A 62,402-nucleotide genomic window follows, 5' to 3' on the forward strand; every position below is an offset into this window, starting at 1 on the left:
AAACTGAGTCGAGTAGAGTCGAGGCGAGCTGGTACTGGTAATGGAAAAACGGCTTTAGGTCTCCCAACACGCAGAGTGATGGGGAAACTGGGACGGGGTAACTTAGCCATATCGATAGGTCTTGGTCTTCACATATCTTCTGCCAGAACTTTTGAACAGGTGTACATTGCCACATAGCATGCATGTAACTATTAGATGTTACTTGAGCAGTTCTGGTAGATGTTTGACTGCATATGACCCATTCTGAACATCCTTTGTCATACCACTTAAGCAATTTATTGCTTCAATTGAATATATTTACCATCACCACTGACTGGTCATTCCCATTTATTGAAGGTGAAAAATAATTTGTGTATGCCCCATGATTTGGATATGGGTTGTTTTGGGGCGGCTGTAGCTCAGGGTGCAGAGCGGTCATCCACTTATCAGAAGGTTATTGGTTTGAGCCTAGGGTACCCTAGTCTGCATGCAGAAGTATTATTGGGCAAGATACTGAACCCCGTATTGCCCCTGGCGGCTGTTCCACCAGTGTATGAATGTGTGTGAATGTTAGTTTCTGTTTGAGCACTTAGGCTCAGTGTATGAATGTGTTTGACTGGTGAATGCAGATGTAGTGTAAAAGCGCTTTGAGTGGTCGAAAACACTAGAAAGGCGCTATACAAGTACGGAGCATTTACATTTATGTTTGTCATACTGTTTGATGACATTCATGTATCAAAATGTACTTCACTGATGTCACCGTCAGTTCAGTGTTCTCCACTACGGCATCCTTGGTACTTTCCTACTTCTCTTTTCTTATTCACGCTGATGACCCAGGGCCCAATCCGGCCGGACAGGTACCAGACAAAGTTCCTGTTTGTAACTCATTGTTTTAGCAGTTACCACTCGTACTCCTTTTTCCTCACAGAAACAGATGCTAAAAACAACCACACTCCACAGCTCTATAAAACACTTACACACTTCTCTTTCCTTTGTACTCTCCTGTAGACTCTGTATGACTTGTACCTCAGAATAAATACGGCAGAGACAACTCTGTTCGGGACCAACTTTATTTCACATTTCCAGAACGGTTCATCTCCATTAGCTACAGGTGATACCCATGTAGGGGTGAATGATAGTTTCTGTAGCGCTTAGGCTCATGGTAGGTGTGAATGCAGATGTAGCGTAAAAGTGCTTTGAGTGGTTGAAAAGACTAGAAAGGCACTATACAAATAAAGAGCATTTACATTTACCATCTTCCAGTTCATAAAAAAGGTTTCTCCATGGCCCATGCTACCCCCTTCCACCAAGTTCATGAAAATGTCCAATCTAGTGGTTTTCACCAAGAAAAGCTATCTTCGAGTGTTTACATTTAAAATATTCAAAAAAGTGACTTAAGACATGTTAAAATATGGCTAAAATTTGTTGAGCATCCCAGGATTACAATAATAGGCCTACTAATTCCTTTTACTACAGTATGTGTATGTATAGAGTTGTGTAATTATTTATTATTACCCATACTATTTCATTTTCATTAGCAGGGTTATTTTTTTTATACAACCAGGATTCTTGTATAACTTGGGCAGTGGCCAGCTGAGGTGGTACTAAACAAAGCCGAGAGAGCCGGCTCGGAAAGGACTTGGTCATAATATCCGGTTCCCTTCAAAGAGCCGAGATTCCCTTCGCTAACAGTTATTGCTACGTCATCAAACATTGACGGAAAAAGCGCGGTCACGTGCTTTAGAAAGCTCCAGATCAACATGGCTGCCTGCATGAAGATGCTCGGTGCAGCAAGACAGCTACCCAGAAATTCGGCCCTTGTTGTAAAACCAAACTGGCCCGGGTTGTTCCGCCGCCCCCCCCTGACCGACACATCAGCCGTGAGCCGGCTCCAGCCCCCACGGTTCTACACCGGCACAGGGACCCCACATAAAACATGCGCCCACCGCTCCTCTAACATTCCAGTCAGCACAGCAATGACAGCTGGCTGCAGGCTGACCGCCAGACCGCACCGGTGGATGCGGGCCGGGGCCGTTCTCCGCGGCCAACCCGGTCTCCTCACACCGACCTCGCGACCCGACACCATTCAGGACAGAATGTTCGGGAACCGGGCCAGTGGCGCAGGCTTCTCGGGGGAGGACGGCGGAGACAACGCAGGATCCGGGGGGGAAGAGTCTGGGGGAGATGGGGGAGTGCCGTACAACGGACCTCAGATGACGGCTCTCACCCCAATGATAGTTCCAGAGGTATTTCCCAACGTGCCCCTGATCGCTGTGAGCAGGAACCCAGTGTTCCCCCGCTTCATCAAGATCATAGAGGTGAGGATGATGCAACCTTACATTTCCTGCCCTGTTTCGACGGGTAACATCAGTCTCCACATTATCTACGGCACTGACTGTATAGCTGATTGGTTAAGTGTACTAACTCCATTTGATGCTTTATTTAATCAGTACATTAAACAATCCTCAAACTCCTGTGGGGTAATTTCCTTTAGAAACCCTGCACAGGGAATGGTTACAGAACATACAGGGGTAAACTGATGTTTCAACCAAAGACCAACACTCTCAGGGTACTATTATGTGTTTCTATGTGCTGAGTGTGTGTGGTGTGTTTCTGTCTTTCTGTCAGGTGAAGAACAAAGCATTGATGGAGCTGTTGAGGAGGAAGGTTCGTCTGGCTCAGCCGTATGCCGGAGTCTTCCTGAAGAGAGATGATAAGTAAGTCTGAAGACTTACTCCTGCTAGAATCACTGTTGGTCATGTTGATCCAGACCTGAGAAGGACAGCTGTACTCCTTGACTGTGTGCTTACATGCACTGATCTTACTGTCCCTGGCTTTTACTTGATTCATAAAACATGATGTAAAGCTGCTCGGTGTGCCAATAGAGACCTTTATTTTGAAACAGCTTCCAGAAATGCAATGTATTTGTTGCTGAGAGCAGTGGGGCTTTATTTGAGGTCTTCATAAAATATTGTTCTACACAACAGAGTGTTTTTTCTGCAGATCAGTTTAAAATGTCTCAGTTGGTGGTAAAACACCATCATCTGTGTCTGATGTGATCTACTTTATAGGGCAGTGTGTCAAATGTGCTGGACATGCTGTCTGCTGTCCATGTCTGTGTGTTGGTAGTAATGAGTGTTTATGTCTCATGCAGTAATGAGTCAGATGTGGTGGAGTCTCTAGATGCCATCTACTCTACAGGGACCTTTGTTCAGATTCACGAGATGCAGGACCTGGGAGACAAGCTGAGGATGATCGTCATGGGACACCGCAGGTTAGAAACAGCTGCTGGTGGGCCGAACATCGGGGAAAAGGCATAGTGAAAGTCTGTAGACTCTGCTCTCTGTGGCACACTGCTGCCTGTTTCCTTTTGTAGACCTCTGGTGTATGTATTCTGTGGTGTGTCAGGATCCGGATCACAAGACAGCTGGAGGTGGAGCCCGAGGAAGCAGCGACGTCCCCTCTGTGGTCAGAGTCTGAGGCAGAGTCCCAACCTAAACCTCCACCGAGACGCAAAGCCAAACGCAGCCGCAAGGACCAACCGGGTTCTCTGTCAGAGCAGCTGGAGGACAAGGTCTGTAACGGGGCCCTCACCTGCCACACCTGTAGCCATCTACACATGCTGTCAGTCAGTAGATCTGAAGCATTACTCAGACACATCTAAGCAGGACATGCTGCCAATCAACACCTTCACCATTTTTTGAACCAGTTCCTCTTCAGTTGGTACTGAGTCAGCACACACTGAGTTGGCTTCAGTAAACACTGGGACACAGTGAATGATCTGAAACACAAATTGAAGAACCCAAGGCTGGAATAGCAACTAGGCAAAGTGGACAACTGCACTGGTGCCTAAGGTCCCCAGTAGCCCCGAAAGTACCAGGTTCATCGATGTTGGCTAGTTTTGGTAATTTGATTAATTGCAAATTTGTTAGAGAATTGACACTAGCAGGTTTTTTCTTGGCTGAAAAGGAGGAGGAGGTGGGACCACCCTGCTCACCCTTCACCTGGCTCAAGCAAACACCTTTTACTAGCAACATATCTTAAGAGTTCTAATAATGATATGATTGAAGAAAAGATAACCATCACATGAATTATCATGATAACATCAAATACATAAAAGAAACAACTTAAAAGCTGTGTGTTAAACAGCAGGTTTCAAATCAAACATCAACGCTAGTTTTCATTTTTAGTTCAGGGTCCTCTTGGAGTGTGGTTGATGTGATATTTGTTGTTACTGAAGCATGAGACTGAGAACATGACCACAGATATTAATGTACTGAATGCAAAATATTATTAATGCAGATCTCTTGTTTTTGAAGCGTTTAAAATAATTGTATTTAAGTAATCCCTCTCACACCTTTACAAACAGTATCACTTTTTATTTATTATTTTGTTTATTTCACTTGCTTTAAATCATTTGCTCTAATCTGTACACTATGGGGCAGTCATGTTCTAAGATGTCAGTATTAAACGTTTGTGTAAAGTGGGGAAAAAAGTTTTTAAGGATGTTGCCAGCAGAAACAATGTTGCACCCCCTGCTGCAGTCCAGCCAATCAGATGACTCTTTTCTTCCTCTCTGGATTTTTGCTACATCTTTCCCGTAGCACTCTGCAGACTGCAGTGATTTATGTACTTAATGGAAACTTGGAGGCCATGAGGTACATAGAAAATGCAACGAGGGCGGTAGGTGGGCTGGAAGCATTACAACGAGCCCTACAATTGTTTGCCCTGTGGTCCCCAAATGGGTTAATCCATCTATGGCCTCTCATGTATTCTGTTATGACATCTATCATCGTCATTAGTTCATCTGTGGTGGCAGTATAAGCATTTGTAGTTGTAGTTTATATTCATTTTCATGTTGATGAAAGTGATTTTAACTGTGTTGTTGGTCAGATTTCAGAAGCACACCTGAGTCCAGAGCTCCAGCCGCTGCCCTCCTCCAATATCCTGATGGTCGAAGTGGACAATGTTCAACATGAGCAGTTCACTGTCACAGAAGAGGTCAAGGTACAAAACATACATTAAAATAGATAGCACAGTATGGTGTGGTAGCAAGTCTCAGTGGTGTGTGTTCGTGTGTCCGTCCTGCAGGCGCTGACAGCAGAGATAGTGAAGACCATCAGGGACATCATTGCACTCAACCCCCTCTACAGGTCAGTCCGGACCACATTCTATTAGCCTATATTTGTTTTGGTACTTATTTACATCATAAACATTCAGTTGACACTTAGCCCATATGCCTATGTACAGCTAGTCAAGCACTTTTGATATGTTTGTTAAAAAATACAACCTGCATCACTTTATTAGTGTTCTGTAGTGTTTTGCATCTCCTTAAGACATCCTAAATTCCACTTTAATTTCAGGGTTAAGATCTTTACATCATGTTAATTAAATATTTTCTTTACCTGAATAACCACCACATGGTTGGTTGAGGATGGACCTGTGCACATTCATGCAGAGTCTCCAGGCTTCTATAGTTATGATACGATGATGGATGGAACATGGTGCATAGTGTGGTGTAAGCAGTGGGTTTATTTAACAGTGAAATACAGCATTGGACATCAGTGTGAAATCCGTTCAAGAGTACAGTGGGTACGGAAAGTATTCAGACCCCTTTAAATTTTTCACTCTTTGTTTCATTGCAGCCATTTTCCAAAAATCAAAAAAGTTCATTTTATTTCTCAGTAATGTGCACTCAGCACCCCATCTTGACAGAAAAAAACAGAAATGTAGAAACTTTTGCAAATGTATTAAAAAAGAAAAACTGAAATATCACATGGTCATAAGTATTCAGACCCTTTGCTCAGTATTTAGTAGAAGCACCCTTTTGATCTAATACAGCCATGAGTCGTTTTGGGAAAGATGCAACAAGTTTTTCACATCTAGATTTGGGTATCCTCTGCCATTCCTCCTTGCAGATCCTCTCCAGTTCTATCAGGTTGGATGGTAAACGTTGGTGGACAGCCATATTTAGGTCTCTCCAGAGATGCTCAATTGGGTTTAAGTCAGGGCTCTGGCTGGGCCATTCAAGAACAGCCACGGAGTTGTTGTGAAGCCACTCCTTCGTTATTTTAGCGGTGTGCTTAGGGTCATTGTCTTGTTGGAGGGTAAACCTTCGGCCCAGTCTGAGGTCCAGAGCACTCTGGAAAAGGTTTTCGTCCAGGATATCCCTGTACTTGGCCGCATTCATCTTTCCCTCGATTGCAACCAGTCGTCCTGTCCCTGCAGCTGAAAAACACCCCCACAGCATGATGCTGCCACCACCATGCTTCACTGTTGAGACTGTATTGGACAGGTGATGAGCAGTGCCTGGTGTTCTCCACACATACCGCTTAGAATTAAGGCCAAAAAGTTCTATCTTGGTCTCATCAGACCAGAGGATCTTATTTATCACCATCTTGGAGTCCTTCAGGTGTTTTTTTTAGCAAACTCCATGCGGGCTTTCATGTGTCTTGCACTGAGGAGAGGCTTCCGTCGGGCCACTCTGCCATAAAGCCCCGACTGGTGGATTGCTGCAGTGATGGTTGACTTACTACAACTTTCTCCCATCTCCCGACTGCATCTCTGAAACTCAGCCACAGTGACCTTTGGGTTCTTCTTTACCTCTCTCACCAAGGCTCTTCTCCCCCGATAGCTCAGTTTGGCCGGACGGCCAGCTCTAGGAAGGGTTCTGGTCGTCCCAAACGTCTTCCATTTGAGGATTATGGAGGCCACTGTGCTCTTAGGAACCTTAAGTGCAGAAGAAATTTTTTTGTAACCTTGGCCAGATCTGTGCCTTGCCACAATTCTGTCTCTGAGCTCTTCAGGCAGTTCCTTTGACCTCATGATTCTCATTTGCTCTGACATGCACTGTGAGCTGTAAGGTCTTATATAGACAGGTGTGTGGCTTTCCTAATCAAGTCCAATCAGTATAATCAAACACAGCTGGACTCAAATGAAGGTGTAGAACCATCTCAAGGATGATCAGAAGAAATAGACAGCACCTGAGTTAAATATGAGTGTCACGGCAAAGGGTCTGAATACTTATGACCATGTGATATTTCAGTTTTTCTTTTTTAATAAATTTGCAAATTTCTACATTTCTGTTTTTTTCTGTCAAGATGGGGTGCTGAGTGTACATTACTGAGAAATAAAATGAACTTTTTAGATTTTTGGAAAATGGCTGCAATGAAACAAAGAGTGAAAAATTTAAAGGGGTCTGAATACTTTCCGTACCCACTGTAGACTGAGCATCTGAAATGAATTACTTAAAATGTCTTCCTCCCTACCGACAGCCAGTGCCTCTCTAGGCAACATCATAAAGGTGGGGACACACATACAACTGTTAGCCAATTGACCCCTCCTGCTAACTTTCTACTGAATGTAACGTGACATAAGCCTACTGCTTTATCTTTTAATGATTTGTAATAGTGAACAGAGACCTACCGAGCGTTACAGGAACAGTGTTGATCCTTAATATCGTCAGGTGATGCGGTGGTTCACTTTTATTCTGTGATCACTAGTCTTTTCGACCACTCAAAGCGCTTTTACACTACATCGCATTCACCATTCACTCACTGAGCCTAAGTGCTCAAACAGAAACTAACATTCGCACACATTCATACACTGGTGGAACAGCCGCCAGAAGCAATTCAGGACACTTCGACATGCAGCCTGGAGGAGCCGAGGAACCGCCAACCTTCCGATTAACGGGCAACCCGCTCTACCTCCTGAGCCACAGCCACCCCCCTGCTTCAGTGATGACTGATTATACCAAGTTGGTGGAGACAGCTGGCTGATAAAATATAGTGTGTGTGATTCTAATTTTCTAATCTTAAGTCTTCAGATTCACTCGCTGCCAGTCATTCTCATAAATACTTTTTAAAATATATTTGGTATTTGCGACTTACATTGACAACACTTGTCTGCTGAAAGTTACCATGTGATTCCATAAGGCAGCATCTGAAAAAGACTGGAAGTGCATTCTAGTTTTATTCTGTGAATAAGGACAACTGTTTCACATTAAAGTCAGAGTTTGATTTAGTCTCAGACCAGCAGGCTCAGGAATAAATGCAAATGTAGTGATGGTGAAATAGATCTGTTCTTAAATGGGCTTCTTTGTGTTTGTCAGAGAGTCGGTCCTCCAGATGATGCAGGCTGGTCAGAGAGTGGTTGATAATCCCATCTACCTCAGCGACATGGGAGCTGCTCTGACAGGAGCAGAGTCACATGAACTACAGGACGTCCTGGAGGAGACCAGTGTGAGCAGTCTGCGTGCTTAATACCTGTTTTGTTGTCTCGTCCACTGAGTGGGAGATGCTCTTGGAAGATTCCTACATAAAAGCTCAGGGAAGTGGCTGTTTGCCGCTCTTTAACTGAGGTGGGGAACTTCTCAGACATTCATATGCCAAACCAAACAGTTGGTCCTCAGCATTCTCTTAAACTGAAAGATGCTGTATATACAGTTAAAGCACATCAACATTGTGTAGCATATAAATAAATTGAATATTTGGGAAACGGTGTCCTTTCTGACTGCGTTGACGCGCCAAGCATGATCAATGGAAGAGAGTCCTCCTCCTCTGAGTCCTGTGCTGTCAGCTTGGAGCAGTTCTGCTGCCCTTTAATCCAAACGCCGGCTTCAGATGACTGTATTTCTGTCATAGGTAATACATGATTCAGCAATAAAGCTGGGGAAAAAAACCATGAAAAACAAAAATGTAGCAGTTTGAAAGAGCTACTAGCTTCTGAATCTGCATGTGGCGCCATTGCCATGTAGAATTTCCCACCTCTGATAGAGAACAGCTTCCCTAAGTATTTCAAAATGTTGATATCCTTATATTTAGCTTCCATTAAAGCTGTACAATGTAAAAAAAGTTTATAGTGTACTGACCTTTGAAAGGTGTTTGCTTTGTCTGCAGATCCCAAAGCGTCTCTACAAGGCTCTGTCTCTGCTAAAGAAGGAGTATGAGCTGAGTAAACTGCAGCAGCGACTGGGCCGAGAGGTCAGAGGGGGTCACCAAACATACAGTAACATACATACCTGTTTCCCTGCTCCTCTCACCCGTCCCCCTGCTCCTCTCACCCGTCCCCCTGCTCCTCCTCTCACTCGTCCCCCTGCTCCTCCTCTCACCCGTCCCCCTGCTCCTCCTCTCACCCGTCCCCTTGCTCCGCTCACATGTCTCCCTGCTCCGCTCACATGTCTCCCTGCTCCGCTCACAGGTGGAAGAGAAGATCAAACAGACTCACAGGAAGTACCTGCTACAGGAGCAGCTCAAGATCATAAAGAAGGTACTACAGAATATGTCCTCTGATCTCTCTCTGTACTGCGTCTGTCAGCAAAACACTCGTCTCTCAAACTCTATGGGGCTTTGCAGCAGCAGTGAAAAATCGGTTAAGACTTTAGAATTTAGCACTTTTCCTGTATGTCACACCAGTTAAACTAATCCAGCGTGGACCATCACATATTCCATCAAACGACCCTGCTATAGGTGGTATTTATTGCAGGGCTGGATTACATAAAATGGCACCCATGTTTACCATCCATCCCCATAATGTGTCAGGATCTTTTATATTACTGTCATATTACTGTCACTAATATGATTGCAAAATACTGCATATCACAGACTCACCTACAAGTGATGACATTATTGTAGGTAACATACAGTGAGGTGATCGTATCTTTACATCAGCTGTGCTGTGATTCCCACGGCTGAAACTTTTGTTGGTTTTGTGGGTTTTTAGGAGCTGGGTCTGGAAAAAGAGGACAAAGAAGCTATCGAGGAGAAGTTTAGAGAGAGACTCAAAGATAGGACTGTCCCTCAGCACATAATGGACGTCATCAACGAAGAACTCAACAAACTGGGACTGCTGGACAACCACTCTTCAGAGTTCAAGTTGGTCTTGTATTTCTTGTCCCGCTAGACAGGGAGGGCCTTTATGACGTCACTTTGTTGGATTGACAGACACTTGAGTCCAGAACAACTTATCTCGACTACTGAACAGAGTGGCATGAAATTTAGTTTAGGTATTCGTGAACTCTGGAAAATTATTTCAAATGTCATGATGACCCCTAGAACTTTTTTCTTTCTAGTGCCATATTCAGCCTCACTTATACTATAGGGACAAAAATACTGGGACACCCCTGTCCCAATACTGTTACCTAACTATACTTTTGGGGGCGGCTGTTTTTTCATTGTTAGGGGAAATCTTAATGCTACCGCATACGTATGGTTCTCCCAGTTTGGTGTGGAAGAACTTGACTGGCCCGCACAGAGCCCTGACCTCAACCCTGTCCAACACCTTTGGGATGAACTAGAATGGAGATTCTGAGCCAGGCCCTCTCATCCAACATCAGTGTCTGACCTCACAAATGCTCTTCTTGATGAATGGGCAAAAATCCCCACAGACAAACTCCAAAGCCTTCCCTGAAGAGTGGAAGCTGTTACAACTGCAAAGGGGGTGCCAACTGCATATTAATGCCTATGGATTTAGAATGGGATGTCAATTCAATTCAATTTTATGTATATAGCGCCAAATCACAACAACAGTTATCTCACAGCGCTTTTCATAAAAGAGCAGGTCTAGACCGTACTCTGTGATGATATTTACAGAAGCCCAACAGTTCCCACCAAGAGCAAGCACTAGGAGACAGAGGCAAGGAAAAACTTCCTTTTAAGAGGCAGAAACCTTGAGCAGAACCATGGCTCAGGGTGGGCGGCCATCTGCCTCCACCGGTTGGGGGTGAAGGGGGGGGGGGGGAGAGATGTAAGGAGAGAGGCAGCCTACACAATATACACACAGAGGTACACACAGTGAAGGTGATGTTGCTATAGACTAAATGAAAAATGGTACAGATATTTATAATAGTGTTAATGGTAACAATCGTAATGTTAATGATTATAATAACAATAAGACTAGCAACAATAGTTGTTGCAGCAGAGGGTGTCGAGCAGGAACACGGGGGCAGCAGGTGACCCGCAGCCACAGATCCAGACTCCACAGCTCCAGAGCCAGAAAACCTGCAGGAAGTGATAGGAGGAGAGAGGAGAGAGACGAGAAAGCACAAGACTACCAGAAAGGGGAGAAGTTGTGTTAGTAACATGCAATAATGGGATGAGGTTGCATACAGAGGGAGAGAAAGTAGAGGAGAGAGGAGCTCAGTGCATCATGGGAAATCCCCCGGCAGTCTAGGCCTATAGCAGCATAACTAAGGGATGGTTCAGGACTCACCTGAGCCAGCCCTAACTATAAGCTTTATCAAAGAGGAAAGTCTTAAGCCTACTCTTAAATGTGGAGATGGTGTCTGCCTCCTGAACCCAAACTGGAACCTGGTTCCACAGGAGAGGAGCTTGATAGCTGAACGCTCTGGCTCCTAGTCTACTTTTGGAGACTCTAGGAACCACAAGTAACCCTGCATTCTGGGAGCGCAGTGCTCTGGTGGGGTAGTAAGGTACTATGAGCTCTTTAAGATAAGATGGTGCCTGACCATTAAGAGCTTTGTAGGTAAGAAGAATGATTTTAAATTCTATTCTGGATTTTACTGGAAGCCAATGCAAAGAAGCTAAAACAGGAGAAATGTGATCTCTTTTCCTGGTTCCTGTCAGAACACGTGCTGCAGCATTCTGGATCAGCTGAAGAGTCTTAATGGACTTTTTCGAGCAGCCTGATAATAAGGAATTGCAGTAATCCAGCCTAGAAGTAACAAATGCATGGACTAGTTTTTCTGCATCATTTTTAGACAGGATGTTCCTGATTTTCGCAATATTCCGTAGGTGAAAAAAGGCGGTCCTTGAAATTTGTCCTGATCAAAGATAACTCCAAGATTCCTCACAGTGGTGCTGGAGGCCAGGGCGATGCCATCCAGGGAAACTATATCTTTAGATAATGCGTCACGGAGGTGCTTAGGCCCCAGAACAATAACTTCAGTTTTATCTGAGTTTAACATGAGAAAATTACAGGTCATCCAGGTTTTAACATCCTGAAGGCACATTTGAAGTTTAGCTAACTGATGAGTTTCATCTGGCTTGATCGATAGATATAACTGAGTATCATCTGCATAACAATGAAAGCTTATGGAATGTTTCCTGATAATATTGCCTAAAGGAAGCATATATAAAGTGAAGAGGATTGGTCCGAGGACAGATCCTTGAGGAACTCCATGACTAACTTTGGCGTGCATGGAGGACTCATCGTTAACATGTACAAACTGAAATCGATCTGATAAATAGGACTTAAACCAGCTTAGAGCGGTTCCTTTAATGCCAATGAAGTATTCCAGTCTCTGCAATAGGATGTGATGGTCAATGGTATCAAATGCAGCACTAAGATCTAATAAAACCAGTACAGAGACAAGTCCTTTGTCTGATGCAATAAGGAGGTCGTTAGTAATTTTCACCAGTGCTGTCTCTGTGCTATGATGAGCTCTAAATCCTGACTGAAAATCCTCAAATAAACTATTGCTCTGTAGAAAGTCACACAGCTGTTTAGCAACTGCTTTCTCCAGAACCTTAGAGAGAAATGGAAGGTTAGATATAGGTCTGTAGTTGGCTAAAACATCCGGATCAAGTTTGGGCTTTTTCAGAAGAGGTTTAATTACAGCTACTTTAAAGTACTGTGGTACATAGCCTGTTGATAAAGATAGATTGATCATATCTAGTATAGAGGTGCTGACTAAGGGTAAAACATCTTTAAGCAGCCTAGTCGGGATGGGGTCTAAGAGGCAGGTTGATGGTTTAGATGAAGAAATTATTGAAGTTAGTTGGTAAAGATTGAGGGAAGCAAAACAGTCTAAACATGTATCTGGTTCTACAGCTGTTTCTAAGGTTCCTGAGTTAAGAGATAAGTCTGTGCCAGTTGAGGGCAGGTCTTGGTGAATTTTGTCTCTAATAGCTAGAATTTTATCATTAAAGAAGCTCATGAAATCGTAACTACTGAGAGCTATGGGAATACTTGGCTCAATAGAGCTGTGACTCTCTGTCAGCCTGGCTACAGTGCTGAAAAGAAACTTTGGGTTGTTCCTATTTTCCTCTATTAATGACGAGTAGTACGCTGCTCTAGCATTACGGAGGGCCTTCCTATAAGTTTTAAGACTATCTTGCCAAATTAAACGAGAATTTTCCACTTTGGTGGAACGCCAATTCCTCTCAAGTTTCCGCGATATTTGCTTTAATTTGCGAGTTTCAGTATTATACCATGGAGCTAACCGTCTTTGTTTTAGTATTTTCTTTTTTAGAGGGGCTACAGAGTCGAGTGTCATTCGCAGCGAGCCTGCAGCACTATCAACAAGATGATCGATTTGGGAGGGACTGAAACTAGCATAGGAGTCCTCCATTACTTTGTGACTAGATAATGTATTTAGAGCTGATGGAATCGCATCCTTAAATTTAGCTACAGCACTATCAGACAGACATCTTGTATAGAAAGTTTTGCCCAATGGCGAGTAGTTCAGCAATACAAACTCAAAAGTTATCAAACAGTGGTCGGATAAAGAGGGATTCTGTGGGAACACCACTAAATGTTCAATACCATACACCAAAACAAGGTCGAGGGTGTGGTTAAAACAGTGAGTCGGTTCATGAACACTCTGAGAGAAGCCAATGGAATCTAACAGAGAGATAAACGCAGTACTAAAGCTGTCATTCTCAACATCCACATGAATACTAAAATCCCCTACAATAATAACTTTGTCTGTTTTAAGGACTAAAGTTGACAAAAACTCTGTAAATTCAGATAAGAATTCAGAGTACGGGCCAGGTGCTCGGTACACTATAACGAGAGAATTGGTTGCAGTGATTTCCAACTTGGGTGCGAAAGACTAAGAACAAGGCTTTCAAATGAGTTATAGTTTGGTTTAGGTTTAGAGCTGATTAGTAGGCTAGAGTCGAAGATAGCTGCAACTCCACCTCCTCGGCCTGTACCTCGAGGAATGTGAGTATTAATATGACTGGGAGGGGTGGATTCATTTAGGCTAACATATTCTCATCACCCAGCCAGGTTTCAGTAAGACAAAATAAATCAATATCATAATCTCATATTAGTTCATTTACTAGTACACCTTTAGAAGAGAGAGATCTGATGTTTAAGAGTCCACATTTAACTCTCCTATTCATTTGCACTATTGCTCTTGTGGTTTTAATTTTTATGAGGTTTTTATGCACAGCTCCTCTTCTGTTTACCTTTTTAAATAATTTCGATGGTCGGGGACAGACACCGTCACTATAGGATTTTCACTAAGTAACTCCTGAAATGGAGGAGCAGAGAAGTGTGTTAGACTGCGACTCTGCGTAGGGTTTTGGGTGGGTAACTGCTGAAAAAGAAGGGCAGAGAAGTGTGTTAAACTGCGACTCTGACTCTGTCATAAAAGTAATGTTTAGGTGTCCAAGTACATTTGACCATATAGTGTATTTCCACCTGTGCAAAAATTTAGAGTAACAAAATGTATTGAGGAGATTCATGAGATTTCCTCTAGTATAAACAATAGTAAAGTGTAACAGTAGGGCTGTACATATATATTATTTTTCAAGTCGATTAATCTAACGATTATTTTTTCGATAAATCTAACGACTAATTTTGTTTATTCTAAAAAAAGAAAAGTTGCCTATTACTCTATTTAAAATACCAATTTATCCAAAATAAATATCAAAAACATGTCATCCTGATGAAGCACATTAGAATAATGACAATAGCAGCAAATCTTAAGGCAAGGCAAGTTTATTTGTATAGCACATTTCAACAACGAGGTAATTCAAAGTGCTTTACATAAAACATAAAAGCAACAGGGAAATATAAAAAAGTTTAAAAGCAACAATAGGAAAATAAAAAAAATACACATTAAAAAAATAAAAGTTACAGTGCAGTTTTTACAATCAGGGTTAAAAGAGTTGAATGAAAAGTAAAAACAGGCTGAGGGGTTGAGCAAATAATTGAGTTACAATTATTTTGAAAAGAGAATAAACAGAAGAGAAGTACACTTAATCTACTCACTCTAGCTAGTCTGTACTCAGGTCCATAGCAATCTTTGGGTCCACTGAAACTCCAAAACCCTCGGACACTACAGAGAAACCAGGACATGTCTGTCCGCAGGCCACTTTCATCCAGGTATACTCTGGACCCACCTGCACGTTTACAGGTGGACAGAGGTTCCTGCAAATCACTCAGGCGTGAGATTTAACACCACTTCCTTCACTCTGTTCAATCTCACTCTCATTATCTGTTACCTACTCATTTCTCACCGTGTAAATATTTAATTAAAAGCAATGGTAAAAAGCAAAAAACAAAGAAAAGAAAACAATAGTAAATGTTACAGTGCAGTGTAGTTATCAATCTACTAGTTAAAGGCAATGGTAAAAAAAATTTCAGTTTAATTTAAAAAAGAACTGACAGTTTCAGCAGACCTGCAGTTATCTGGGAGTTTGTTCCAAATATACGGAGCATAATAACTGAACGCTGCTTCTCCTTGTTTAGTTTTGACTCTGGGGACAGAAAGCAAACCTGCCCCAGACGACCTGAGAGGTCTGGATGGTTCGTAACAAAGCAGAAGATCAGAAATGTATTTTGGCCCTAAACCATTTAGTGCTTTATAAACTAACAGCAGGATTGTGAAATGATTTTTTTGACATAAAGGAAGCCAATGTAAAGACCTCAGAACTGGAGTGATGTGATCCACCTTTGTGGTCTTAGTGAGGACTCGAGCAGCAGCGTTCTGAATCAGCTGCAGCTGTCTGATGGATTTCTTAGGGAGCCCTGTAAGGACACTGTTACAGTAGTTGAATCGACTGAAGATAAATGCATGGATACGTTTTTCCAGGTCTTGCTGAGACATAAGTCCTTTAATCCGTGATATATTCTTCAGGTGATAGTAGGCTGACTTTGTAATTGTCTTAATGTGGCTCCTCAGATTCAGGTCTGAGTCCATGACTACACCAAGATTTCTGTCTTGATTTGTGGTTCTTAACATTACAGATTGAAGCGGAGCACTGACTTTCAGTCGTTCCTCCCTGGCTCCAAAAACAATAACTTCAGTTTTATTTCAATTGAAGAAAATTCTGGCACATTCAATCGTTGACCTGCTCAATACAGTTACTCAGCACCCGTATGGGATCATAGTCCCTTGGTGAAATGGTTATGTAAATCTGTGTGTCATCTGCATAATTATGGTAACATATTTTGTTGTTTTTCATAATCTCAGTGGAAGCATGTAAATGTAAAACAAAAGAGGCTCCAGAATGGAGCCTTGGGGAACTCCACATGTCATTGTGGATTTCAGATGTTGTATTATGTCCTCCAGGTTTTTATGGTTAATATAATCAAATTGTCTCATGCTATATGAATTGTGAATTGGACACAGGGACAAGACATATCCTGTTACTGACATGGAGGCAGTGATTGCTGTCTGTTTGAATTTTGTCTGTGAAGAAGGAGGCAAATTCATTGCAGGCCCTGGTGGATAGAAGGTCAGAGGCTACAGACACAGGAGGGTTGGTTAGCCTGTCGACAGTAGCAAACAGGGCACGTGCATTATTAGTGTTTTTGGTGATGATGTCAGAGAAGAAGAACTGCCTTGCATTTCTCAGTTCATCCATCCATACATCGTCAAACGCTTATCCTGCGTACAGGGTCGCGGGGGGGCTGGAGCCAATCCCAGCTGACATCGGGTGCAAGGCGGGGTACACCCTGGACGGACAGGTCGCCAGTCCATCGCAGGTGTATTTCTCAGTTCTAAATTTTAAATGCGAAGTCTCTCTTTATAGATGTCATAATGAACCTGAACCTAAAATGAATCAAATTTCCAGGTCACTGATGTGTTGTGATAATAACAACAACAGACATTAATTAAGCTACTTTACTTAAAACTTTAAATGTTTCTGACATGGATTCATTTCAATATTGAGTATCAGTAGCCAATTTTTACATGACTCAAGGTGTAACGTTACGTTACCATGACAGCAGCGGGGCAGAAATTACTTTTAACATGAAGGCAATGAAGAAATACTACGTGTCCTTGTGCTGATAATGTGCCGTGCTTGTGTGGCGACAGAAAGTAAACACGATTTGCGGTGCTGCCGTCTAGACAAAGTGCTGCGGGATACTTTCGTTTCACATGTTAGTTCTGCTTTACGTATTCGTGGAAAGCAGTTGCGCTGCAGTGAAGCGGTTTCCAGTTCACAGAGCTCACGGAGCAGCACGTTGTTGAGTGTCTGTCTGAAATACTCCAAACTTTAGACGGTCGAAGGCGCGGTCTTGTAGCTGGAGCTTGTCCAGGATAATCCCACACCGGATGCAGCGACGTGTCCACGTATTTACATAATCGATTAAGTCAACGAATCGCCCCAGCCCTATGTAACAGTCGCCTGCAGGTAATTAATGTCAAAACTACAGCAGCTTTTAAAGGTTCAGTTTGTAAGATTTAGTGGCATCTAGTGGTGAGGGTTGTGAATTGCAACCATCTGTCCAGTCTACCATTGGCCCCGTAACCTTTCAAAGAGCTTAGGACAGCTATGGTGACTGACACAGCACAATTGGTGTCTTTTTTGAGACAGCAGAGAGTGGCCAGTCAAGAAATGAATGTTATTTAGGTAGATTTATTTAGAAATTCTATTTACTTTATTCAGTAAAACCATATGTTATTGTGGCTTGGCCACTGACCGATAACATGGAAAATGTAAGCCAAGAGTGTGAAACACTGTCACTGTTTCTGCTCCACAGTCCATTATAAACCACACATTAGATACAAACATTGACAAGTGAAACATGTTTATTCTCTCTGTGATTATGGACCCGCTGCCAGATTACGGTGCTTTGATAGCAGCACAAAATATACATAAATAAATGCTTTGATAGCGGTGCTGAATTTGATCTTAGTCATGACAGCAACAGTTACTCACGTAATCACTAACTCTTTAGTGGTTTGCCCACAAAATAAAAAGTGTGAGAAGCTTGTTTAATTAATGTAAAGCAGTATTTGGAGTTGAACTGAGCTTGTACTTCTGAAATTATGAACCACACTGAAAGAGCCTGTAGCCTGCTTGACTCACCTCTGAAAGAGCCATCATAATACGTGATTCCCCTAAATGTCCTCTGCCTGGAGATACTGGGGAAATGAAAAGGCGTCCGTAGGTTGATGGATGTGGATCAAACACTGAAACAAAAACAGTGCAGCACATGCTGTAATGTGAGAAACATTTGCTGCTTAATCCATTTGTTGAAGAGGGAAAAAAAAAAAGTTGTCCCCAAGGTGGGATTGAACCCTCAACCCTCTGGCTGTCAGTCCTGTTCCGCCTTACTGGCTGACCTAACTATACAATATGTTTATGTGAGTCAATATTATGCCTTATACTCTCACCCACCATCTAAGGTTGAAAATATTGCTCCAATGCAAAACTTATTTGCAGACCCCTGCAGTATATTATTACTACTACTTCATGTTCTTCTAACGTACGTATTCAACATAGTGATGAGTGTCTGCACTGCCTGAATTCTACCAGAAGTAGAACAAGAAGAACAAAACACATGTCCGTTTTCAACTACTGTAGAAACATAACGATGCAACGTGGCTACATCCACCTGCTGTTATGGAGATATAAATGGCTCATTCTAAGGTAATGAAAACATAACGGTTCATTATGTAAGGTCTTTACACACCACTGAAAACATAGTTATGGATCTTGCATTGCATTTCTTTCGATAGATCCTGAGAAATATTACACACTGAACCTTTAAGTCTTTGCCTATAGATTTCATATTATCTGTTAAACTTGAGGGTCTAAATGTGCTTCTGCAGTTACAGTGAGGAAAATAAGTATTTGAACACACTGCTATTTTGCAGTTCTCCCACTTAGAAATCATGGAGGGGTCTGAAATTGTCATCGTAGGTGCATGTCCACTGTGAGAGACATAATCTAAAAAAAATTATCCAGAAATCACAATGTATGATTTTTTAAACTATTTATTTGTATGATACAGCTGCAAATAAGTATTTGAACACCTGAGAAAATCAATGTTAATATTTGGTACAGTAGCCTTTGTTTGCAATTACAGAGGTCAAACGTTTCCTGTAGTTTTTCAGCAGGTTTGCACACACTGCAGGAGGGATTTTGGCCCACTCCTCCACACAGATCTTCTCTAGATCAGTCAGGTTTCTGGGCTGTCGCTGAGAAACACGGAGTTTGAGCTCCCTCCAAAGATTCTCTATTGGGTTTAGGTCTGGAGACTGGCTAGGCCATGCCAGAACCTTGATATGCTTCTTACAGAGCCACTCCTTGGTTATCCTGGCTGTGTGCTTCGGGTCATTGTCATGTTGGAAGACCCGGCCTCGACCCATCTTCAATGCTCTAACTGAGGGAAGGAGGTTGTTCCCCAAAATCTCACAATACATGGCCCCGGTCATCCTCTCCTTAATACAGTGCAGTCGCCCTGTCCCATGTGCAGAAAAACACCCCCAAAGCATGATGCTACCACCCCCATGCTTCACAGTAGGGATGATACTCATCATTCTTCTTCCTCCAAACACGGTTAGTGGAATTATGACCAAAAAGTTCTATGTTGGTCTCATCTGACCACATGACTTTCTCCCATGACTCCTCTGGATCATCCAAATGGTCATTGGCAAACTGAAGACGGGCCTCGACATGTGCTGGTTTAAGCAGGGGAACCTTCCGTGCCATGCATGATTTCAAACCATGACGTCTTAGTGTATTACCAACAGTAACCTTGGAAACGGTGGTCCCAGCTCTTTTCAGGTCATTGACCAGCTCCTCCCGTGTAGTTCTGGGCTGATTTCTCACCTTTCTTAGGATCATTGAGACCCCACGAGGTGAGATCTTGCATGAGCCCCAGTCCGAGGGAGATTGACAGTCATGTTTAGCTTCTTCCATTTTCTAATGATTGCTCCAACAGTGGACCTTTTTTCACCAAGCTGCTTGGCAATTTCCCCGTAGCCCTTTCCAGCCTTGTGGAGGTGTACAATTTTGTCTCTAGTGTCTTTGGACAGCTCTTTGGTCTTGTTAGTAGTTGGATTCTTACTGATTGTATGGGTGGACAGGTGTCTTTATGCAGCTGACGACCTCAAACAGGTGCATCTAATTTAGGATAATAAATGGAGTGGAGGTGGACATTTTGAAGGCAGACTAACAGGTCTTTGAGAGTCAGAATTCTAGCTGATAGACAGGTATATATATAATACTTATTTGCAGCTGTATCATACAAATAAATAGTTAAAAAATCATACATTGTGATTTCTGGATATTTTTTTTTTTTAGATTATGTCTCTCACAGTGGACATGCACCTACGATGACAATTTCAGACCCCTCCATGATTTCTAAGTGGGAGAACTTGCAAAATAGCAGGGTGTTCAAATACTTGTTTTCCTCACTGTAGATGATTCTGAGTCTTGTTCAGGTGGCACTCAATTCAATAAATTTTATTTAAATATTTACAGACATTTCAGAAAGCAGGATTAGTGAAAATTCTGCGTTCAGCCTGAAATGAGGGAGACTCTGGATTTTCTGTTTCAAAGAGTGGTATCAGATAAACCCTAGATCAGGAACTCCAGCAACTGATGCTGTGAACCTAACCTCCTCCTGAGGAGGAATGGATAAGTTGGACAGCTGTCAGTTTCTCTCTGACTCCTCCCCTCCTGCAGAGTCTGAAGCAGCTGTCTGACACACTCTTTCATTTCCTCATTCTTACTGTCAATATTAAAACACATCTGAAAACATTTACGTCATTCAAAACATCAAAATCCTAGTTAGAGGCAATTCGTTTTTACCCAAACATGATCTCGAACATGACCACTCATGATCAAACTGTCATCAATGTATGGACAGAGAGTTATCTCCGGACATCGTGGATTTATCCTCAGCACAGAATAAAAGTCATAGGCTACACTGTCCTTCTTTATAACACTATGATTCTGTAGACACAAGACAGCTGTCAGTTTGGACAGTTGCACTGAAACACTTACTTACTGCAGTGATCACTGTTTAAACTAATCTGTATAAAACAATGAACAGTAATCTTTTATATTGTAGACGCACTGATTGACAGAACATTCCTATAGTATCAGTTATGTTAGAGATGATGTGAATATTTCTGAGTGAGGATGACTGTGGTGCAGCTAAAACAAATAAATGTAGTTTCAAAGTGAGTTTTTCATTATTAGCTGCTGATAGTCTGAATGTGTTTTGACAGCATTTCATTAAAGACGAAATGAGCAAGATTTTTTTTAATGTAAAATAGACGTCTAAAACTTCAGTTAGTTGGAACCTTGACGCATTTTCCACTGCAAAGACATAATTAGTAGGCTACCCTACTGGGTCGGACTGTGGCTTTACAATCAAGGGTTCATGAGTCTTATATTTGTATATTTTCATCTTTAGGTAGCCGATTGCCACCAGCATCTTGTCCTGTCAGGTTAGAGCTGAATAAATTTTGCCAATCCAAAAATGGAATGTAGCCTAACAGGCCTATAGGAGAATTCCAGCACTAGAAAGTCACACAGCTGTTTAGCAACTGCTTTCTCGATGATCTTAGAGAGAAATGGAAGGTTAGATACAGGTCTATAGTTTGCTAAAACCCCTGGATGAAGGTTGGGCTTTTTAAGAAGAGTTTTAACAGAGTACTTTAAAGTACTGTGGTACATAGCCTGTTGATAGCGACAGATTGATCATATCTAGTAAAGAAGTGCTGACTAGGGCAAAACTTCTTTAAGCAGCCTAGTCACTCCTATTCATGTCCTTCTGTTCAAGTTAAACTCTTGTATGTTCTGGGTAATTGACCTAACTGTCCATAATTAAAAATACCTAGTAGAGTTTTTTAAAGGCTTTTTTTTAGTAGTACTTTTTTTTTTTTTTACTAGTGGGTCGTCATTTTGTTTGTATCTCTCGAAGCATACAGTTGTCCCTATTTCTGATTCCCATCAATAGTTTTACACTATTCCAGTGGTTGACAGATGGTGGGAACATGCCATTTTTGCTATTGATAAGGTATTGAGATATTGAGTTGCACATAGCAGAGACATGGTTCCGCTATATTCGGTGCATCTCGCTAGCATATTTACTACTATAATTTCACACAATTATTAATATCAATGCGGTATTAATAATTTTCACCCACACACTGTACAAGCATGGTAACACTCAATGCTTTGCTTGCTTTCTTCTTTGCATTCATCAAAGGACATCTATGTGTAAAAGGTGCTGTTAGAAGAGCAGAGGAGTTAGGTCTTTTAAAGGCAGTGCAATGTGTGTGCGTAGCGAGTGAGTGGGCAAGCAAATATGTGAGAGGGAGTGGTAGAAGGTGATGGTGAAAGCCAGTAAGTTGTCAGTCTGGTAGTAAATGTACTAGTTTACAGTGTGTCTGTTAGTAAAACAGATGTCAACAATGTCTGTTCATTGTTTCCCCAACAGCTGGAAATTGAAAGCGGTTAGCTAGCATTTCCCTTCAGACTCCGGTCTGAAAGCTGAGCGAGAGTGGACAGGGCAGAGTCTCGTAGTAGTAATAGGTTGTTCTCTGAGGACCACTTTGTACGATTATCAATTTCCTTCCGATATGAAGTCTCATCTTGTTTGAAATCCGGCCAATGATGGTGGTGTCATCCACAAACTTCACAACAGAGTGCGTGCCACAGGGCACTAGTCGTTCAGACTAGACACTGCAGACTTTTTTGGTACAGGTATGATGGTGGCTGTCTTGAAGCAGGTGGGAACCTTCTCCTGAGACATTGATATGTGGAAAATGTCAGTAATAACATCAACTAGTTGATTGGCACAGGTTTTTAGTACATGGCCAGGCCTCATATTCCCTCTCAGCAGGACTCTCCTCACATCTGCTGTGGATACTGACAGGGGCCGGTCCTCTGGAGGTGGAGTAGACTTTACAGCTGACTCCTTGTTGAGGAGATCAAAACTAGCATAAAAGGTGTTAAGTTCATCAGGTAATGTGGCCTCACATATGATGGGGGAGCTCCTGCTTTTGTACCCTGTGATGTTTTTGATGGCCTGCCACATATCTTTGGGGTTGCTGGTGTTGAGGTCTCTCTCTCTGCTGATGTTTCCGCTTCGCCTCCTTGATGCCAGCTTTCAGTCTCACGCTGGCGGTGCTGTAAGCTTCTTCATCACCCGACCGAAAAGCAGCTTTTTTGGCTCTGGATAGAGCCCCCACCTCTCCATTCATCCAGGCCTTCTGATTGGGGAATGATTTTATCATTTTAGTGATCACCACATCATCAACACATCTGCTGATGTAAGATGTCACTGATGATGTATATTCCTCAAGGCTCTCCTGGGTGGCGATCTCCAATCTGTGCTCTGAAAAATAGTCCTGTAGAGCTGCTGTAGCCATCTGTCCACACTTTGACTGTTTTAATTGTTGGCTTGACCCTTTTCATCAGCTGTGTGTAAGTAAGTAAGTAAACTTTATTTATATAGCACCCTTCAATAGAATAAAATAAAACAAATAACAACAAAAACAACACTTAAAATACAAAACTATATAGCTAGTTAAAAGCTTGTCTAAAAAGATGTGTCTTAAGGTGTTTTCTAAAAGTTTCCACAGAATCCAAGGCTCTCAAGGCTAAAGGGAGAGCGTTCCAGAGCCTTGGAGCCACCACACAGAAAGCACGATCACCTCTTGTTTTATAACGTGTTCTGGGAAAAGTTAAAAGGTGTTGGCCTGAAGACCTCAGAGAGCGACCAGAAATGTGTGCATGCAACAGATCCTCGATGTAAGAGACCCATGCAAGGCTCTATAAGTAATGGTTAAAATTTTAAAATGTACCAATCGGAAGCCAATGAAGAGCCTTAAGCACAGGAGTAATGTGTGATCTCTTGTTAGTTTTAGACAAAAGCCTTGCAGCTGCATTCTGCACAACTTGCAGTCAGTCTATGGAGGATTTGTTTAGACAAGTGTACAGTACATTGCAATAATCCAGACTAGAAGAAATAAAAGCATGAACAAGCATCTCCATCTCTTCTTTAGAAACCATAGATCTAATCTTAGCAATGTTCCTGAGATGGAAAAAACAGGAACAAACCACAGATTTGACATGACTGTTAAAACACATAGATTTATCAAAAATGACACCCAGATTTCACACATTACCGTCAGAGGATGATAGAGCCCCAAGGGCCTACCTAATTTGAGGGGTAATGTTGTCTGGGGCAAAAATCAACACCTCAGTTTTGTCTGTGTTTAGTTGCAAAAAGTTGTCTGCCATCCATTTGTTAATGGAGGCTAAACAATTGTGCAACACAGACAGTTTGTCTAGCCTATGAGGACTAAAAGATAAATATAATTGGATCTCATCAGCATAACAATGATAAGATATGTCTTCAAAGCTACCAATAATCTTTCCAAGAGGAAGCATATACAGACTGAACAGCAGGGGGCCGAGCACAGAACCTTGGGGAACACCACAAGACAAAGGAGCAGAGTCTGACATATATGTTCCTATGGACACAGAGAAACTCCTGTCAGAGAGATAGGAGGAAAACGAGTTCAGAGCTGAACCAGTAATGCCCACAGATGCTTTCAGTCGATCAATCAGAGTGCAGTGATCAACAGTATCAAACGCTGCACTGAGATCTAATGGGACCAGCACAGAACATTTACCCCCATCAGCAGCCATCAAAATATAATTTGATACCCTAAGGAGGGCAGTCTCAGTTGAATGGTTTGTACGAAAACCAGACTGAAATTTATCAAAAATATTATGGGAATCCAAAACATTATGTAGCTGGTTCGCAACAACCTTTTCTAGAATTTTCGAAAGAAAAGGCAATTTAGAAATAGGCCTATAGTTTCTAAATGAAGCTGCATCAAGATTATTCTTTTTCAAGAGAGGCTGAACAACCGCATGCTTAAAACAGCTGGGGACCTGGCCCAGCTGAAGAGGTAAGTTTAAAATTGAAACCAAACATGGGCCAAGTAGATGTATGGATTTTAAAAGCAAAGATGTGGGTAAAATATCAACAGGGCTTTTGGAAGGTTTCATCATGCCCACTAATTTAATGATGTCATTCAGGGTAACGGAGCAGAAGGAGTCCAGTATTGAAAGTCTGTGATGTTTAACTATATGGGGGTTTGCTGATGGAACAATGCCTGCCCTGACAGCTCTAACCTTGTCCACAAAGTGAGACAAAAGTGGTTGCAGTCAACATTTGAAAACACAGGGACAATACATGCAGCAGGAGAAACAAGTGGGCTGAAGAAGCAGAGAAATATGGTCTGATAGATCAAAATGGGGATGGGGGAGGGCTTTGTAGCTGCCAGGAATATTGGTGTAGACGTGGTCCAGCGTGTTTGTTCCTCTGGTGGGGATGTGGACAAGCTGGTGGAAATTAGGGAAAGAAGTTCTGAGGTCTGTTTGATTAAAATCACCAGAAACAATAAAAACACCATCAGGTTGTTTTGTCATGTGACTGCTGATGACCTCATACAGTTCTCAATATCTAAAAAACGGATATATTTTGTAGTTAATTTGCGCCTTTTCTTCTCCATGAGCTTATGGTGCCCCAGTTGACTATTAGCAACAAAAGGTTTGATTGTCCGGTGGTCACACCTCAAAAGTTTAGCTATTTCAAGTGTTGCATCTGACTAAGAGGAATTTTACAATTTTTGACTTTTTAGTGTCAGTTAAATGTCAGTTCTATTTTTGGCTCATTTTACCTGAGGTAATTAAGCTGCCTAATAATTATGCACACCTTAATATAGGGTGTTGATCTCTTTAGGCCAGGGTTGCCCGTTAATCGCAAGGTCGGCGCTTCAATCCCCGGCTCCTCCAGCATGTCGAAGTGTCCTTGGGCAAGAAACTGAACCCTGAATTGCCTCTGATGGCTGTTCCACTAGTGTATGAATGTGTGTGAATGTTAGTTTCTGTTTGAGCACTTAGGCTCAATGAATGAATGTGAATGGTGAATGCAGATGTAGTGTAAAAGCACTTTGAGTGGTCGAAAAGACTAGAGCATTTACATTTACCCTCCCTCATTACACAAATACACATCACTTAATATGCTTAAATCCAATAAGAATTCAACTTTTACACAGCTGGCAGTTGGGAAAGATGCATGAAAAAATGCCCATTGTCAAAATACTCACTTGCTTAATAATTGTGCACACAGTGTAGCGATGTGCCAGCAAATGGTAGTGTGAAAGAAGACTCTTAGCTAGCAAGATCTAAAATATCTCAATGTTTTATGAGGTAGGAAATGCACTCTGCAGGTTTGCCAGACCAGTGTGTACGCATTGAATGCAAACAACTTGAATTAATGGAAAAAGAACATTGTTGAGAAGAAAACTCCACAGGGATGCTTTATGGTAATCTGTATAGCTAATCTTGATATTTTATATGCACTGGTAGTTCTGTTAACACTTTTCACACTGAGGATACTACAATCATTTTTTACATTACAAAAAACCTAAACAAACAACAACTGTGTGTTGCAGTGTAACCCGTAACTACCTGGACTGGCTGACTAGCATGCCCTGGGGTACCAACAGTGAAGAGAACTTATTATTGGAGAGAGCCAAAGATGTTCTGGAAGAGGACCATTACGGGATGGATGATGTTAAGAAACGCATATTGGTCAGCAAATGCACACACAAGGGCTAGAGCTGGGCAATAAAACAATAATGATAATTATTGTAATCTAATTTTCCACAGTAACAAAATAACAAATATTCAGAATATCGTCAATAAATGTTTGATTAAATTCATTTGAATCACTAACAAATTAGCATGTAATTTTCTATTTAGATATTTATTTTGTTGAGTAAAAGGGACTGCTAAAAGATTTACTAATTATATTTTTTGCAAAAAGATCTGATCATAAACACTGTTAACCATCTGGTTAAGCCTTTAAACTGGAAAGAAATAATAATTTAATTGAGATAATTATCGATATCGAATGAAAACATTTTTGGCCATATCGCCCATAACACAAACACGAACAAAAGAACATGCATCTATCCACACGTGATCAACTGTGGAGCTTTTCTAGTAGAAATGAACCTGACTTCATCTCTGTCTTTGTGCAGGAATTCATAGCGGTGAGCCAGCTGCGTGGTTCCACCCAGGGGAAGATCTTGTGTTTCTACGGTCCTCCAGGTGTAGGAAAGACCTCCATCGCCCGCTCCATAGCCAGAGCCCTCAACAGACAATACTTCAGGTTCAGCGTGGGAGGCATGACTGATGTGGCTGAGATTAAAGGACACAGGTCTGGAAGTTTATTCTGCCAATTTTACTGAGTAACTAGGACAGTATATGCATTATGTACAGAGGTCTGTCTCTGGTATTGGGCAGGTGAGGGGCGGGAAAAAGGTCAAGAGAATTGATTGGGGTTGGAAAGCTGGATAAGGATAGGTAATACTAGAATTAAGTGCACATACAATGTGATTAGTTACAATTAGAGATGCACAGACATGGAATGTCAGGGCTGATAACTATATATGTGTGTGTGTGTGTGTGTGTGTGTGTCTGTCCAGGAGGACGTATGTTGGAGCAATGCCTGGGAAGATTATCCAGTGCCTGAAGAAAACCAAGACAGAGAACCCCCTGGTGCTAATAGACGAGGTCCGTATAGTGATGCTGCTCTTGTACTTCAGTCTGATGAGTTCATTTACATTACATTTACATTTATTCATTTAGCTGACGCTTTTATCCAAAGCGACTTACAATTGCTATACAAGTCAGAGGTCGCACGCCTCTGGAGCAACTAGGGGTTAAGTGTCTTGCTCAGAGACACAGTGGTGGATGTCTCACAGTGGGAATTGAACCCAGAACAGCTTTGTATTGCTTTGCAGTGACCCTTTCTTCTAAGAGGACAAGTACATGCAAACCATACCAGTAATGCCCCACAGCATAACAGAGCCACTGGATCCCCTGACTGTAGGGGTCAAACATTAATGCGTGCACTGTTCTCCTGGTGTATGCTACACATGCACTCACCCACTAGTGAAGAATATGGTGAAGGATGACCAAATAGTTTTTCACATCTCTGTAGACCAGTGCTTATGGTATGTGCACCACTGAAATCTCAAATGTGCATTCATTTACAGCCCTAGTGTAATTTCCCTCTCTGTGTAATTGTCGACAGACTGTTCGCAGTCTGATCACGTCCTGCATTGTCAGACACCTGAGGAAGAGTTGCTCTTCTGTTTTTCCTTACAAGCACAAGCATCACGATCATGTGCACTGTCAACAACTATTTCTGTCCCTATTTACTGATGTCTTTCCCAGAAATCTAAATGCAGATGTCCCTTTAGTCACTGTTCCTACTGAAACTCTAGCCAGCTGAGCAGTCTTCGACTGAAACTCCTGCCATCCGTGCCCCAACAGTGAACCCTCATTCAAAGTCCCATCTTTTGTTCTTGCCATCTTGATACAAAATCCGAATCAACTGAGCCTACTCAGCATTTTGATACATGCCACAGAACATGATTCAATGTTAATTGCTTAATCACACACATACATACATGCATTATGTTAATGATACTGATGGGTGTCTTTATCTAACCTGTCATTACCAGGTGGATAAGATTGGTCGTGGTTACCAGGGCGATCCATCGTCCGCATTACTGGAGCTTCTAGATCCTGAACAGAACGCTAACTTCCTCGATCACTACCTTGATGTTCCTGTAGATCTGTCAAAGGTAGGCGTGTGTGTTCTTTATGAAGAATTCCACAGTCCTAATGAAAACTACATAAAAAAAATGCAGTTTTTATAAGCCCCACCTATCTGTCTGCTCCACTAAAGGTTTTGTTTATCTGTACGGCAAATGTGATTGACACCATCCCAGAGCCTCTCAGAGACAGGATGGAGATGATCAATGTATCTGGATATGTGGCACAGGAGAAACTGGCTATCGCTGAGGTAACACCAACATATGTCTCTGCACTGATAATGTAGAAAACAAAACAATGTTGTTAGGGTTCAAACTCTAAGGGGGTAGAACCATATTGAGTTTTTGCCGGTTAATTGGTGTGCTTGAAGTGCAGAGCACAAAGCTATGTTTATGATTATTGTTGTATATTTTTAATCAAAGCAGATTCATTTTTTTTCACAGTTCAGAAATCAAATAGTAAATAAAAATGCAATATACAGTGGGTACGGAAAGTATTCAGACCCCTTTAAATTTTTCAGTCTTTGTTTCATTGCAGCCATTTTCCAAAAATCAAAAAAGTTCATTTTATTTCTCAGTAATGTACACTCAGCACCCCATCTTGACAGAAAAAAACAGAAATGTAGAAATTTTTGCAAATTTATTAAAAAAGAAAAACTGAAATATCACATGGTCGTAAGTATTCAGACCCTTTGCTCAGGATTTAGTAGAAGCACCCTTTTGATCTAATACAGCCATGAGTCGTTTTGGGAAAGATGCAACAAGTTTTTCACATCTGGTTTTGGGTATCCTCTGCCATTCCTCCTTGCAGATCCTCTCCAGTTCTGTCAGGTTGGATGGTAAACGTTGGTGGACAGCCATTTTCAGGTCTCTCCAGAGATGCTCAATTGGGTTTAAGTCAGGGCTCTGGCTGGGCCATTCAAGAACAGCCACGGAGTTGTTGTGAAGCCACTCCTTCGTTATTTTAGCGGTGCGCTTAGGGTCATTGTCTTGTTGGAAGGTAAACCTTCGGCCCAGTCTGAGGTCCAGAGCACTCTGGAAAAGGTTTTCGTCCAGGATATCCCTGTACTTGGCCGCATTCATCTTTCCCTCGATTGCAACCAGTCGTCCTGTCCCTGCAGCTGAAAAACACCCCCACAGCATGATGCTGCCACCACCATGCTTCACTGTTGAGACTGTATTGGACAGGTGATGAGCAGTAACTGGTTTTCTCCACACATACCGCTTAGAATTAAGGCCAAAAAGTTCTATCTTGGTCTCATCAGACCAGAGGATCTTATTTATCACCATCTTGGAGTCCTTCAGGTGTTTTTTTTAGCAAACTCCATGCGGGCTTTCATGTGTCTTGCACTGAGGAGAGGCTTCCGTCGGGCCACTCTGCCATAAAGCCCCGACTGGTGGATTGCTGCAGTGATGGTTGACTTACTACAACTTTCTCCCATCTCCCGACTGCATCTCTGGAGCTCAGCCACAGTGACCTTTGGGTTCTTCTTTACCTCTCTCACCAAGGCTCTTCTCCCCCGATAGCTCAGTTTGGCGGCCAGCTCTAGGAAGGGTTCTGGTCGTCCCAAACGTCTTCCATTTGAGGATTATGGAGGCCACTGTGCTCTTAGGAACCTTAAGTGCAGCAGAAATTTTTTTGTAACCTTGGCCAGATCTGTGCCTTGCCACAATTCTGTCTCTGAGCTCTTCAGGCAGTTCCTTTGACCTCATGATTCTCATTTGCTCTGACATGCACTGTGAGCTGTAAGGTCTTATATTTACCTCAGGTGCTGTCTATATGAGTGTCACGGCAAAGGGTCTGAATACTTATGACCATGTGATATTTCAGTTTTTCTTTTTTAATAAATTTGCAAAAAATTCTACATTTCTGTTTTTTCCTGTCAAGATGGGGTGCTGAGTGTACATTACTGAGAAATAAAATGAACTTTTTTGATTTTTGGGAAATGGCTGCAATGAAACAAAGACTGAAAAATTTAAAGGGGTCTGAATACTTTCCGTACCCACTGTATCTTACTAGTACATTGTGTTTTAAAGCTGTGTTTCTCTGTGTGTCTGTATTTACAGCGTTACCTGGTCCCTCAGCTCCGCTCTCTGTGTGGTCTGACCGAGGAAAAGGCTTCAATCTCCCCTGACGCCCTCAGTCTGCTCATCAGGCAGTACTGCAGGGAATCTGGAGTCAGGAACCTGCAGAAACAAGTTGAAAAGGTACAAAACTGTAAAGCTCTGTTCAGTCTTTACCAAACCAGGGTTCACATGAACCAGGGCACTCAGAACAAAGGTTTTGGTCTCAATCAGCAGAACCAGTAGCATGGCACAAAAAAACCCCTCTGTACTACTTCATCCTTTAATAAGGTTGGGACAGGAAAAGAAAGAAAAGAAAACTGCTAAACTAATCTTAAAGTCACTGGTATGAATGGAAGAAACATATTTTCTCAACTTAATGGCACAGTCACAGGAGACCCAGTGTTAATCCCTTTTTCATCTGTCAGGTTTTCCGTAAGGTTGCATTCAATATAGTCAGCGGTGAGCAAACCGCAGTGACTGTTACACCTGACAACCTGCAGGACTACGTGGGTAAACCTGTTTTCACAGTGGATCGAATGTACGACGTCACCCCACCAGGAGTGGTTATGGGGCTGGCATGGACTGCTCTGGGTGAGACAGATGCTCACACACACACAACATATGGATGTTAGGGGCAGGGTTGTTGTTGCCCTATCAATATTGAGACAAAACCTACCCCCGACACACAAACACATACACATGTAACCTAGATCTGTAAGATCTGCCTGCATTTTGTGCTCTATGTAGGAGGGACGACGCTGTTCATCGAAACATCGCTGCGCCGTCCTTCTGGAGGAGCGGACCCTAAAGGAGAGGGGTCACTGGAAGTTACCGGTCAGTCAGGAAAGCCTTATTCAAAAACTATAAGTCTAAATCAAAAATGCATTTGGTATTTAAGATTGGGCATTTAATATTTAGAATTGGGCATTTGGCCATATTGGATTGGGCATTTGAGCATTTAGGAGTGGGCATTTGAGCATTTAGGAGTGGGCATTTGAGCATTTAGGAGTGGGCATTTGAGAATTTAGCAGTGGGCATTTAATATTTAGAATTGGGCATTTGGCCATATTGGATTGGGCATTTGAGCATTTAGGAGTGGGCATTTGAGCATTTAGCAGTGGGCATTTAATATTTAGAATTGGGCATTTGGCCATATTGGATTGGGCATTTGGCCATATTGGATTGGGCATTTGGCCATATTGGATTGGGCATTTGAGCATTTAGGAGTGGGCATTTGAGCATTTAGGAGTGGGCATTTGAGCATTTAGGAGTGGGCATTTGAGCATTTAGCAGTGGGCATTTAATATTTAGAATTGGGCATTTGGCCATATTGGATTGGGCATTTGGCATTTAGGTGGGCATTTGAGCATTTAGGAGTGGGCATTTGAGCATTTAGCAGTGGGCATTTAATATTAGAATTGGGCATTTGGCCATATTGGATTGGGCATTTGGCCATATTGGATTGGGCATTTGAGCATTTAGGAGTGGGCATTTGAGCATTTAGGAGTGGGCATTTGAGAATTTAGCAGTGGGCATTTAATATTTAGAATTGGGCATTTGGCCATATTGGATTGGGCATTTGGCCATATTGGATTGGGCATTTGAGCATTTAGGAGTGGGCATTTGAGCATTTAGGAGTGGGCATTTGAGCATTTAGCAGTGGGCATTTGAGCATTTAGGAGTGGGCATTTGAGCCTTTAGGAGTGGGCATTTGAGCCTTTAGGAGTGGGCATTTGAGCATTTAGGAGTGGGCATTTGAGCATTTAGCAGTGGGCATTTGAGCTTTAGGAGTGGGCATTTGAGCATTTAGCAGTGGGCATTTGAGCCTTTAGGAGTGGGCATTTGAGCATTTAGCAGTGGGCATTTGAGCCTTTAGCAGTGGGCATTTGAGCCTTTAGGAGTGGGCATTTGAGCCTTTAGGAGTGGGCATTTGAGCATTTAGCAGTGGGCATTTGAGCCTTTAGGAGTGGGCATTTGAGCATTTAGCAGTGGGCATTTGAGCCTTTAGGAGTGGGCATTTGAGCCTTTAGGAGTGGGCATTTGAGCATTTAGCAGTGGGCATTTGAGCCTTTAGCAGTGGGCATTTGAGCCTTTAGAGTGGGCATTTGAGCCTTTAGGAGTGGGCATTTGAGCATTTAGCAGTGGGCATTTGAGCCTTTAGGAGTGGGCATTTGAGCATTTAGGAGTGGGCATTTGAGCATTTAGCAGTGGGCATTTGAGCCTTTAGGAGTGGGCATTTGAGCATTTAGCAGTGGGCATTTGAGCATTTAGCAGTGGGCATTTGAGCCTTTAGGAGTGGGCATTTGAGCATTTAGCAGTGGGCATTTGAGCATTTAGCAGTGGGCATTTGAGCCTTTAGAGTGGGCATTTGAGCATTTAGCAGTGGGCATTTGAGCATTTAGCAGTGGCCATTTGAGAATTTAGGATTGAGGAGTGTATGCAAATAAGGGGCGTGGCCCAAACACTTGAGGCTGGGTTTGAATCTGCTTGTGTGCAGAGGCACCTTATGGTCAGCAGAGGGAGCTCAGCGTACACTGCAATGAAACCAAACAGAGCGAGTGAGCAGTGCTGGAGGGAGGACTATACTTTATAATGTAATAAATTCAACTTGATGAAAGCGTTGTAACATTTCTGTGGCCTCACACAAAGTCACCAGTGAAAGGAACGCTATTGGTCTGGATATCATTGGATAATCCGTAATTCCTTTGTAATTCATAAACAAAAACATCTGTTATTTGTTTCTAAACAAAAAATGAAATCACCTAAATACATATTTAGTCTATATGTATTAATACATATTAAAATACATACTTTGAAATTATCCTTATGCACAAAAGCAGTGATAAGCTGAATTTTTTTTTTTCCCAGAGGAGAGGCGTTTACCAAGGCTGTAATTTGAGTCCCACACTGTTTAACATCTACATAAACTAATTAGCAGTGTAATAGGACCAATGTATAGCGCCAGGACTCCAGAATCAGAATCAGCTTTAACTCCAACTCCAACTCCAAAATGGAGTAGTCTAGTCTTGGTTTTATGCAGATGACCTAGTGCTGCTGTCCCCCACAAAAGAGGGACTACAGCAGCAGCTTAACCTCCTGGAACAATACTGCCAAAATTGGGCCCTGACAGTAAAAAACAAACAAAACTCAGATCATTTCAGATCTTTCAGAAAAAACAAAATGCCACGACACAAAATGCCACTCTAGGTAACACCACCCTAGATCACAAAATGAACTACATCTACCAAGGCCTTCAGGGAACACCTCTACGGCAGTGAATGCACAAAAATAAATAGCTTGTGGAGCTCTCTATGCAATTGAATAGAAATTCTATATTAGTATCCCAATTAAAATCTCCTGTAAAATATTCAACAGTGTTATTAAGCCGATTTCACTCTGTGGAAGTGAAATTTGGGTTCCACTCACATGTCACACACACCTTTCTCAAGCCAGCACTGCTTTACAAACACCAGTTGGAGTAAATCAAATGATCACTCAAAGAAAAAGTACTTATTTGGAATATTGGGAGGAAGAGACAAAAACCAACACAAACTAGATTGGTATCTGGCCCTAAACAGAGATTATGAAATGTCTGGATATCAAGCAGAGGCAGCTTCTTACAAGTACAGACTCATTGATCCTTGCAGTTGAAAAAGGGAGACATAAGAAGTCCTGGTTACCGAGAGTCTATGAGCACTCTACCACAGGGGAGGTGGAGACAGAGACATGTAATAACTATAGAAGCATTACAGAGAAATATTTTGAGAAATTCCATCCATTAATAATGGAATTTAAAGAACTTGAAGATAACAATAAATTAAGAATAATCCTAGGAGAAGGACATATGGCAAACTTTGTCGCCAAGTAATTGTTCCTGTGTCACTACTTAACAACTATTGCTCTTTACATTCGACGCATGGCAGGTTAAATCTTGTTTACTTTTATTTGTAGTTTAGGTTCTATCTGTATTTGTTATTTTTTGTTTTTTTGTAATTTATAACTGCTAAATTGAATTGATTGGTTTTGATTGGATTAATCTTGTCATATTTAAATGTAAACTTTTTTGGTTTTGTTGGAAACCGCTTTGGCAACATTGTTTAAATTCCATGCCAATATAGCACACTGAACTGAACTGCATGTTAAAGGTGTTGGTACTCCTCTGCAGGTCAGCTGGGTGATGTTATGAAGGAAAGTGCAAAGATCGCTTCGACCTTTGCCAGAGCCTTTCTGATGACCCAGGAACCAGAAAATCACTTCCTGGTTAACTCCCACCTGCACCTGCATGTCCCTGAGGTAACCATGGCGACACAGTACTATAAATAAATGACTTACTGATTACTTTGCTAGGGATGCACTGAAAAGAAAATTCTTGGCTGAAGCCGAATGTAATTAAAATATTTTTAACAGGTACATTCGCATTTTTGCTTTTTTTTTTTTTTTTTTTACCATTGCATAAATTAAATAGTCAATATGTGCCTTTTACTCAGTGTTTCCAACAGGATTTGGAGAGACTATGGTGGGTGGGTCTGAGGCCCGAGAGGGTCCGGTAAAGTAAATTCTCCATTTGTGTCCATTTATTTTTAATGGACACATGTAATGTGTTTTATACTTTCTGTGAATATAATCCAATGAATCTTATTTCCATCCTGTATAGACGCCTTATTTTAAAAACCGGATGTTGTCACATGTGTATCCTCGCGCTAAATTCATCAAGTCCGACCCAATTTGATAAATAATGTTGTTTGTGGTTCTCGTATGGTGTAACATGAACTTCACAGCCTCTCTTCAGGTAGGACTCTCATACTGCAACACTTGTCTTTGTAAAGAGAGAAATTGACAGGATAAAGTCCCTAACCTGCCTGTCAGCTCGCACTCTTCCATTTCAGTGGATTTACCATAAAGGCTTGAATACGTGTGCACTCCAAATATATGTGCGGCTAGCTTAATCGCCTTCTCAGAAACGAGTGACAGAAACACTTAGTGGTTCAGACCCTTTGTTGCCTTTTCTAAGAAGTCAGCCACAGATGGGTGGATGTGCTAGGAGACAATTCAGCGTGTCAACAGTGTCTGCAAACGGCCATTTTTGCGTCTTTCTTGAACACTTTAAAATCCTTCCACACTGCCATGTCAATGTAATTGTTCAGTAAAATTTAATCAGTCTTAGGCAGAACACTGAAAGTGCTTTTTTGCTGTATTTGGCCGATTAATTTCGGTGGCCGGACATTCGGTGCATCCCTATACTTTGCATAATATATATATTTTTTTAAATACTTTTTATTTGTGTTGCATTTTTCAAAATATATAGATTTGAAAATATTCTGTGCTAGTATCAAAAATACACCGTGGCTGACAGCAATGCACATTTCTGTCTGTTTGTCTATAATTGTCACTTGTTTCTAGGGGGCAACTCCTAAGGATGGACCAAGCGCTGGCTGCACCATTGTCACAGCACTGTTGTCCCTGGCAACTAGCCGGGCGGTGCGTCAGAACGTAGCCATGACTGGTGAAGTGTCACTGACCGGCAAAATACTGCCAGTAGGTGGAATCAAAGAGAAAACTATTGCTGTAAGTACAAGACACACACACATATGTGTGTATATGCCTGTGTTTATATATGTGTATATATGCATCTATATCAGGGATGGAAACAAACACCAGCCAAATGCGGATGGATTTAGGAAGGCTACCTGCTACATTGGCAGCTATTCAGCAGACTGGCATTCTTGTTGGTTGTGTGTCGCACTTAAATTGGTCCCCGATGTACTAAAATCGTGTAACACATGGATTAGGGGCATTCATTGGTTGTTGTTTATGTTCTTTTCATGTTACTTGTGTTTGTTAGATTTATAATGGGGTGGACGACAGGAGTTGGGAGGGGAGAGTGTAGCCGCTTTCTCGCGCATATATATATATATATTTACACTTTGGGCCCAATATGGACATTTTCACTTAGGGGTGTCCTCACTTTTATTTTCCAGCGGTTGCAATAAAAATGTGGGGGTGTACTCACTTTTGTGAAATACTGTGTATGTATTTGGGGGGGTCTTGCTGGATGAATCCACAAACTGATATTCCAATCCTTAGACCAAAAAGGCAAAAACATGTTATATAGCTGTATTTTCTTATCTGTCAGGCCCGTCGTGCTGGTGTGACCTGCATCATTCTGCCATCTGAGAACAGGAAAGACTTCTCTGACCTGCCAGACTACATCACAGAGGGCCTGGAGGTCCACTTTGTGGATCATTACAGCCATATCTACCCCATTGTCTTCCCACAGATCCAGTCATAACTTGCTTTCAACTATAGTGCTAAAACCACACCAATATGGACCAAGACATCTTTTTATAGGATTCCAAAACCTGTTTGCTACCGCACAACAGCAGTTGTCATTCTGGTTGTAGAGAGTAAAATCCAGTTATTACTTTTGGACTGATTCGTGTAAATATGCAGTTTGGACCCTGAGGTCCTGCTGTGGAGGACACAGGACCCCCGAATGTAGTAAGACTGTCATCTGATAAGGAGGACATCATCACTGAACTGAAACCTTTCAACCAACTGTGCCAAAGATGGACATACACAGTAAAGTGATGGTGATGATGAACACTGGCTTGTCATCACAGGATATGATCGATGAGTAGAAGTTGGGGTGGCAACTTTGCTGCTAGGTAGCTTTTTACCCACAGCTCTCTTTATGCAGGGCTGTGAGTGGACTCCATAGATTTCCTATATTATTTTATATTATTATCGGCTATTATTTGTGATGATGATGTCATTATATAGTATATTGATGATGATGATGTTGAAATTAAATAAACAACTCTGCTGGCTGCTGTTGTCTGTTGTCTGTCTCTAATCAACCTGCGAATGGATTTTATAAATGTATTATTTTTCCACCTGCAACATAAAGTATTTGATGGATTATTTTGAGAATGTGAAAAATTTATTAAAATTAACTCTGTGGACTAAAGTTAAAGCTCAATAAATATACTGAACTATTAATTTGGAATTTTGGTTACTAATTAAATTAAAACTATAACAAAATTACAATTAATAGATAGTGGATTGAAGGAGAATTATTTGGAGAATATATTCATTCAAAATTACTACTACTAATAATAATTACTCTGGGCCCCCATTGCACAGTACATCTCTGGAGCAGCCTTCCTATCACTACAGGACATTTACACCACCAGGGTAATCAGGAGGGCCCACAACATGAGCAAAGACAGTACACACCCACAACACAGTCTCTTCACTCTTGCCGTTAGGGGGACACTACAGAAGTGTGAAATCGAGGATGAAAAGACTATCGAACAGCTTCAGAGTCTAGAACAATAAATCCAACACTACCTGCCCCACTCTCCATCACTCCTATTGACTTTCTGTAGCACAACGCACAGAGCCTCACCCTTTGCACTAAGGTTGTTGTTTCCAAATAATCTCTGCTGCACCTTACTTTATTCAGCAGTCTGTATATATTCTTGTTTATTTTAATTAATACGTTTATATTTAGATATTGACATAATTACATATTTATTTTTTACGGGAGACCTGCAAAGTAAGATTTTCGTTGTATGGTCTAAAGCCGTTTTTTTCTGTGCATACGACCATAAACTTCTTGAACCTTGAATACACAAGCATTTATTTACAATGTAAACAAAACAAAAACACACAAGATGAAACTAACTAAATGCATTAAACTAAAACAAAGAGAACATACAGAGCTGTGTCCCTGGTAAGGACAGTGGGGTGAGTGTGAGAACATGTGGTCAAACAAAGGACAAAAGGTGTTGCTGTGACTGAGGAATGTAGTTACATAATCTCACGTTAACAATGATCAGTTAATGTTAGAGATAAGCTTTGAAACTTTCCATAAAGCCTGGGGCGAGTTCAATCTCTAAACGTCTTTTCCGAAGGGAAGGTACAGAGTGGAGTGAAGGTGGAAAGAGAGCGAATCAGATTCAGAAGGAGCTTTATTGCCAAGTAGTGTTTTACACATACGAGGAATTTGCTGTGGTGATAAGGTGCTACACGTAGACAAACATACAGTCAACATAAATAAATGTAGAAATATATATAAATATGGAATGGAAGAACAACGTTGCAGACAACATAAAAATATACAACTACAAAGATCAACAATCAACAGCAAATATGTGCGACGTGCCAGGTCTGAGCCCGACACGAGATGAAGCAGTATTTACATGTGCAGAGACATTTGTATTATTTGAAAGGGGGGAGTGTCAGTGGGGGACCCGGGCCTTGTTTATGAGGCTAGCTGCAGACGGGAAGAAACTGTTTTTGTGGCGAGAGGTTTTGGTCCTGATGGACCGCAGCCTCCTGCCAGAGGGGAGAGTCTGAAACAGTTTGTCTCCGGGGTGGGAGGAGTCAGCTGCAATCTTTCCTGCACGCCTCAGAGTCCTGGAGGCGTACAGGTCCAGAAGAGAAGGAAGATTGCAGCCAATCACCTTCTCTGTGGAGCGAATGATGCGCTGCAGCCTACCCTGAACAGAGCTTGTGCTGCTGTTTTTATCAATGAGGTGATGTAGGTGATATATCATTGACCAATCAAAGCTGTTTTCGCATTGGTGTGACTTTCTTTTCTGAGAAAGTGAGTTCAGTGACAAAAGTTGACACTTGACAAAAGTTCAGCCAAGATCACAAATGAACAACCTCAGCTCCATGAGGTCAATGTGATCCCAACAGAAGTATATAGCTGCATTTCGACCAAAGGAATTATACCCCAGAACTAGGAACCTTTGGAGGAACTCACTGCGTTTCCACCGGAGGGACCAGGGTCTAAATGTAGTTCTGGGGTCTTCATTTTACCCCCAAAAAGTCCCTGCTTGGGGGGTAGTACTTTCCTTTTAGTTCTTCAAAAAGAGATCTGGAGACTTAAAAGTCCCCGGTAATTTTGGTCGAAAAGCGGCTTATATCTATATAGGGGCGGCTGTTGTTCAAGAGGGAGAACTAGTCAGGTCAGTGGTTCATTCCCCGGCTCCTCCAGTCTGCATGTCAAACTCATTGCCAAATTGCTATCAAAGGTGCTCCATTGGTGTGAGAGTGTGTTATTCCATTCTGATGAGCAGTTGCCACTGTGCATGGCAGCTATGAACATGTGTGAATGGGTGAATGTGACATGTAAACCACTTTAACTGGTGGGAAGACTAGAAAGGCCTACAGTCCGTTTACCATCAGGGATGGAAAATCCACCCAAATGCAGGTGGATTTTCCATTTGGTGGCTAAATGTTGGAAGCATAGAAGGATATCTATTTAACAGTAATTAGCAGCAGACTGACAATGTTTGTTGTGTGTCGCACTTAAATTGTTCCCCGATATACCAAGGGATCTTAAATTGTGTAACACACGGATGAGGGAGGTTCATTGGTGGATGGTTCTGTTCATTTCATGGTACTTGTGTTTGATTGGTGTAGATTTGTAAGGGGGTAGCCGTTAGGGGACAAGGTACAGGGGTCAGGAGGTAAAGAGGGGAGAGTGAGATGTAGCCGCTTTCATATGGAGATCAGCGCGGAAAGAATTATTCATACTAAACAAAAGTTTGCAGCATTATCTCGCAACCATGTGTGTTTTCACATTACCGGAACCAGCGGTGTGTTAAAAGACTGTTAAGTGTAACGTTAACACAACCCAGGCATGCCGGCTGTGGCTGTCACCAACTTTCCCGGCTCAGAGGTGGATCAAGTTGGACCCCCCTTTCCGGCTCCGTACCTTTCATACAGTGCAGCGAGCCGGCAGATCAGCTCAATACCCCCGTGAAAGAAGGCAGAGTGAAAGCTGGCTAACGTTAGCTAGCAGCGTAATGTGGCGACATTTAACCTTACCGCCAAGCCAACAAAAAAACAAAAAGGAGGCAGAGGAAAAGGAGGCTGAAGCTGAACATAAAAAATAAAGTTGGTGGTCCAGTCAGAGTCAGACAGATCTTCTAATGGCTAAGCTCATTGTTATGAAATGTTATGCGTATCAGTTTTGTTCTAGCAGTTTTTGTGGTAGGCCTACTAGCTGTACCCTTTCACAGCAGAATTTCTTTCTTTGGTGTGGATGGGCAAACAACCAATAAACTACCCTGGATCTTGATTGACATGAAAAGTGGCATTGGGAGAAATGGAATTGTGAAATAAGAAAAGACTGACTGTGGAATTTCATTTGATGTTTGTTTTTCTATTAAGGTCTTATTTATTTATATTACTAATATTGAACACTTGGGGTCCTGTGTAGAACTCAAGGCCCACTTATTAGCTTTTTGGGGCTGTCTCATTGAGTTGAAATTATTTTGACATGAGGTCAAGAACGATTGCTCACATTTCCATTACAACAAAATATCTGTTAAGAGAGGCATAAAGGAGCTATGGTGGATGTTCAGGCACAAACTCCTCCTCCAGGAAGTCTGAAACATAAATCGTTTGGGTGAATTCCTTATGTTGCTGTAAAGCAGGCTCTAGGCTTCCTGGGTTTGCACTAGAGGCTAGAAAGTTTAGGGTAGTCTTTGATGCTGTGCTTTCTGCTTTGACATCTGATTTAAAAATCTACATCCTGAAAAAAAACAAAAAAACAAAACAGTGCCTACACAGTTTTAGGGAAGAATTTGACTTGTGTCATCAGTGGGCAGGGAGGCCAGTCTGTATCTAACATAAATCACATGGCACACTCTACAGTAGCTATAGAGAAGCTTAATACAAAGTAAATAGGCTATAACGATATATATTTTATGTGTGTTTTAATGTATTTTGTCAGAGTGTTAAAATATGTCCGACTTTGCACATCTGCAGTGCGGGTTGACGTTGGATGTGATGCGGCTTTTATTGTGAATAATTGGAGGCGGAAGTCTTTCTCCTGTTGCTGCGGAGGAACCCGCGCTTGACTGTGGTCCTCAGGATCAGCGTGGGCTCATGAGAGGATGCGCTGGGAGAAAGCGGGGAGTGGGCGAACAGCTGGGTGTTGGGATTTAACAGAGACACCTGATCCGTTTTACACTGGTTTACACTCTGCTGCTGGGTCCACCGTCCGGCCTGCCGCGGTCTGACGCTCCGCCTGGTGCCTGCTGCCCGTCGGGCCCTGTAGAAACATCCATCAGCTGCTGTTCTGCGTTCAGATGCCTGGAGCTTCATCTTCATCACCGAACAGAAAATCTGAATCATTTGGATCGTCTCAGTAAGAGCGGATAAGAAGGCGTCGTGCTGCGCAGACATCAGTACGGAGTGCCCTCCCTCCTTCCTCAGCGAGGTATGAAACAACAACACGTCGGTGGAATGATTCTGCTAACGTGTTTGTATAGATTGAGCTTGGACGTCGTTGTATTGCTGGAGGTTTCTCTACACTAAGGCCATGTAGGCTAAGCTCAGGTGGGCATGCAGCCTGCAGTGCTTTGCTGTTGTTTACTGTGACTGTGTGTTGGCTCAGTCTGTCCAGGTGGCCTGCAGCACCGCTGGATTTTCAGGATTACATGTAATTACAGTGACTGCATTTCTCTCTGTGATGGCTTTATGTTAATTAGTCAATGGGAATGATTGCTGTTTTAATATATTGTTCCACAGTGTGCAACTAGCCTTTTACGGTGCCCTAATCAAAACTGGAAACTTGAAGAATGATCAAAATAAATCACAATAAAATAAGAAAGTAATTCATTAAGGGTCCAAGCCCGAGTGGGGCTTGAACCCGCGAGCACCGGCGGAGCTGGGAACCCTATTGTAATCGTTCTGGGTTTTTTTTGTTTTCTTTTCTTCCCTAAATAAAACTCATACTGCGGCCTAGACGGTAAACGGTACAGACGCGAAAATCATAAGACAGGTCCAGGTCACCGCAATGACCTCAGGCACAAAAAATTGCACAGTTCTACCTCTAGGGGGCGCTAAAAGCAAGGTCAACACATTTGGCTTTGTAACTCCCGCATATGCATACGAAGGTGCATATCACAAACCTTATATCCATGTGTTCGGGGGATCGACCTGGATCGTGTGGTATAGGCAATGCCCACTTGAATTTTTTTCACAAAATTGTGAAAACTGAAAAACCAAATTTAATTAACTCCTCTGAAGCGGCCAGTCCGATCAACACCAAACTTGGCACAGAGGATCTCTGGACCAAGCTGATAAAAGTTTGGGCTCCCAGATTGACATGCGAAAAATTGTTGGAATTATAAGCTAACAAATGTTTGCGCAAAATGCAAAAACAGGAAGTGGTGTCATATCTTAGGTTTGGAATGGCAGATCGACACCAGGATCTTATGTGGCATACCCCCCTGAGGGGCTGTGCAAAATTTGGTGCAATTACCTCTTAGGAAACGCTATTTAACACAAAATATTTGTTCCTTTATAACCACCAATTCCCATTGACTTAACATTCATTTTATATTTCCATAACCACAAGTCCGATTGATACCAAATTTGTGTCATATGTTCCGTGATGATACCTGAAAAATTTGCAGTTCAGCTTATAGGTGGTGCTATAATCGAAACTCAAATACCGTGGGAAGCAAAGGACGGGAAGCTTGGACCCCACTTATAACTGGCAGGTGTGACAGGCAGAGGAGGTGGCTGATGAGTTGCAGGTGCGGACTGTCAGCTGGGCTCAGGAGCAGAGAGAGGGGGAGACACAAACAGGCAGGCCAAAACACAATGGAAAAACAGAATCACAAGAAAAAAGGAGAAATAAACAGGACACTAACAGCCGGGCTGCCACCACAACAGGGATGTTATAGTGCTGAAATGTTTAATGGCACTGTATTTGTTATTGTAATTGCTCAATTGTTATTTAGTAGACTGTATGCTGTTGGGATTTACTGCTGCACATTCCATAGGCTACTGAGCTTTTAGCTGTTGTCAGATATTAGAAATAACTGAAAGTCATCAGATGTTTAAGTTTAGGTACTTGCTTTAATCAAATAATCTTAGTAACAGTCCACGTAGAGAAATGTTTCTCAGGCAAACAGCAGCAGAACTCTTTAGTGAGTGATGCTGTGCAGTTGTCCAGCTCTGAGAGGAAAAAAATATATTAGTAGAGCAACAAATCACCCAAAAGGCTATAGTTTTTGAGATACCCCTAGCTGAGAAACCACAACCTTTTTATTTTAATATGTCTAGTTTGAAATGGATGGTTGTTTAAAAATATTTTACTGTAAAATTGGTTGGATTTATGGTTGGGGTTTTTTGTGGTTGATGTTTGGATCCTCCCCAAAACCTAAAATAGTCAAAATTTTGATTCTGCTTTATCACCTGTATCTCTGGAATTGATGATGTCACCAAATTTGGACAGAATGGTGCAGTAAAGCAAACTTTTGTCCATCTTTGAAACACAGACCAATCACCAAAAAAATCTGTTTTATGTACCAAAAAGTTGGGGTTTGACTACTGACTTCACCCTCTGATGTCACCAGCCCCTAACAAGCAACTAATGCAGCCAGCACTTCAAGCAGACAAATGCAGTGAGGGTCTATTGGTGTAAATGTGTGAAGAAAAGTAAACAAACCGTAAATTAACCTTCTTTATTATTCCAAATGTATTCTTTCTTTATATCATATGTTAACTTTGAATAAAAATAATATGACGAAACTATGAGCCAACAGGCTACATGACACAATATTTTCACATAATTTAATTGAACATTTTGAATGAATGAATTGGAAAAATCAAAGATTAAATAAAACTGAATAATAAAATTAATAATAAATGACATTCAGTATGGAAATATACTGGGGTTCTCCATATTTGCATATTCTTTAAATAGCCTGGTTGTCTTTTTTGAATCAGGGATTTAAAGATGATATTTGGCCAAAATTTTAGTTTAAAACATTCCAAAAATTAACTAACATTTTCAACAGAGTTTGAAGAACAGTTCTGATGTTATGTCAAAGTCATCTATGAATTGTGTTGCAGAGAAATCTACTGAAGCTAGCGTGCTAAATCTACTGAAGTTAGCGTGCTAACGAGTGAGCTCTGTCCCGTACTATCTCATTATCACTTTGTACCTCAAGCGACAATAGTCTGAAAAATACACCATCTGAATTCAAGTTTCTTCTTCTTTGACCAAACTAATCACCTTGTTAATTTATTGTAAAACACAATTCATTCAAACTTCACAAACAAAATAAAACTCCCCAAAACCATCACTGTTCCAGCAATCAGCAGCTCTGGTTTGGTGGAAATAAACCCTTTTACATAGTGAGATGTGAAAATATTCTAACTGTAGGGCTGGGCGACATGGCCAAAAATGTTATTACGATAAAAAAATGTATATCATTCGATATCGATAATTGTCACGATAAATGTCAAATCATTATTTCTTTCAAAACTTTTCTTTCTGGTCAGAACAAATACTTGATGCCAAACAGTGGATCACTTCCCAAATCTGAGGCAGAACATTCAAAACAATTATGATAAAATCTAAAATCATAAAAAAAAATATATCTGTGGCTGCAAGTGCGTCAAGGGAAAGAAAATGCATGTGGCCGATGCAGTAATCAGCAGCATGTTTTTTTGAACAAGCAGATCTGTTTCTTCTATATTTACATTGCATTTCATGTTTTTCCCTTGTGCAAGTAAATCTTTCTCATAGAATTTTTATTTGTTATTTAACATTTCTTGTTGCAAGCTAATTTTCAGAAAACCTTTAGCAAATGCTTTCAAAAAATTGTTGGAGACAAAATCAGCCATTTCAAAAAGTGATGGGGACATGTCCCCAGGGTAAATGACACCTATGTGTGGATATAATCGGTTCCAGTCCAGCCATGTTCACTGGGTGGCTGCTGAGCCCATCTGCAATGCCTGCTTGTCCGGCTTCGGTTCTAGTTCCCATTCTGGACTCAGTCAGGCAACAAGACTGAAGTCAGACTGGTCAAGAAACATGCACAATCAGACTATTACACAGGTTGGAACAAACCAAGGGGTTAAACCAGCTTATTTGGAAGAGAAAATTAAGGTGAACAATAAAATGATTTCCCAAACATCCATCCTAGTTCACAGACCTATTTTAACTTTAACCTACAGTACTACTTGTTTCCAAACCATGTGATGGTCTGTCCTGCTTGTGTTTCTACATGTGTCAGTCTCCTTTTTAATGATGGCACCTACAGGCTGTATTGTGTGTAGCACAGATATTTAACTGTATATCTGAAGCTAAACAGATCATTCTCCAGTGACAGAAACACAGCGTTCCTCTTTAAACAATATGATCGGGAGGCCAGGCTGAACTTTATGTGGCTGTGAAACTAAGGCTTGAGAAAACAGACCTATGAACCAATGTGTTTTTCTGAAATCCTGAAAGTGTAACAGAAATCTTACTGAGGGAGAAAACTTGGAAATACATGACAGGCTGACATTTGCCCTCTGAAAAAGTGAAACTGTCTGTGTTGTTTAGTTTGTTTTCAACACGATCACAGTTCTGCTGTAATCTACCACATGACATGAATAAAATATTAGATCTGAGGTATAGTACGCTGTGTCCAATAAATCTGTTATCTCTTCTCTAGCCAAAACTTTTATTATTATTATTATGATTATTAAGTGTATCGTTTTAGGGGACAGCTTACACTTCCTGCATTTCTTTTTTTTTTTTATTTAAAACCTGTCCTGCCCAGCAGCCTGGTATGAGTATGAGGAGCTGGATACCATATTGTGCTAGACAAATTTTACTTTAACAAGAGAGTATTAATATACTCCTTTGTCTGTATTGTTATTTATTCAAATTTATTTGTCACCAGGCCAGACAGGGGACAGACATGGGGATGGCACAGAGAGAGGGCAACACCTGCAAGACAACGGGGATAGGGGTCTTGGGGTGGAAAAAAACAAACAAAAAAAACAAAAAACAACAAACACACAAAATAAAAAAAACAAAAACAAAGGGACAACCAGCCGAACAGCAGCAATAAACAGCTGACATAGGAAGACATTTGAGAGAGAAATGAAAACGAGAAAAAAACAGGCAACATAAATTAACAAAACAGCACTGCCATGAGAGCTGAAATAATAATTAATTTAAATAAGTAACTGAATGAAAAATATCAAGAATAATTCTACCTTTGTTTGTGTGTGTCTATATGTGAGACTGTATGTGTCTGAGTACGTGGGGGTGAGTGTGTCTGTTTGTGTACATAAGCCTGTTATAGAATGTAGTTCATAGTGAGATTGGGATGCCAAAAGCGCGCCACACCGTTTCCAGCGAGACCCCCAGTAGCCAATAGGGGTGGGAGAGAGGTCAACTCCCAGACGAACCGCAACGCGAACGCAGAAGACCCCGACCCGACCCGAATGCCAATTGACAACGCAATGCCGTCAGAAAGCAAAAAGGCGGAACCCGCACAAGAGCGGCACCCGGACCGACGCACACACAACAGAGGCCAGTGCCACCCCGCGACCAGCACCCAACCACAGCGGAATGGGCAACCAAACTGCCAAAATGCCGCGCAATCCTCAACATCACCACGCAAATGACGACCCCAACCCGCATACCGCACGAGCACAGCGACACCCACCGCCCGGCAGCCCCCCATGCGCGAGGCTGAGCGAATGAGAGTGAGCAAGCGGCAGAACACAACGGTGAAAACTAGCAGAGAGAAACACCAGCAGTAAGTCCCAGCCCGGCAGCAAACGTGCCACCCAGGCCATGGCTCACCCGCTGATAAAAGTCCGCCACCGCCGGAAAAGCGGGGGCCACCAGCACCAGCCCAGCATCCCCCATGCACAGCACGCCCTCCGGCCGCCATGCATGCCAGCCAAACCAGCAACGAGGCAAAATCAACTAGCCCAGCTGCATTTCACCGCCAACCCACCCACCCGTCAAGGGCCGGGAACCCCAGGCACACACCCAGAACAAACCCGGAGCACAGCTCCCTGCGCATCCGGACAACCAACTACCTCAGTCTCCAGAGGAGTCTGACAACCGGCCGACAGAGAAACAGGGGAGCACGGATCTGAGGCCAACAAGGCAAACCAGGGACGCAAACTAGTCCCCCAAGCCAGCCAGGAAATGCCCCCCCTCAGACTCCAATGCACAAACTAACGCCCAGCAGCCCCCGAGACCCTGCACAGAAAAAAAACAATGCATCAAGATGCATCGACAATCGCCCCACAATCCCATTGCAGCCCTCCCAACCCTCATCCAGACTGACCCGCGCTGCGCCCAGAGACCCCCACCCCCAGTAGCCAGGGCACCCTGCAACTCCCCAAAGCGCAAAGGACCCCAGACGACATGTCCCGGGGGGAGTTGCGCCCCGCCCCAAGGGAGAACAGCAGAGAGCCGTGCCGGGGAACTCCCCACTGCCAGGGAGCGATAACGCGGTAAAACCACCCCAGAGTGCAGGCAGAGCCAGCAGCCCCCGAGCTCCGTAAACCTGAGGATGTAGCAAGAGCCCCTCGAGCACCGGCAGCACCAGAGCCAGCGAGAACCCCGCCCAGTCCCAGGATGGGTCCAAGGGGGCCCGGCCCAGTCCAAGCATGCAGACCCTCCCCAGACCCAGACATACCAAAGCCCCGAGCCCCAGGCCCCCACACACCCCCGAGGCAGTTCAGTGCAACCACGACCTGAAGCCAACAACACCCCCCCCCACCACCGGGGCCCCTCCGACAGCCCCGCTGTTTGGTCGGGGTGTATTATACCAGGAGTGACATTCTCTAGCCTTCTTGCTAGGGTTATACAGATGATTTTAAGAGCTGCGTTAATAAGTTATATTGGGCGATAACTGGACGGGAGTGTAGGATCTTTGTCTGGTTTAAGGAGCAGGCTGATATTAGCAAAGTTCATTGTTGGAGACAACATGCAAATGCATCACAGAGTACGGTCTAGACCTGCTCTTTTATGAAAAGCGCTCAGAGATAACTGTTGTTGTGATTTTGCACTATACAAATAAAATTTAATTGAAATTACCAACCTATAGAATGTGGGCGCAAATATTTCCCAGAATTCCTTGTAGAATTCAGCTGGAAAACCATCTGGCCCAGGGCTGGCTTTATTATTCGGTATATGTAAGAGAGTTTCATGGAGTTCAGCCATTGAACAAGGAGAATCCAGAGCCCTGATCTGTTATCATCTAACCTTGGCAAATCTATATTATTCAGAAATGCATCGATGTTAGAGCTCGATGGATCAATTTGTGATGTATTTTATTTTTATTCACCTTCAGTTGGTTGGCTAAGAATCTGTTGGATTTATTGCCATGTTCAAAGTTCTCCAAGCGTAGTCTTTGCAACTGAAATTGGGTCTTTTTGTTAATAATTTCATTTAATTCAAGTTTTGATTTTCTCAGATCATTCAGCATGTGTTCCTGTGGGGAGGCAGCAAAGGCAGTTTCTAGTGTTTTTATTTTTTGTTGCAGCTCAAATTCACGAGATCTCTCTTTCTTTTTTTTATGATGAATAGGAGATTATTTTACCTCTCATGACTGCTTTTGCTGCCTCCCAAAGAAGACATGGCGAGGTTCCTGGCAGGTCGTTAGTTTCCATATATTGCCCAATCCTTTTTGAAATAACTTATAAAATCTAGATCTTTAAGCAATGATGCATTAAGTCTCCAACTTCTAGTTGGCCGTGTGACCCTTTTTTTAGTAAGAGTGATAGAAACCGGTGCATGATCACTGATAGTGATAGGGTGAATCTGAGTGTCGGAAATGTCTGTCATAATGCTAACCAAAAAATAGTCAAGGCGAGAATATGAGTGGTGGACTGGTGAAAATAAGGTATATTCTTTAAGAGCGGGGTGGTGAGAACGTCTCAGGTTACGTATGTAACCCTTGTTCCCCGAGAAGGGGAACAAGACACTGCGTCGGTGACGACACTATGGGAACGCCCCTGGGCGTGGCAGGGCTGAACTATGAATGAAACTACTCCAATTCTATTGGTGTTATTAGAACGGTAGTGTGTGACGGTGTAACCGGAGGGGGTATATAAGCACGCCGGCACATAGGACACATAGCCCTTTCTATGAAGCAAGGCACTCCAGGCGGGGTGAGGTGTTGTGGACCGACGCAGTGTCTCGTTCCCCTTCTCAGGGAACAAGGGTTACATACGTAACCCGAGACGTTCCCCTTCGAGGGAACTCGAACTGCATCAGTGACGACACTATGGGAATGAGATACCCACTTAGGCCGCACCGAAACCCCGCCTGCCCCCAGCGTGCAGAACCTGACGGCACGACTAGGAGGAGAGCGCACAGGTGCCGGGTGCAGAAGGAAGGTCCAGTCTGTAAAACCGGATAAAAGTGTGAGGGGTGGGCCAGCCAGCCGCATCACACAAATCCTGGAGTGACGCCCCTGCGAGGAGGGCCCTAGAAGCCGCCATGCCTCGAGTAGAGTGCGCCCTTACGGCCGTAGGTGAAGGCAAACTGCGCTCCTGATAGGCCAGGGAAATAGTCTGAACGATCCAGTTGCTGATGGTGTGTTTAGAAGCGGGGAGCCCAGCCTTGGGGTGCCCGAAACACACCAGCAACTGGTCTGCTTTCCTCCACCGGGAAGACCTCAGAGTGTAAATACTCAGTATTTACAGTGACTCAGATGAAGTCTCCTGTCTTCCGCCGTCACATGAGGTGGGGGATGAAATGCCTGCAGCACCGTGGACCCTGCCAGTCTGGCCGGAACCTTAGGGACATAGCCCGGACAGGGGTGCAGGATGGCCCTGACCCTCCCCGGGGCAAACTCCAGGCATCGGGGAGACACCGAAAGTGCCTGGAGATCCCCCACCCTCCTCAGAGAGGTGATAGCGAGGAGAAAGGTCATCTTAAGGGTCAGGTGCTTGGCCTCAGCCGACTCCAGGGGTTCGAAGGGGGCCTCAGCCAGCGCTTCGAAACCACTGCCAGGTGGGACGAGTCACGGGTCTCATCCTCCGGGCTCCACGGAGGAAGCGCACGACCAGCGGAAGCCTCCCCAATGGCCCATCACTCAGAGGGGCGTGGAATGCTGCAATGGCAGCCACATATACGAGGGATGAGGCGAGGTTGGGAGAGAGATAGCTAGCCAGTGCCTCCTCCACTAGCCGTGCTGTCTGATTCCCGTCACGTTGCCGTAGTCCAGCCAGGGGGACGTAGACAGCTGCGCAGAGAAGGGTTTATTCCATGATCTACACAACTCGTTGTGCAGATCTGGAAAAAATGGTAGGGGCCGACGCGGGGGTGGCGCTCGTGTTGCAGAAACCGCTCATCTAGTTTGCTGCCTGCCGATGGCTGCTGCACCGCCTGTGGCCAATCAATGTGCAGCTTGGCCACGGCCCGCGTCACCACTTCCAACAACTCCTCGTATCCTGGCGAGGGCTGATGACGTTCCGTTTCCTCTATGCTAAGCACATCTAGCTCCTCAGAGCCAGATCGTGTCAGCCTTTCCGGACTAGCCCCTCGAGTGGGAGAAACCGAGAAACGGGCTCCCGATCGGGGACGAGGGGAGGAGGATTCTGCGGACGAGGACCGGAAAAAGGCCTCAGCCGTACCGGCACCCTTGGCGAACTCGCGTTGTGATCCCCAGGATCGGAGCCGCCGCGACGCCTCAGCGACTGTGGGGCCTGTGCCACGAGGGGAGCGCATCCGACCATCCTCTAGGAAGAGAGCCGCTCAAGACCTCAGCACCCTCAGGGGCAGGGCCTCGCAATGATCGCAGGCAGCCCCCTCGAGAGCTGCCTGAGCATGCGACATCACCAGGCATGAGACGCACATCCCATGGGTATCACCTTCTGTGATGAAACGCTCACAAGGGAAGACATACTGTCGGAATCGCTTTGACATGATCTGCTGCTTCGTCTCGATGTCAGGTAGGAAAATGGAGCTTCCAAACATAGCCAGAGTGCCTGCTGAATAGAAAGAAGCTATGTGTCCTATGTGCCGGCGTGCTTATATACCCCCTCCGGTTACGCCGTCACACACTACTGTTCTATTAACACCAATAGGATTGGAGTACTTTCATTCATAGTTCAGCCCTGCCACGCCCAGGGGCGTTCCCATAGTGTCGTCACCGACGCAGTTCGAGTTCCCTCGAAGGGGAACGCCAAGCATTGCAGAGACCAAAATCGCTCATATATTGTTTAAGGGTGTCTGTTGATTTCCAAATACAGTGACTGCCTGCCGTACTGGAATGTCAACTGCTGGATTACATACCAGGCTGAAGTCCCCTCCATTATAAGAGCCGTGTCTGAGTGAGCAGAAAGTCAGTTGAAGAAAGAAATATTAAATGAGGGATCGGCAACATTCTGGCCACAGATATTAGCGATGCATAAATGGGTATTTTGAATAGAAATGTTAACAATAATAAATCGACCCTCTGGATCTATGTAGAGGTATTATGATTGAAGTGTTTTTCTATTTATCATAATGGTGACACCCCTTTGTTTTGAGTTATAACAGGCTGAGTACGAGCAAGTAAACTGACGTATTGCGATAAGCGTGTCGACTCATTTCCGTTTCCGGTGCTTGTGTTTGGTACCGTGTTGTGCTGCTCTCGCTAAATAACAGTTACATTTGTTTGATTACAGTGGCCAACTGTTCGCTAAACACTTATTCTTTACAGTAATTTTGCCTAAGCACTCACAGTTCTTTCCATCTTTTAGTGACTGTTGTTCAATCTCATAGTTGTTCTAAAGTTTTGGTAACTGATGCTACAGTACTTTAGCTTAGCCGTTAGCGATGGCTTCTCCTTCTCCCTCTCTCTCCTACTTTCTCCTGCTCGGTGTGTAAGATGTTCAGTTACTCCTCTGCCTCCTTTAGCGGTAATCGTACGTGTAATAAGTGTAGTTTATTTATAGACATGGAGGCGAGGCTCAGTGATTTAGAAGTCCGGCTCCGCACCTTGGTAGATCAGTCTTTAGCTACTGTAGCTAGCCAGTCCCGGTAGTCGGTGCGGAACGGCCTGAGTTAGCCTCTGGTAGCCGTACCCCGGCATCCCCTGTGCAGCCAGGAAAGGGGGGGGGGGGTGACTGTCCGAAGGAGGAATAGTCGTAAGCATTCAAAGTCCACAGGGCACCATCAACCTATTCACGTTCCTAACAGATTTTCCCCACTCAGCGACACACCCGCTGAGAAACCAACTCTGATCATTGGCAGCTCCATTTTGAGAAACGTGAATTTAGCGAAGCCAGCGGCCATAGTTAAGTGCATCCCTGGGGCCAGAGCGGGCGACATTGAGTCTTATTTGAAACAGCTGGCTAAGGATAAACGTAAATACAGTAAGATTGTTATTCACGTCGGCGGTAATGACTCCCGGTTACGCCAATCGGAGGTCACTAAGATTAATGTTGAGTCGGTGTGTACATATGCAAAAACAATGTCGGACACGGTAGTTTTCTATGAACCCCTTCCAAATCTGACCAGTGATGACATGTATAGCCGCATGTCGTCATTCTGCCGCTGGTTGTCGAGGTGGTGTCCAGCAAACGATGTGGGCTTTGTTGATCATTGGCAGACATTCTGGGGAAGACCTGGTCTGATCCAGAGAGACGGCATCCATCCCGCTTGGGAAGGAGCAGCTCTCATTTCTAGAAATCTGACCAAGTTTATTAGTGGACCAAATCCATGACAACCCAGAGTTGAGACCAGGAGGCAGAGTCGCAGTTTAACACACTTCTCTGCCCTTCTTTTTCAGCAGTTACCCACCCAAAACCCTACGCAGAGTCGCAGTCTAACACACTTCTCTGCTCCTCCATTTCAGGAGTTACTTAGTGAAAATCCTATAGTGACGGTGTCTGTCCCCCGACCATCGAAATTATTTAAAAAGGTAAACAGAAGAGGAGCTGTGCATAAAAACCTCATAAAAATTAAAACCACAAGAGCAATAGTGCAAATGAATAGGAGAGTTAAATGTGGACTCTTAAACATCAGATCTCTCTCTTCTAAAGGTGTACTAGTAAATGAACTAATATCAGATTATGATATTGATTTATTTGTCTTACTGAAACCTGGCTGGGTGATGGAGAATTTGTTAGCCTAAATGAATCCACCCCTCCCAGTCATATTAATACTCACATTCCTCGAGGCACAGGCCGAGGAGGTGGAGTTGCAGCTATCTTCGACTCTAGCCTACTAATCAGCTCTAAACCTAAACCAAACTATAACTCATTTGAAAGTCTTGTTCTTAGTCTTTCGCACCCAAGTTGGAAATCACTGCAACCAATTCTCATCGTTATAGTGTACCGAGCACCTGGCCCGTATTCTGAATTCTTATCTGAATTTGCAGAGTTTTTGTCAACTTTAGTCCTTAAAACGGACAAAGTTATTATTGTAGGGATTTTAATATTCATGTGGATGTTGAGAATGACAGCTTTAGTACTGCGTTTATCTCTCTGTTAGATTCCATTGGCTTCTCTCAGAGTGTTCATGAACCGACTCACTGTTTTAACCACACCCTCGACCTTGTTTTGGTGTATGGTATTGAAATTGAACATTTAGTGGTGTTCCCACAGAATCCCTCTTTGTCCGACCACTGTTTGATAACTTTTGAGTTTGTATTGCTGAACTACTCGCCATTGGGCAAAAAGATGTCTGTCTGATAGTGCTATAGCTAAATTTAAGGATGCGATTCCATCAGCTCTAAATACATTATCTAGTCACAAAGTAACGGAGGACTCCTATGCTAGTTTCAGTCCCTCCCAAATCGATCATCTTGTTGATAGTGCTGCAGGCTCGCTGCGAATGACACTCGACTCTGTAGCCCCTCTAAAAAAGAAAATACTAAAACAAAGACGGTTAGCTCCATGGTATAATACTGAAACTCGCAAATTAAAGCAAATATCGCGGAAACTTGAGAGGAATTGGCGTTCCACCAAAGTGGAAAATTCTCGTTTAATTTGGCAAGATAGTCTTAAAACTTATAGGAAGGCCCTCCGTAATGCCAGAGCAGCGTACTACTCGTCATTAATAGAGGAAAATAGGAACAACCCCAGGTTTCTTTTCAGCACTGTAGCCAGGCTGACAGAGAGTCACAGCTCTATTGAGCCAAGTATTCCCATAGCTCTCAGTAGTTACGATTTCATGAGCTTCTTTAATGATAAAATTCTAGCTATTAGAGACAAAATTCACCAAGACCTGCCCTCAACTGGCACCGACTTATCTCTTAACTCAGGAACCTTAGAAACAGCTGTAGAACCAGATACATGTTTAGACTGTTTTGCTTCCCTCAATCTTTACCAACTAACTTCAATAATTTCTTCATCTAAACCATCAACCTGCCTCTTAGACCCCATCCCGACTAGGCTGCTTAAAGATGTTTTACCCTTAGTCAGCACCTCTATACTAGATATGATCAATCTATCTTCTATCAACAGGCTATGTACCACAGTACTTTAAAGTAGCTGTAATTAAACCTCTTCTGAAAAAGCCCAAACTTGATCCGGATGTTTTAGCCAACTATAGACCTATCTAACCTTCCATTTCTCTCTAAGGTTCTGGAGAAAGCAGTTGCTAAACAGCTGTGTGACTTTCTACAGAGCAATAGTTTATTTGAGGATTTTCAGTCAGGATTTAGAGCTCATCATAGCACAGAGACAGCACTGGTGAAAATTACTAACGACCTCCTTATTGCATCAGACAAAGGACTTGTCTCTGTACTGGTTTTATTAGATCTTAGTGCTGCATTTGATACCATTGACCATCAGATCCTATTGCAGAGACTGGAATATTTCATTGGCATTAAAGGAACCGCTCTAAGCTGGTTTAAGTCCTATTTATCAGATCGATTTCAGTTTGTACATGTTAACGATGAGTCCTCCATGCACGCCAAAGTTACTCATGGAGTTCCTCAAGGATCTGTCCTTGGACCAATCCTCTTCACTTTATATATGCTTCCTTTAGGCAATATTATCAGGAAACATTCCATAAGCTTTCATTGTTATGCAGATGATACTCAGTTATATCTATCGATCAAGCCAGATGAAACTCATCAGTTAGCTAAACTTCAAATGTGCCTTCAGGATGTTAAAACCTGGATGACCTGTAATTTTCTAAACTCAGATAAAACTGAAGTTATTGCTCTGGGGCCTAAGCACCTCCGTGACGCATTATCTAAAGATATAGTTTCCCTGGATGGCATCGCCTTGGCCTCCAGCACCACTGTGAGGAATCTTGGAGTTATCTTTGATCAGGACATGTCGTTTAAGTCTCACATTAAGCAAATTTCAAGGACCGCCTTTTTTCACCTACGTAATATTGCGAAAATCAGGAACATCCTGTCTAAAAATGATGCAGAAAAACTAGTCCATGCATTTGTTACTTCTAGGCTGGATTACTGCAATTCCTTATTATCAGGCTGCTCGAAAAAGTCCATTAAGACTCTTCAGCTGATCCAGAATGCTGCAGCACGTGTTCTGACAGGAACCAGGAAAAGAGATCACATTTCTCCTGTTTTAGCTTCTTTGCATTGGCTTCCAGTAAAATCCAGAATAGAATTTAAAATCATTCTTCTTACCTACAAAGCTCTTAATGGTCAGGCACCATCTTATCTTAAAGAGCTCATAGTACCTTACTACCCCACCAGAGCACTGCGCTCCCAGAATGCAGGGTTACTTGTGGTTCCTAGAGTCTCCAAAAGTAGACTAGGAGCCAGAGCGTTCAGCTATCAAGCTCCTCTCCTGTGGAACCAGGTTCCAGTTTGGGTTCAGGAGGCAGACACCATCTCCACATTTAAGAGTAGGCTTAAGACTTTCCTCTTTGATAAAGCTTATAGTTAGGGCTGGCTCAGGTGAGTCCTGAACCATCCCTTAGTTATGCTGCTATAGGCCTAGACTGCCGGGGATTTCCCATGATGCACTGAGCTCCTCTCTCCTCTACTTTCTCTCCCTCTGTATGCAACCTCATCCCATTATTGCATGTTACTAACACAACTTCTCCCCTTTCTGGTAGTCTTGTGCTTTCTCGTCTCTCCTCTCTCCTCCTATCACTTCCTGCAGGTTTTCTGGCTCTGGAGCTGTGGAGTCTGGATCTGTGGCTGGGTCACCTGCTGCCCCCGTGTTCCTGCTCGACACCCTCTGCTGCAACGACTATTGTTGCTAGTCTTATTGTTATTATTGTTATTAATCATTAACATTACGATGGTTACCATTAACACTATTATAAATCTGTACCATTTTTCATTTAGTCTATAGCAACATCACCTTCACTGTGTGTACCTGTGTGTATATTGTGTAGGCTGCCTCCCTCCCCTCTCTCTCTCCTCTCTCTCCTCTCTCTCTCTCTCCCCTCACCCCAACCGGTCGAGGCAGATGGCCGCCCACCCTGAGCCATGGTTCTGCTCGAGGTTTCTGCCTCTTAAAAGGAAGTTTTTCCTTGCCTCTGTCCCTAGTGCTTGCTCTTGGTGGGAACTGTTGGGCTTCTGTAAATATCATCACAGAGTACGGTCTAGACCTGCTCTTTTATGAAAAGCGCTGTGAGATAACTGTTGTTGTGATTTGGCACTATTAAATAAAATTGAATTGAATTGAATTGAATTTATCTGCTGTCTCGGGTAAATGAGTCTCCTGTAGTAGAACAATGTCTGCTTGCAGATTATTTAGGTAAAAATTTTTAATCTCTTTTCCCTTGAACTAACTCCGTGGAAATTCCAAGAGGTGAGCTTAAGTGTGGTCATCATTCAACTAAGGGATGTAGTGTAGGCTAGTGTGTGCAGTATCCTTGTGTGTGGTGTGTGTGCTGTATGCGCCTGTATGTGTGTGTGTCTATGTGTGCCTATTGTATGCGCCTGTATGTGTGTGTCTGTGTGTGCATATTGTATGCGCCTGCGTGTGTGTGCTAGCGGTGTGCCCAACTGTTTGTGAATTAAACAGTATGAAAATAGCGCAGCTGATCAACGTGTAAACAGCGGAGAAAGAGCAACATTAACAAAAGAAAGAAACAGTGAAACAAAAACAGAGGAAAATACACAAAACATTATCGGACAGTCTAGATAACCACAGTATACTGTTGAGACGTGCACTGTATTTTATAACTATTAACCTGCCATATGTCAAGGAGTAATTAACTGAGAGGGGGGAAAAATGATCGCATAGTGATACAGTTCACCTGTTGCTGGATTTGGTTCTTAGTAGAGCCAAGGAGTGGTGTCTCGGTCGCGGTACAGCTGGCCATCAACGTAAAGTTTATCCACCGCGATGACAGCCCGTGATCCATCTCCAATAAGCTTCTTTCTTATCGGGAACAGGACTCGGTGTCAGTCCAGGATCTCCCGGAGAAACTGGTCGTTCACGCTGAAGTTGGTTCCTCTCAGCTCCTTTAACCAGTTCCTTCTGCTTGAAGTGTTCAAACACGGCTTGGCGCTCCCACCAAGCCTGTCGACAACATCCGCTTTGGTGGGCAAGGCCTACATGGCAGCGGGTCGAGCTGGTGCAAGCCTGCACACCTTGGCCATCTTGCAGGTGTACCAGGCCGATCTTCTCAAGACTGTGAACTAGGGGGAGGTCCCTCTGAGGAGGACCTGACTGAGCTCCAGAGCTACGAACTTAACATGCATCCATGGCAGCATTAGTGGCTACGGAGCGCCATCTGTGGCTCAACCTCTCGGGCATCCAGGGGAAGGAGAAGGCTTTTCTCCTGTATGTGCCCCTCTGTCTTACTGGCCTGTTTGGTGAGGCAGTGGATTCTGTCGTCAGCAGGTTTCAGCACGCTGAAACGCAGGGAGAGGCGTTTGAGCAATATCTCCCCCGCCAGGCTGGGTCCAGGACGGCGACGGCTGAAGAGAGACGCCCAGACACCCAGCGCGACATCTCTGAGGGCATCGGGACTGCCGAGGACGCGAGGCGGCGCTCTCGCTCACAGCCCCCCGAGAGACTGACCGAGGTCTCCATCCCTCGTGGCGGCTCAGGCAACAGGCTCTGTTTATTCCCGCCGTCTTGCCGCTCAGGACACGCTAGCCGCCAGCGAGCTCTCACCAGGGTTGCAACTGGAAAACGATCGGGCTCATACACCGTGGGTCACCGGCGAGTTTTCCCTGGCGTCCTCCGCTTCAGGGTGCCACCGGGACCTACGCGTAACACGGCCACCGGCCACAAAATGTAGAAGCATGGCGGAGCCTTTCAAACATTTGCATTGCATGCAAACGTAGTGGATGGCTACAGGCTGCAGTTCCGTGTCCAACCCCCGCAGAAGTTCAACGGGGTGGTCTGGACTGCCGTGCACGCGGGGCAGAGCCAGGTGTTGGGACAAGAAGTTCGCTCTCTGCTGGAAAACGGGGCCAGAGAACTTATTTCCCCCCCAGTCAGGGGGGTTGCGTCCGATTTTGGATCTGCAGTCCCTGAACCAATCTCTGAGGAGATTCAGGTTCAGGATGCTCACCATCCCCGCCATCATCACCCGATGAGGCTCCAAGGCGTCCGCATACTGACCTACATCGACGACTGGCTCATCTTGGCTCAGTCTCGGGAGTTAGCGGTTCAGCATCGAGATGTGTCCTCGCCCACCTTCAGCGTTTGGGGCTGCGGATCAATGCGAAGAAGAGCGTGCTGATCCCGCCCAACGGACAGTGATCCTAGGAGTGGGTTGGAACTCAACGACTGTATGCTCTTCCCCCAGTTGCTCTGTCCCGGGGCTTCTGGAGGGGGTCCGTCAGGACGGTGTCAGCCTACTGATAGTAGCCCCGTTTTTGGCCGGCTTGAGTGTGGTACTCGGACACAATATTGCTCCTGTCAAATAAGTTGAGATCCCAACGCTCTTGCTATCAGGTCGCAAAGAAGAAAACTGGAGCCTTTCTCCCTTTAGTAACAACAGTGAGTGAGAAAAGGGAAGTGCAACATCCTTCCATCTGCAAAACACAAGAGACTATAAGAAACAAAATAACCAAGAGGAGAATCAGGTACTTTCCAAATGAATGTGATGTGTTAAGTGTGATAAGTATAGCAATCAGTAGAATGATGTATTAGACGTATTAGAAAGGAATTACTAAAGAAATGAAATATGAATAACTATGGTATGAAATGTCATGATTTGATAGTATTGATTGGAAATGTGCATGTAATGATAGATGTGATTCAAGGAATATGTTAAGACATGTTGAAGCTTGTTGCGAAATACTGGACTGAGTGTGACAGCCTCATGACTGTGAGTCATTGAGAGAGAAGGGTTTGCAGGGGAAATAAGTGGACCAAACAAGGACATCTCTGAAACAAATGAACAATCTATGTGCCAGTAGTCACGTAGACAGGATAAGGGTGGTGGCTGATATGACAAAGAAATCAGCCACGGAGTAGGATATAAAGAGAAGCCAGAAAGAGATCAGGGTTATTCCTCGGCAGATCTCAAGAGGCATCGGACTCGGAGCAACCATCACCGCACCGGACCAAGAGCCCAAGACAAGAGATGGGGATTTGAACAGCAAACAACTAGGGAACACTCAGAGATTCTTCAGGGACTTCAAGAGATCGAGCAACAGAGGGTAACCACAATGACCAAACCAACTGAAGAATCATCGGACTCTGAAGATTTTCTCTCACTCATGATGCAATGCAGACTGAAGAGTTTTGAAGACAATTTGAGGGCTTTGGACAAAGCCTCAAGTTTCCACCAGGGTCAGCCCAGCAGCGGAGGAAGGATTTCACTGCAGGATAACTCCTTCCCCTCCCTTACTCTCCAAAAAGAAGATAACCAAAAACACTCAAGCTCAGCTATTCGTATCAGGTTTTGAATTTTAAACAGTTTTATTATTTTTACTCAATTTTAACCAATTTTAGTTGTATGCTTGCCCTTGCTAACTTTATGCAATAAAATATAATCACTGCATTTAAAGAATGATAGTCGACATTGAAGTTATTTCCTCACTAAGATAGTAATTAGTTAGGTAAAGTGGTTTAACATCTTTGAGGTTCTTATAGGTTGCTCTAGCCCCTGAAATTAACTTATCCTTGGGGCCTATTTTTCTGGCCACTAAATACCAACCTGGCAACCATACAAGTGCACTGATCAATGAGAAGAGAGCTGTCGTTAACGGGCGTGGGGGGGTATCTGGCTCTAGGGCTATTCAATCAGGTGCTATCTCAGAGTAAGCATGGTAGGCGTTCGGAAGAAGACAGTTAGAAGCCAGGCGAATCTCTTCGACACCAGCTTAAACAGTCCTCAGTCATACCTACTAGGGTAATACCCATAGGCCTAGAGGATCGGACCCTTTAAGACGGAGAGCTGGTCCAGTACCTCCTGAACAGGGGTGACTCGGGATCTAACACTCCTGGAGGGCCCGCCCTGGCAGGTCCCTCTGAGGAGAGACCTGCTGTCCCAGGCGGAGGACTGGGCCTTTCACCCGCGCCCTGTCCTGTCAGCTATGGGTCTGGCCCCTGAGGGGTGCAGTTCCTAGAGGCGGCAGGACGCCAGGAGCAGTCGAGACGCAGCTCAGCTCTAGAGCCCCGTCCACTAGAAAGACGTACGGCCTAAAGTGGAATGTGTTTACCACCTGGTGTAGAGAACGGGTGGTGGACCCAGTTACCTGCCCGGTGATGGTACTGGAGTTCCTCCAGGACCATTCTCTGCTGGCCTTTCCCCATCCACACTCAAGGTGTATGAGGCTGCCATGGCAGCGTTCCACGCCCCTCTGAGGGATGTTCCTCTGGGGAGGCTTCCACTGGTCGTGCGCTTCCTCCAATGGAGCCCGAGGATGAGACCCGTGCTCTTTCCAGGGTTCCCACTTGGGACTGGCAGTGGTTCTCGAAGGGTGGGTGAGGCCCCCTTCGAACCCCTGGAGTTGGCTGAGGCCAATCACCTGACCCTTAAGATGGCCTTTCTCCTCACTATCACCTCTCTGAGGAGGGTGGGGGATCTCCAGGCTCTTTCGGTTTCTCCTCAAGCCTGGAGTTTCCCTCGGGGAGGGTCAGGGCCATCCTGCCCCCTGTCCGGGCTATGTCCCTAAGGTTCCGTCCAGTTTGGCAGAGTCTATGGTGCTGCAGGCGTTTCATCCCCCACCTCATGTGACGGCGGAGGACGGAGACTTCATCTGCTCTGCCCGGTCAGAGCTGAGTATTTTCACTCTGAGGTCCTCCCGGTGGAGGAAGCAGACCTGTTGCTGGTGTGTTTCGGGTCCCTCAAGGCTGGGCTCCCCGCTTCTAAACACACCATCAGCAACTGGATCGTTCAGACTATTTCACTGGCCTATTAGGTGCGCGGGTTACCTTCACCTATGGCCGTAAGGGCGCACTCTACTCGAGGCAGGGCTCGCTCCAGGATTTGTGTGAGGCAGCTGGCTGAGCCACTCCTCACACTTTCATCCGATTTAACAGTCTGGACCTTCCTTCTGCACCCGGCACCCGTGCGCTCTCTCCTAGTCGTGCCTACGGGTTACTGCACGCTGGGGGGCAGGCGGAGGCTTCGGCGTGGAATAGTGGGTATTCTCGTTCCCATAGTGTCGTCACCAACGCAGTTCAAGTTCCCTCGAAGGGGAACGTCACGGGTTACGTATGTAAATACGGGCATCAAAGCTAGACAATTTCTTGTCTATTGAATCATGGATCACTGTAAAATCTGCGCATTGTGAGGAGACCGCTCCAGGTGAGTCTTCAGTGCGGTTTCTTTTTGATTTTCCTATGACCACTCGTGAAAACACTGGTCAATGTACCTTCAATGTCCTCCAGAGCAATAGTATTTGTTAATTGGCGGATTGTTTGTTTTAATGAAATGTTTGTTTATCTGCACGCTGCCATGTTTCAGTTCAATTAAATTTTATTTATATAGCGCCAAATCACAACAACAGTTATCTCACAGCATTTTTCATAAAAGAGCAGGTCTAGACCATACTCTATGATGCTATTTACAGAAACCCAACAATTTCCACCAAGAGCAAGCACTAGGCGACAGAGGCAAGGAAAAACTTCCTTTTAA

The 62,402-nt window shown here is 43.5% G+C and overlaps 1 protein-coding gene across 1 annotated transcript; it reads left to right on the forward strand.

The window, feature by feature from the left end:
• The first annotated feature begins 1,706 nt into the window (after positions 1-1,706).
• On the forward strand, positions 1,707-37,467 carry lonp1 (lon peptidase 1, mitochondrial). Its single transcript, XM_038716902.1, has 21 exons — positions 1,707-2,297; positions 2,608-2,696; positions 3,134-3,253; positions 3,388-3,553; positions 4,873-4,986; positions 5,071-5,132; positions 8,090-8,219; positions 8,877-8,960; positions 9,178-9,246; positions 9,700-9,851; positions 26,399-26,537; positions 26,990-27,168; positions 27,437-27,524; positions 28,481-28,603; positions 28,708-28,824; positions 30,641-30,781; positions 31,066-31,231; positions 31,388-31,474; positions 34,806-34,933; positions 36,041-36,205; positions 36,774-37,467. The coding sequence occupies exons 1-21, from the start codon at positions 1,740-1,742 to the stop codon at positions 36,927-36,929; spliced, it is 3,033 nt and encodes a 1,010-aa protein (XP_038572830.1). The 5' UTR covers positions 1,707-1,739; the 3' UTR covers positions 36,930-37,467.
• Positions 37,468-62,402: the final 24,935 nt, after the last annotated feature.

The sequence above is a fragment of the Micropterus salmoides genome, unplaced genomic scaffold, assembly GCF_014851395.1.
Source record: "Micropterus salmoides isolate LMB-PRFRI ecotype aquatic unplaced genomic scaffold, ASM1485139v1 Ms_hic_scaffold_13, whole genome shotgun sequence".
NCBI classification, from domain to species: domain Eukaryota; kingdom Metazoa; phylum Chordata; class Actinopteri; order Centrarchiformes; family Centrarchidae; genus Micropterus; species Micropterus salmoides.

What these genes read in the sequence shown, in the direction of transcription:
- lonp1 (XM_038716902.1), top strand. Translation starts at nt 1,740, where the DNA reads ATGGCTGCCTGCATGAAGATGCTCGGTGCAGCAAGACAGCTACCCAGA. An exon ending in ATCGTCATGGGACACCGCAG is followed by an intron (nt 3,254 to 3,387) that starts GTTAGAAACAGC and finishes GTGGTGTGTCAG; the next exon opens with GATCCGGATCACAAGACAGC. An exon ending in GGGGTCACTGGAAGTTACCG is followed by an intron (nt 31,475 to 34,805) that starts GTCAGTCAGGAA and finishes ACTCCTCTGCAG; the next exon opens with GTCAGCTGGGTGATGTTATG.